The sequence below is a fragment of the Lagenorhynchus albirostris genome, chromosome 3, assembly GCF_949774975.1.
Source record: "Lagenorhynchus albirostris chromosome 3, mLagAlb1.1, whole genome shotgun sequence".
Classification (NCBI taxonomy): Eukaryota; Metazoa; Chordata; class Mammalia; order Artiodactyla; family Delphinidae; genus Lagenorhynchus; species Lagenorhynchus albirostris.
The window spans coordinates 135,350,622-135,412,364 of NC_083097.1; the positions used below are offsets into that span (position 1 = coordinate 135,350,622).

At 39.6% G+C, this 61,743-nt stretch overlaps 1 protein-coding gene and 1 long non-coding RNA gene across 3 annotated transcripts; one reads left to right on the top strand and one right to left on the bottom strand.

Moving 5' to 3' along the window:
* Window positions 1-7,132: 7,132 nt before the first annotated feature.
* On the bottom strand, window positions 7,133-15,821 carry LOC132517264 (uncharacterized). 2 transcript variants are annotated; one of them, XR_009539657.1, is made up of 3 exons: window positions 15,591-15,821; window positions 8,705-8,845; window positions 7,133-7,660 (listed from the first exon to the last, which is right to left on the bottom strand). It is a non-coding gene; the product is annotated as an uncharacterized LOC132517264 (long non-coding RNA). The 2 variants fall into 2 exon arrangements; XR_009539656.1 differs by having other exon boundaries at window positions 15,586-15,821.
* Window positions 15,770-39,639, top strand: UBLCP1 (ubiquitin like domain containing CTD phosphatase 1). The gene is made up of 11 exons (XM_060144147.1): window positions 15,770-15,914; window positions 18,967-19,162; window positions 20,335-20,426; window positions 20,833-20,918; window positions 21,000-21,115; window positions 22,349-22,447; window positions 24,790-24,827; window positions 25,389-25,487; window positions 28,316-28,432; window positions 33,758-33,885; window positions 35,658-39,639. Exons 2-11 carry the CDS (start codon window positions 19,009-19,011, stop codon window positions 35,683-35,685), a joined length of 957 nt encoding a protein of 318 aa, XP_060000130.1. The 5' UTR covers window positions 15,770-15,914; window positions 18,967-19,008; the 3' UTR covers window positions 35,686-39,639.
* Window positions 39,640-61,743: the final 22,104 nt, after the last annotated feature.

Genomic DNA, 61,743 nt, shown 5'->3' on the forward strand with positions numbered 1-61,743 from the left:
CCTGTATGCAGAAAACTATAAGACACTGGTGTAAGAAATTAAAGATGATACCAACAGGTGGGGAGATATACCATGTTCTTGGATTGGAAGAATCAATATTACGAAAATGACTCTACTATCCAAAGCAATCTACAGATTCAATTGCAATCACCATTAAATTACCAATGGCATTTTTTACAGAACTAGAACAAAAATCTTAATATTTGTATGGAGACACAAAAGATCCCGAATAGCCGAAGCAGTCTTGAGGGAAAAAAACCAAGCTGGAGGAATCAAACTCCCTGACTTCAGACTATACTACAAAGTTGCAGTAATCAAGACAATATGGTACTGGCACAAAAACAGAAACTTAGATCAATGGAACAAGATAGAAAGCCCAGAGATAAACCCATGCATCTATGGTTAACTAATCTATGACAAAGGAGGCAAGGATATAAAATGGAGAAAAACAGTCTCTTCAATAAGTGGTGCTGGGAAAACTGGACAGCTACACGTAAAAGAATGAAATTAGAAGACACCCTAACACCATATACAAAAATAAATTCAAAATGGATTAGAGACCTAAATGTAAGACCAGATACTATAAAACGGTTAGAGGAAAACATAGGAAGAATACCCTTTGACATAAATCACAGCAAGATCTTTTTTGATCCACCTCCTAGAGTAATGGAAATAAAAACAAAAATAAACAAATGGGACCTAATGAAACTTCAAAGCTTTTGCACAACAAAGGAAACCATAAACAAGACGAAAAGACAACTCTCAGAATGGGAGAAAATATTTACAAATGAAGCAACTGACAAAGGATTAATCTCCAAAATATCAAAAAAACAAACAACCCAATCCAAAAATGGGCAGAAGACCTAAATAGACATTTCTCCAAAGCAGATATACAGATTGCTAAGAAACACATGAAAGGATGTTCAACATCACCTAACATTAGAGAAATACAAATCAAAACTGCGGTGAGGGGCTTCCCTGGTGGCGCAGTGGTTGAGAGTCCGCCTGCCGATGCAGGGGACGCGGGTTCACGCCCCGGTCTGGGAAGATCCCACGTGCCGCGGAGCGGCTGGGCCCGTGAGCCATGGCCACTGAGCCTGCGCGTCTGGAGCCTGTGCTCCGCAACGGGAGAGGCCACAACAGTGAGAGGCCCGCGTACCGCAAAAAAAAAAAAAAAAAAACTATAGTGAGGTATCACCTCACACTGGTCAGAATGGCCGTCATCAAAATTCTACAAACAATAAATGCTGGAAAGGGTGTGCAGAAAAGGGAATCCTCTTGCACTGTTGGTGGGAAAGTAAATTGATACAGCCACTATGGATAACAGTATGGAGGTCCCTTATAAAACTAAAAATAGAATTACCATATGATACAGCAATCCCACTACGGGACATATACCCTGAGAAAACTATAAGTCAAAAAGACACATGCACCCCAATGTTCATTGCAGCACTATTTACAATGGCCAGGTCATGGAAGCAACCTAAATGCCCATCAACAGACGAATTGATAAAGAAGATGTGGTACATACATACAAAGGAATATTACTCAGCCATAAAAAGGAATGAAATTGGGTCATTTGTTGAGACATTTGTGGATCTAGAGATTGTCATACAGAGTGAAGTAAGTCAGAAAGATAAAAACAAATATCGTATATTAATGCATATATGTGGAACCTAGAAAAATGGTACAGATGAACCGGTTCACAGGGCAGAAATTGAGACACAGGTGTAGAGAACAAACTTATGGACACCAAGGCGGGAAAGCCACGGGGGGTTGGGGGTGGTGGTGTGATGAATTGGACAATTGGGATTGACATGTATACACTGATGTGTGTAAAGTTGATGACTAATAAGAACCTGCTGTATAAAAATAAAATAAAATAAAATTAGAAAACAAATTTTTTTTTTTTTTTGCGGTACGCGGGCCTCTCACCGCTGTGGCCTCTTCCGTTGCGGAGCACAGGCTCCGGACGCGCAGGCCCAGTGGCCACGGCTCACGGGCCCAGCCGCTCCGCGGCATGTGGGATCTTCCCGGACCGGGGCAAGAACCTGTGTCCCCTGCATCAGCAGGCGGGGTCTCAACCACTGTGCCACCAGGGAAGCCCTAGAAAATTTTTTAAAAAAGAAAGTATTTACAAAATGCCAAGATTGTCTTGGTAGTATAAGTAAATTCAGTATATAACACTATTGTTATATGAGAAATTAGATGTAAAACATAAAAAAAAAAAAAAAGACTTACAGTGCACACTGACAATTAAGACTGCAATTTCCCTAGGGAGGAGACGGGAAAAGCAGGTAACAGATGTGTTTACACTCAGATCTCATCTCTCCCATATACTTGCCCTCCTTCAGGGCATTTTTTCTTCCTTCTGCCAGCTGGTAGTTTGTGATACTGCAGGTGCACAACAAATGTTGAGTGAGTTAAATTCCAGTTTGAACCCACAGATACTAATTATAGTTATTTTTTATGATGTTTTAAAGACTAAAGAATACCAACAACTTCATTTTCCCCCACAAATGAATTATGAATGCAATAATAGCACTCTAAGTATTTGGAAGGGGTGTTTAAATTTTTCCTTTTGAGTAGTGTGATTATAAAAATTTCCATGCCCAAGTTATGGATTATTTCAATTCCAATACAATAAAATTTGGGGAAAGGCAAAGAAACTTTTACAAAATCATAACGAAGATATAATAGTACAGAGAAGTACTGGGAGAGGCAGAATAAAGGGTTAAAAAGGCATACTCTAAAGCTACGTTACCCAGTACGGTAGCCACCAGCCACTTGTGGTTACTGAGCACTTGAAATATGGCTAGTATGAACTGAGATGTGCTCTGAGTATAAAAGATACAATGGATTTCTTTTTTTTTTCACATCTTTACTGGAGTATAAATGCTTTACAATGTTGTGTTAGTTTCTGCTATACAACAAAGTGAATCAACTATATGTATACATATATCCCCATAATCCCTCCCTCTTGAGCGTCCCTCCCACCCCTCTAGGTGGTCACAAAGCACTGAGCTGACCTCCCTGTGCTATGCAGCAGCTTCCCACTAGCCATCCATTTTACATTTGGTAGTATATATATGTCAATGCTACTCTCTCACTTCATCCCAGCTTCCCCTTCCCCCACCCAGTGCCCTCAAGGCTGTTCTCTACGTCTGCGTCTTTATTCCTGCCCTGCCTCTAGGTTCATCAGTACCATTTTTTTAAATTCCATATATATGCGTTAGTATATGGTGTTTGTTTTTCTCTTTCTGACTTACTTCATTCTGTATGACAGATTCTAGGTCCATCCACCTCACTACAAATAACTCAATTTCATTCCTTTATATGGCAGAGTAATATTCCATTGTATATATGTGCCACATCTTCTTTATCCAATCATCTGTTGATGGACGTTTAGTTTGCTTCCATGTCGTGGCTATTGTAAACAATGTTGCGATGAATATTGCGGTACATGTATCTTTTTGAATTATGGCTTTCTCAGGGTATATGCCCAGTAGTGGGATTGCTGGGTCATATGGTAGTTCTATTTTTAGTTTTTTAAGGAACCTCCATACTGTTCTCCACAGTGGCTGTATCAATTTACATTCCCACCAACAGTGCAGGAGGGCTCCCTTTTCTCCACACCCTCTCCAGCATTTATCATTTGTAGACTTTTTGATGATGGCCATTCTTACCTGTGTGAGGTGATACCTCATTGTGGTTTTGATTTGCATTTCTCTAATGATTAGTGATGTTGAGTATCTTTTCATGCATTTGTTGGCCATCTGTATGTCTTCTTTGGAGAAATGAAAAGACACAATGGATTTCAAAGACTTAGTATGAAGAAAAGCAGATGAAATATCTCATTAATTTTTTATATTAATTACCTGTTGAAATTATAATATTTTGGATATATTGGGTTGAATAAAAATTGTATTAAAATGGATATTTCCTGTCTTTACTTGTTTTATGTGACTACTGGAAAATTAAAAATTATACATATGTGGTTCAAATTATGTTTCTATTGGATAATTTTGCTGTGCAGTCAAACTACCTGGGTGCAAATCTTCCACTAACTCCTTGGTATGACTTAAGCACTTCACTATGTCTCGGTTTCCTTATCTGCACAATGGGTGTAATGATAATACTTAACCTGTTAGAGGCATTTCTTAGACATGCTGATATGCGCAGGTGTCAGCGGTTAGTAACTTAATAATAAGGGAACCAGCAGAATGATCAAAGGGTGAGCAGTTCAGAAAACAAAATTTGAAGTGGGATATAACTCAGAAATGGAAGGATCACTGGAGCAGCTTATTGAAACAAACAAACAAAAACCGAAAGCAAACAGGCACCTAATTAAGTAATGTCTGAAGTTCCATTTCTCATGATCATAAAAGCACCATGTCCAAATCAGTTGATACAGAAGACATCTGGAGATAATAGTACCAGATATCAGATGTGCTGACCATTGATTAGAAATAATAATCAATACGACTAAAAAGCAGTGCTAATGATATGTCTGTGACTGTTTATTGGAGTCCTAAGTTTGCATTCTCCAGCCTTGTTGAGGGATCAGAAACTGAATTAAACCAAGGTTAAAAGTAGAACATCAAGTAACAAATTGTGCTTTTAAACAGACAGCTGCCCGTGATTTTCTCAAACAATGAGTAAAATGCAGAATATACAGTTTGCTCTTTAGTTTGTTATGAGAATTAAGTGAAGTAATACAACTAAGGTGCTTACATGAATAAACAATAGCTGTTATCATTGTCATTGTTAATTAGCAATATTATTATGGGAAAGTAATGAAGAAAGAAGTTATACTTAGATTCACTATACCAAAAAGGGAATAGTAACTGTGACTCATGTCAAAATCAGAGTTATTCAAATGTAATCAAATTCTGAGGGGGCAATTTTAAGAAGAAAATAATGGAGAGATTTGTGTTAATTTTTTAAAAATATTTGAGAACCATGAACTAATTTGGAACTATTTAATATTTCTTCATATGTTAGTAGCAATGATAGCATAAAATACACTTGCAGGTGGTAGAATTTAAAATTTGTGTAAATCCAGTTTGTCAGGTCCTCAAAAAGTTAAACAATAGAATTACCATATGACCCAGAAATTCCACTTCTAGGCACCTACCCAAATGAATTGAAAATGTATGTCCACACAACTTGTACACAAATGTCTATAGCAGCATTATCTATAATGGTCAAAAAGTGGAAACAACACGAATATCCATCAACTGATGAGTGAATAAACAAAATGTGGCATAGTCACACAATAGAACCATAAAAAGGAACAAAATACTAATACAGATGAGAATATGGATGAACCTTTAAAACACTATGATGGGCTTCCCTGGTGGCTAACATGTCGCAGAGCAACTAAGCCCGTGCGCCACAACTACTGAGCCTGCGCTCTAGAGCCCGTGAGCCACAACTACTGAAGCTCGCACGCCTAGATCCCGTGCTCTGCAACAAGGGAAGCCACCGCAATGAGAAGCCCGTGCACGGCAACGAACGGTAGTCCCCGATTGCCGCAACTAGAAAAAGTCAATGCGCAGCAACGAAGACCCAACACAGCCAAAAATAAATAAATAAATAAAATTTAAAAAAACCCCACAACACTATGTTAAGTGAAAGAAGCCAGACGCAAATCCACACACTGTATGATTCCATTTATATTAAATGTCCATTGTAGGCAAACCGGTTGAGACAGAAAGCAAATTAGTGGTTGCCAAGGGCTAGAGGAAGAGGGAAATGGAACACCGAACAAATATTGGATCACTTTGCAGGGTAATGGAAATTTTCGAGGTTAGATAGTGATGACGGTTGTGAATATACTAAAATTCACTGAATTGTACAGTTTAAAATGGTGAATTTTATGGTGTTAAGAAAACGTAAAATAAATATTCGTTCAAACAAAATAAAATAAAATTAGTGTAAATCCAAAGAGCTGAGATATGGATGGAGAGGATGAAAATGAATGATTTGCTTACAGATAAAATGTGACTATTACTAAAGAATAGAGTGGATGAATAAATATTGAATTAACTAGAATGTTAAGAAGAGAAAAAGAATAATATTGAGACCTGTCAGGAAGAGAATTAACACCCTTAACTATCAGTATAGAAGATACTTCAGGAGTGGCTGTTTGACCTACAGGGAGGCCTTCTTCCCTGAGAACCCTCCCCAGTAGCCAAGGCAGGCTTAGGCAGAACCTGATGCCATTGAAGGAGTTGACTGGTGCAGAGACAGACATGTCACCTAAGTTACGCCACCACAAGATCTGATCCCAGGATTTGGGGATTTGAAGTTGAGTGATACAGAGACTGGGAGTCAGAGTCATATTAATAGCAGTACTCTAATGATAAGGTCTGTGGATTTATTGTGAAAGATCTTAAACTTGTCTTGGTACCTGGTTCAGCAACATTTAATTAATACCCTCTGTCAGGTACTGTGCCCTTGTAATACTTCCCTTCTTCCCCACCCCAGTCCCCACTTTTTTAACATAAGCTAGCCTGATTAAGTTTCTGTTAGTTAACACCATAAATAATATTTCAAAACAAATCACTTGAGGTAATACTTATACAGCATCAGGAAAAAAATGTATCACTTTGATGTTATCAATGAAATTTTAAATACTAAATGTAAATTCTCTATGAAATTTATTTCACTACGAATAATGAAGCTCTGGAAATTCCAGGAAGGATAAACACAGACCTGAGAGAAGTAATAAAAGCTATCAATGAAAAAGAACATGATTTTTCCATTTGGCTTTATGAAAATGCACTACGTGATCTTTATATTTCTAATTTTGAAAGTGAAAGGTTGATGGAAACCATGACACAAATAGGTCCATAAGCTGTTGTTTGAGAACTATTGAATTAAAACCTAGAGTTTTTTTTTTTTTTTTTTTGTGGGACGCGGGCCTCTCACTGTTGTGGCCTCTCCCGTTTCGGAACACAGGCTCCGGACGCGCAGGCTCAGCGGCCATGGCTCACGGGCCCAGCCGCTCCGCGGCATGTGGGATCCTCCTGGACCGGGGCACGAACCCGTGTCCCCTGCATCGGCAGGCGGACTCTCAACCACTGCGCCACCAGGGAAGCCCTTAATGATTTTTTTTGATGTGGACCAGTATTTTTTAAAGTCTTTATTGAATTTGTTACAATATTGCTTCTGTTTTCTGTTTTTTCAGCCTCGAGGGATGTGGGATCTTAGCTCCCCGACCAGGGATCAAACCTGCACCCCCTACATTGGAAGGCAAAGTCTTAACCACTGGACTGCCAGGGAAGTCCCCTAGATATATATTTTTAAAATAAATATACTTATTTATTTATATTTGGCTGCATTGGGTTTTCGCTGCTGCACGCGGGCTTTCTCTAGTTGGAGTGAGCGGGGGCTACTCTTCGCTGTGGTGCACAGGCTTCTCATTGCGGTGGCTTCTCTTGTTGCAGAGCATGGGCTCTAGGCACGAGGGCTTCAGTAGTTGTGGCACATGGGTTCAGTAGTTGTGGCTTGCGGGCTCTACATGCAGGCTCAGTAGTTGTGGTGCACAGGCTTAGTTGCTCCGTGGCATGAGGGATCTTCCTGGACCAGGGCTTGAACCCATATCCCCTGCATCGGCAGGCAGATTCTTAACCACTGTGCCACCAGGGAAGCCCTAGAGATTTAAAATATAGAATTTAAAAGCATCTTTTGGTTATTCGATTAGCTCATTTTTATAAACAGGTATTGAGGTCAGGGGAAATTGATTACCTCAAAGTCAGGATAATTTTAGGCAAGCCTGCCTCTAGAACCCCATCTAATGCTTTTTGGACATTAACACATTGCTAAAGAAATGTTTCCTGACAATTAGAAGTATAATGAATAAAACAATGGTAAACTATTCATTACAGATAGCTTATTGGTGATCAAAACTTGCTTTGTCACATTGTAAATGTTTAGATTCTAACAGTCTAGACATTTCATTAATATTTATTGAAGTTGGGAGACATTAATTTATCCACTTATGAGTCACTGTGGATATAAAAAACAAATAAATGAAATTGCCCTCATAATGTGCAATACTGCAACATAATAACAATTTGATGTTCTTGTTTACGATTTCAAATTGAATGTTGATTAGGTTGCAGTATATCATACTAAATTTTTCATCTCAGAAATAGTTCATTAGTCTAGAATGTGTGGGTAGGGACATTTGTAATTATTTCTCACATGATTAAGAAGATATTGTCTCCTATGCACATGACTTTGGATATAAACCAGAAGCACAGGTTTTACAGTTAACACTCTGCATGTGTAACTGCCTGCAGGGATAGTGTACTGTATATCTAGAATTTTTTTTAAGAGGATAGATCCCATGTTATGTTCTAAATCCAATTTAAAAAATTAAGCCTATTTTAATATATATATATGTGTATATGTTTTGTTTATATATGTATGTGTGTGGAGATATATATATATATATATATACTCTGTTTTCAAAATGAAAATTTTAAAAATCCCTTTTTTCTTAATTTTAAAAGTAATACAGAGACTTCCTGTTCCGGGATGAGGCAGAGTAGTTGCATTTCTCCCCATTCCTTCTGCCAAGTACAGCTAAAAACCCTGGATGCTATAAAACAAATATAAGAAGACTGAAAGGTGGAGAGAAGGCAGATTGTCTAGTTACCTGGAAAGACAAGGGAGTGAGTTCTCTAGTTACCTGGAAAGACAAGGCAGTGAGTTCTCTGAGTTTTCTTTTTACTTCATAGTTGGGGTGCTAGAGATACTGACAACCTGGAAATGTCAGTGGGCTCAGACAAAAGCCTGTTCTCTCTAGACAAAGAACCAGGAAAGCCACAGCCTAGCAAGGGAGAAAACATTTAGTTAATAACCACTTGTGCAGAAAGGAGTCAACGTGGGAGGCCTGAGCCTGTTGTCGCCAGAAAGTCCTGTTTGCGAGGTTGGCCCTTGGCTGGCATCTGGGAACTTCACTGATATTTTTCTGCACTAATATTAAACCTTCCCTAAATGAGAAGAGTGTCTCACTGTGCCTAGATTGTTCATGGAAACCACGTGGTTTATGCTGCTCACCTGCTTTCCTTTTGGGAGTGTGAAATTGATATTAGCAAGTGAGTACCTACATGACCAGACCTCCAAAAACCTTGGGTAAAGAATCTCTAAAGAGCTTCCCAGGAGAAAACCCTTCATATGTGTTGTCACAATTCACTGATTGAAAAACTGAGCACACCATGGGCCATTCCACTTAGAGAGAACTCTTAGAATCTTGTGCTTTGTTTCCTCTAGGCTTCATTCCTTGAAACTTTTCCCTTTGCTGATTTTGCTTTGTAACCTTCTGCTGTAAATCTCAACTGTGAATACAACAATAAATTGAGTCCTGTGAGTCCTCCTGGTGAATCATTGAACAAAGGAGTGTTCTTGGAGACCACTGACACATTGCCATACTCCAACCAAATATCACAAGAAAAAGTGGTGGTTCCACCACCTCTGTCGGCAGTAGCCCAGTGGGAAGTCTAGCCTTTCACCCTTGCCAGGCTATAATGAGGTACTCCAACTCCCTTCCAGGATGGTGTCAGAGAAGACTGAGTGGGAAGCCAGAACTTTTACTATCTTCTAGTGGAGGTCATGTGGGGTGTAGTGATGAAGCACCCCTCCACCTCCCAACTTGGGTGGTATCACTGGAGGCTGGTGGAGAACCTGAACCCTCACCCCTGTACAAGAGTAATGGGGTGCCCTTTCCTGCCCACATGGGGTGTCAAAGGAGGCCTAATGAGGAGCTTGGATTTCTACCACAACCATGAAAAGTATGTGAAGAAATAATGTCTAAAAATTCCCAAACTGGCAAAAGACATAAACATATAGAATAAAAATGTTGAGTGAATCTCAAATAGAATAAACCTAAATAAATCTCCACCAAGACACAGCATAGTCAAACTTCTGAAAGCTAAAGACAAAGACAAAAATTCTTGAAAGCAGCAAGAAAGAAACAATAGCTTATAAACAGCAGGAAAAACAATTTTTTTTTTTTTTTTTTTTTTTTTTGGTGGTACGCGAGCCTCTCGCTGTTGTGGCCTCTCCCGTTGCGGAGCACAGGATCCGGACGCGCAGGCTCAGCGGCCATGGCTCACGAGCCTAGCCGCTCCGTGGCATGTGGTATCTTCCCAGACTGGGGCACGAACCCGTGTCCCCCGCATCAGCAGGTAGACTCTCAACTACTGCGCCACCAGGGAAGCCCAGGAAAAAGCAATTTTATTGACAGATTTCCCTTCTAAAACTATGGAGGCCAGAAAGAAGTCGCACAGTTTTCAAGTGCCAAAAGAAAAGAACTGTCAATCCAGATTCTATAAGCAGTGAGAATATGCTTTAGTAATAAAGGAGAAGTCAAGACATTCTCAAATGAAGCAAGCCTGAAAGAATTTGTTGCTAGCAAACCTATCCTAAGAGAATGACTAAAAGAAATTCTCTAAACAAAAAGGAATCTTGGGACATAAGGAAGAAAGAACAATGGAAAGAATAAAAATATAGGTAAATACAACACTTTCCCTCTTGAAATTTCTAGGTTGTATCTGATGATTGAAGCAAAAATTATAACGTTGTTCAATACGGTTCTCAATGTACGTAGAGGAAATATTTAAGACAATTATAAACTAGAGACAGGAAAGGAACTTAATTAGCGGTGAAGATGTTTATACGTCACTGGAACTAGTAAAATATTACCACCAGTAGACTGCTAAGTTATGTATATATAATAGAGCAATCACTAAAAATTTATACAAAGAGATACACTTTAAAACAATACAGACAAATCAAAATGGAATTCTTAACTCATCTTTGAGTAACCAACAGAAAGACAGGAAAAAGAAAATAGAAAAACCAAAACCAGAAAACAATAAAGTGGCCGACTGAAGCCTTAAAATATCAATAATTGCATTACATACAAATGGTCTATTTTATTTGTAAAAGCCAAAAAGTGGAAACAGGGCTTCCCTGGTGGCGCGGTGGTTGCGAGTCCACCTGCCAATGCAGGGGACATGGGTTCGTGCCCCGGTCCGGGAGGATCCCACATGCCATGGAGTGGCTGGGCCCGTGAGCCATGACCGCTGAGCCTGCACGTCTGGAGCCTGTGCTCCGCAACGGGAGAGGCCGCAGCAGTGAGAGGCCCGCGTACAGCAAAAAAAAAAAAAAAAAAAAAAAAAAGTGGAAACAACCACAATGTCCAATAGGTGGTTAGACAAACTGTGATAAATCCATACCAGGGAATCCTCCTCAGCCATAAGAGGAAATGGACTACTGATACACACAATAGCTTGAATAAATCTCACAGGCCTTATTCTGAGTGAAAAAGCCCAATCTCAAAAGGCATATACCATATATTTCCGTTTACATAACATCTGGAAATGACGAAATCATAGAGATGGAAACCAGATTAGTGACAAAGGGTTACGAATGGTGAGAGAAATGGGAGTGGGCTTAAGTATAAAGAGGGAGCACAAGGTGTATCTTTGTGGTGATGGAAGAAGTCTGTACCTTGATTGCAGTGGTAGCTATATGAATCTACATGTGATAAAATGGCATACAATTATATGCACACACATTGTACCAATGTCAATATCCTGGTTTTGATATTGTACTATAATGACATGAGATCATTAGAAAAAAGTGAGTGTACACATAATCTCTTTTTGCAACCTCCTGTGTATACATAATTATTTTAAAATATGTATAAACTGTATACACGTGTATATATCTAAAGCACAGAAAAGATTTTCAAGGATAGGCCTAAAAATTAATACTGGTAAGGATATGTTTATACTATTTTTGTTGTTGTTGTTTTTGGCCATGCCACAGAGCATGTGGGATTTTAGTTCCCCGATCAGGGATTGAACCTGTGCCCTCTGCAATGGAAGCAAGGAGTCTTAACCACTGGATCACCAGGGAAGTCTTGTACTATTTTTTTTAAGTTATTATTATTTTTTGGCTGCGTTGGGTCTTTGTTGCTGTGCACAGGCTTTCTCTACTTGCGGCGAGCGAGGGCTACCCTTTGTTGTGCTGCATGGGCTTCTCATTGTGGTGGCTTCTCTTGTTGCGGAGCACAGGCTCTAGGTGCGCGGGCTTCAGTAGTTGTGGCACGTGTGCTCAGTAGTTGTGGCTCACGGGCTCTAGAGTGCAGGCTCAGGAGTTGTGGCACATAGGCTTAGTTGCTCTGCGGCATGTGGGATCTTCCCGGACCAGGGCTCGAACCCGTGTCCCCTGCATTGGCAGGCGGATTCTTAACCACTGCACCACCAGGGAAGCCGCCTTGTACTATTTTTAAAAAAATAGAAAAAGAATGCAAAATTATTGTAAAAAATTCAAATACAGAAAAATATAAACAAGGTGAAACTCACCTGCTCTATGCCATCGAGAGATAATTTCTTTCATTCATTTAACAAATACTTACTGAGTGCATCCTATGGTGCCATGAACCGTTAACATTTGCTGTGTATTTCAGAAATTTCCCGCACATCCAGAGTCAATTACAAATTGTAATCATTATAAATCACCGATGTTATTATATGTATAATATGTATTATTATATAATCTCTCTATTCTCTACATTCTATTCATCCATTATTCATCCATTTGCAAATATGTATTGAGTACCTGCTTTAGCCAACATCATGCTATGCTCTGAGGATACAGTGGTGAATAGAGCAGACATGGTCTGTTTCCTCACAAAGCTTACAGTATAGTAAAAGATTGTCACTAAACAAATTGTCTGAAATAGACAATTACCGATTATGTCAAGTTTAGACAAATGCAAACAATGCTTTGAAATGCCCAACTGTGAAAGAAAGGATAGTAGTTATGACGGCAAGATACTGTAGCATGTTTATCATTGATGGAAATGAGCCTGTAGAGAGAAAGAGGTTAAAAATACAAGAGCAAGAGAGAGGGATACTGCATTTATACAAAGTTTCCTGAGAGGGAAGGAGCCAGAGCACAAATATAAGGGTTGACTTCGGGTAGAAGGAAATTGCCGCATTGAAACAAGCAAAAGAAGTGAGGACAAGTGCAGATATAACTTAGTTTGTAGATTTGGAGGTCTGAAGTTCAGGCAATTCCTCTTTGAGACTTTCTATTTTCTTAACAAAATATGAGACAATGTCATCTGCCAAAAGCAAGGATGTAAACTGGAAGATCTGAGGTTGGAAGAGAGTTGACGTTTTAAGTAGTCGTTTGGGAAAGCAAGATGAATAGAGAAAGGCAGTAGTTCACTGGCCAGGGTGAGTTAAGGGCCTGCAGAGTCTGTTCTATGGGGTAGATTCTAAACATTTTTAGTTAATTGCAGTCAGGGAAAAAAACAAGGGTATAAACATTAAAAGAGAGAAACAAAGTGCTGTAGTGCACTAAATAAAAAAAAAAAGAAATTAGAAAGAGGATTGTTTTTCAACTGGAAGGACAGGAAGAAAACGGCCTGAGAAAGGGAATGAAGTAAAGAAGTCAGGGGAAGATGAAGATACATGCAGAGGGGTAGTAGCTTTCTGTCTACTACCAGGAATGTCCTTTTGTCTTCCAATCCAAACATGGGCACAGTGGTATCAGCAGTTTACCATCTGATTTTTTTTTTTTTTTTTTTTTTTGCGGTACGCGGGCCTCTTACTGTTGTGGTCTCTCCCGTTGCGGAGCACAGGCTCCAGACGCGCAGGCTCAGCGGCCATGGCTCACGGGCCCGGCCGCTCTGCGGCATGTGGGATCTTCCCGGACCGGGGCACGAACCCGTGTCCCCCCCATCGGCAGGCGGACTCTCAACCACTGCGCCACCAGGGAAGCCCGTACCATCTGATTTTTTGAAATTGTTCCACATTTCTTTTAATCACTTAGACGTGACAACCTATCAAAACCCTATGCAGGAATTCCCAGGCACCTTTAGTTGCTGCAGAGAAGTATGAGTGAAGCACAAGTATATCATCCTCCACACATTAGAAAAAGGCTCTAGTGAGCAACAGGAGGCAGACGTTTAATTTTTCTCTTATTGGAAGTTGTGAGTGGCTGTGAGCCCCTTTTTAGGTCCACTTTATATACATTCCTAGTTACCACGAGTCCAGTTCTTTTATTCAATGTTATCTTTCAATCCACTCCAAGTGTTTTCTTAACATTACTTTTGATTTAATGAATGTTTAGTTAAATATAAATGGACTTGGAGGAACTGAAATATAGGCATAAGATAACTTAAAATCATCTGGTAAATGGACCAAGTCTAGAAATGGACTTGGAGGAACTGAGATTTGGGCATAACTTAAAATCATCTGGTAAGTCTCTGCTACCATTATTCTCTGAGAAATACTACTGTTCAACACTTGGCTAGATAATTTGTAATTATTAAATTATTTACACTCTAGTAATACCAGACTTATCATCAGACTCTTTGTACAATGGCTATTCCATGATTAAAAGGAATCTCCTTATGTATCCTGTTGTTTAGAATTAGTGAAGCTTAAAAATGTTTTAGTTCACCGTTCTGTTAACAAAAACAAGTTTCTCTAACCACAACAGCAAGAATATAAAGTCGCCAAGAAGCTATTTGGCACGTGAACAAAGCAAAAAAGATTGGTTTGAAAGAAAATTCATTCTGGAGTCCAGTCCCTTGTCTTTTGGCCATCTCTTTGGCTAGACTGCTAATGTGTGACTTTTGTACAAATTCTTTTAACTTTGGGTTTTCCGTTTCCCATTTTTTGAAGGATAGTGGGAATACTTGTTACTGAAAATACGTTTCATTTTTAAAAATGAGCAGATACTCATACATTACTAGCGCAATAAAAATTACCAAAAGAGGGAAGGAAAACGTAAAATAGTTTGTGTGTCTTAACTAAAAAACTGTTAAGACACAAAACTTGGCTCTTTGCTTCCATTCCATGACAGCCAAAAGGGAAACATGGATCAGTAACACTGCTGTCAAGTAGAAGGAAAAATACAAGTAATTCAAGGACCTAGTGCATACTTGGGGCCAATATTATTTTCTCCCTTTCCCTTCCTTTTCAAAACCTAAGTTTTGTTTGCCGCCACATACAACAATCTAGTGGGCAATTATTAACTTCTTTTTCTTGCCTATCATAAAGTGATGCACGTTGGGAGTTCGCTGTACCAGACAGCGGCTGCACCGAATTTCCATTAAACCCTGGAATTCTTTTGTCAGGGTTTGTAATTGGCTTTCTTAGCATTCTGCAGAAAGATGGAATGGACCTGGGAACGGGCGGGTGGAGACTAATTCGATACAAGACTACAGTAATCTCGATGCAGCTCTCATGAGATTTGCTTCCTTGGTTCTCTGAGACTTGGGCTTGCCCCTTCTCTGACGATCCTGTTTCCTCTTCCATTGGGTAAAACGGGTAGAATTCTAAACTCCTGAATTGGTGGCCCCTGGTGCCAGGTAGAGTTCTCAAGTCTCAAGTCTCAAGACCTCAAATATCACCTTTCAGGCCTCATTCGGAACATGAAAAAGCCACACAAGTTTTAGGCCCGAGTCCCAGGAAGATCTCAGCACACCTAGCTCCGACTTTGGAGAAACAATACCAGAGACGTCATACCCCCGGCAGGGCCTACCCAACTCAAAAACCCGCCAGCGGACGCATGCGCAGAACGGGCGAGGGACGGAAGCCATCCAAGACTCGCAGGCATCCGTACAGCGGTCACATTCTCGGAAAGGCCTGGTTCCCTCGTCGCGGTGAGGAAGTCCCTGGCAACGTCTATGTAACATCGTTGCCCGGAGAGAAACAAGGGAAGCGACCTTCCGCTCTCTGGCGCGCTTCCGTTTCAAACCCTAACTTCCGGTTCGTTAGCCGGTTCCGGTCCCCGCCTCTCACTTCCGGTCGCCTTGGATTCCGCTGCGGTCGGTTCCTGCGTCCGCTCCTGCCGGTTCCGCCGCGCTCCAGGTGAGGGGACGCGGGGCACCCCGGCGCGCCGTGGGGCTGGGGGACCACAGCTTTGCTGTCTCGAGACCCGGCCTCCACTGTGGCCGGGCGGGCGGGCTGGTGGCTGCTCGTGGGGGCCCCGCCCGCGGCTGCCCAGGTTCGCGGCCCAGGCCTCCGGCCCCGGCCGGCTCTTCACAGGGGCCGACGCCCTCCCATCCAGCCTCGTCGCCTAGGTGGAGGGCTTCCGGCGCCTCAGTGGATTTTGCGTCCCCAAACCTTTATTCCTCCCTCTTCTGGGGTTTGTCCGTCTCTCCCTCCTCCCTGTTGAACGGATTCCGGCCCTCTCGGGTTTTGGGGTCTCTGCCTGCCTTCTGTGCTGTCTCATACCAATCACTTCCCACAGCTCTTTCCTCTGCACTCCCTCGCAGTTGCTGCTGCCCTGCTCTCCCGAGGAGGAGTTGACAGTACTTCAACAGTTACCCTTTACTGGGCGTGTTTAAATTTAACTCCCTCCCCTCAATTCCCAAGGTGTTAACTTTTGCTGCTGTTACTTTCAAATTAACCGCCTTTGCTACTTTTTAGTTGTGTGGTCTCGGGCAATTTGTTTTTCCTCTTTTTCAATTTTCTGGTCTGTATAATGAAGACAGTAGTTGTCAGTTTAGGATTGTGAAGATTAAATGAGATTATTCAATTAAGTTGTTGAGCATGTTATCATTTTCCTATCTTCACCACCATTCGTATTGCTTTTTATAGTATACAAAGTGATGTCACGGCTGTTATCGCAGGGATTAACACTATTCTTGTCAAGTAAACATTCCTGCCCTGACTAGGCAAGTCACCACTGTATGTTAGGGAGAAGAATTTACCCAAACAGCCATTCTTGACTGTAGTTTCACCATAAAGGTGTGCTCCTTGCTTACTTGTTCGGGTTTGATTGCCACATTTACCCCTAAAATCATTTTTCAGTTTATAAATCTGATAGGGTCCGCAGTGATACAAAACATTAAAATTGTGTAAGAAAGAAGGCTAAATGTGAAAACATAAAATGACTCATGCATTTGCATTGCATTGCTCCATTGTTGTTAATGATCTGAATATTGAAGGAATGAGGTTCAGTAACTGAAAAACAGTTTTAAGGACTTTATGCGGTAAAATTTTTTATGGTGTTTGTTTTGTTGTGCTTGGTCCTTTAGAGCAATTGTCAACTTGGAGATCCCACTTGTGGCATGGGTGATGATATTTGTATACTGCTTTACTAAGCATATAGAGCCCATGCCATCTGGCACATTTTTTTTTTAAGGCTGAGAAAATTGAAGAGCCTAGAGCGCTGGCTCTCAAACTTTAGCATGCCTCAGAGATGGGGGGAGGGGGAGACAGAGATTGTTAAAACCCAAATTGCTAGGTCTCTTCTCTCCAGACCCAGTTACATTCCCAACAAGTTACCAAGTGGGGTCAATGCTGTTGGATGGTCTGGGGACCACACTTTGAGAACACTGGTCTAGAGGTGCAGTGACTTGTCCATGCTTACCTAGAGTTCAGGTGATCTCACTTCACATGTTCTGCTCTGCCCAGCACAGTATGCTGTATTAGTGCTATTTGCATTCCTAGCTCTTGTAAATTTTCAGTTTTATTTCCACTTCTCTCAGAAAAATAATGTTTAAATGATATTTCAGTTTGACTCAAAAGGGCCATTTGGCTTTTTATTGAGGATTATAAGGTTTGTTAGAGCAAGTTCTCTCCAAATAGAATACATTGCCCTAAAGTAACACACCTTCTTTAAAGTTTTAGTAGAGCAGGTTGTAAACATAGAATAAATGTAAGTGAATTTACGGTGCTCTTTTCTAATGGGCATGTTGAAGACATCTTAAATTTTCAAATTACGTTTGCATGTTAAGATTTATAATTTGCCTTCTTTCTTGCAGTTGGTTGTAATACTTGAAGAGTGAAGTCAAATGTTGTATTAAATATATGACAGCATTTGGAAATACCACTACTTTGAGATTAGAAAATCTAGTTCTCTGACCTGTTGGGGGAACCAACTTATGAAAACTGGTAGAAAGCTTTATGGGGGGAGGAGACCTACATGCTATTGTTGATGAGTGGCAGCTGCTATATAACCTTTGTGTACTTATATCTGTGCCTGTAGGTTTTGTATTTACTGATATTTGGTGCCTTAACTCCTGTAGGTGCAATTCAAGAGAGACAGTTGTGTAAGGGAAGAAAATGAGATTTAGTCAGAAGACTTGTTCTGTTATCAGCTATGTGCCAATGAGCAGATTACATAACCTCTCTGAACCCCTATTTCCTTAATTGTAAAAGAGGGACAGTTCTTATCAAACAACCTTGATAAAGGAGATTGAGTAAAAACTGTCCAGTGTATTAAATATGAAACAAATAATGGCCATTTACTATTTAGCGCAGTGCGTGGAACACTTCAGTTCTAGTTTTTAGAACAACTTATGTAACCAGTACTTACTTGTTTAGAGCTTACTATGTGCCAGGTAGTATGTGACTTACAAAAATTAATTTATTCCTCTTAAGAACCCTGAGAATTAGGCAGTATTAGCATCCCTGTTTTACAGATGAGGAAACCTAGGCACTAAGAGTCAGTTAGCTTTCCAAGGTTAAATAGCTAATAAGAGGGAGAGCTGACCTCTGAACCCAGGTAATCTGTCTCTAGAGTTTATGCTCTTAACAACTCATTGTCCTACCTTGCAAATGGTAAATGAACATGGACGGTCCATCATGGAGGAACTTGCCAGTAGCATAAACCTGATCAGAGAGGGAGGAATAGTTAGCTCATTTATTGCAGCTTTCCACTTGAACCAGGAGAATCTGATAGAATATTAGGAAGTTGTAACTTTAAGCCAAAAATTGAGAGGGTGGGAGAATTTTAACTTTGACTCCCGATAACTTTTGGCATTCTGATAACATTTCTGTAAGTAGAAAATCCTGTTTCTCTATCATCAAGTTGTAAAATAGGACTCAAATGACAGTTTATAAAACTTAAAGTTGCAAGTTTACGTACATCTTTGATATATCTGTTTTAACTTGTGTATGCCTTTCTTTCTAGGTATCTTTCTGAACAAAAGCTGCCTCATCGTATGTTTCAAGGATGGCTCTTCCTATCATTGTAAAATGGGGTGGACAGGAATATTCAGTGACCACACTTTCAGAAGATGATACTGTGCTAGATCTCAAACAGTTTCTCAAGACCCTTACGGGAGTATTACCAGAACGCCAGAAGTTACTTGGACTCAAAGTTAAAGGTAATTTTCTCCCTTCTTCAAATTTATTGCATTGATATATTTATGAATCTTTATATTAGCTATTATCTGTTCACTTTAATAAGTCTTTCCCCTTGGAGATTTCTTTGATAGGGATATCCCTAAATTTTTTTTGATGGTACAAGTAAGAATATTTAAGGATACCTGAAAATACCACCACTATTAAGATTACTTTTGATTTCCTCTGACAGTTGATGTTTGCTTGTTAAACCTGTGACACGGAAGTCCCAGGTAAACAGTGTAATTTCTTTCTTTCTTTCTTTTTTTTAAGACTTATGTATTATTTATTTATTTAATTAAACTTTTTTTGGCTGCGTCGGGGTCTGGTCTTAGTTGCGGCACTCGGGATCTTCGTTGAGGCATGCGGGATCTTTCTTTGTGGTGTGTGGGCTTCTTTCTAGCTTTGGTGTGCGGGTTTTCTTTAGTTGTGGCGTGCAGACTCCAGAGTGCATGGGCTCTGTAGTTTGTAGCATGCGGGCTCTAGTTGAGGCGCACGAGCTCAGTCGTTGTGGCAGGGCTTAGTTGCCCTGCGGCATGTGGGATCTTAGTTCCCTGACCAGGGATCGAACCCGCATCCCCTGCATTGTAAGGCGGATTCTTTACCACTGGACCACCAGGGAAGCCCCCAGTGTAATTTCTAGTATCTGTCTTCTAGCACAGCCTTTTCATTACAGTTTGGGCCTTTTATTCTCCCCAAATTATCTTTTCTGTTTCAAAAGTAATAATGATTTGTAAATTATAGGCAGTGTTCACATTCAGTTAAAAGGCATTTTCACGGTGTTTGTCTTATCATTGAATGTTGAGTTCTGAGTAGCAGTAAATGTACAGTTATCTCAGGCACTCAATTTTCAGGACTTTCTGGAAAACAGTCATCTTCATCTTGAACAACAGAATAAAACATGAATTTATTTTGTTTAGTTAGTTGAATTAAAGGTGTTCCTCTAAGAGTTGGGGAAAAATTCCAACCTTGTGTTAATTACTACTTCTTAGTGTGTTAGAAATTGCTAATTCAGCAGTAACAGTTTGTTAATTTAAGGAAAAAAACTTGCTGTGGAATCTGTACCAAACCTTTTAATGTTAGGGTTTTGTGTAATGGGATAGTGAAACCAGCACCTGAACTTTAGTGAGAAAACAGTCATTTGCTTGTATTGTAGGCAAACCTGCAGAAAATGATGTTAAGCTTGGAGCTCTCAAACTGAAACCAAATACTAAAATCATGATGATGGGAACTCGTGAGGAGAGCTTGGTAAATGTTTACTTTTGTTACCATTTGTCCCTTTGAAGATATTATGGTTTATATCACACTGTTGTATCATAGTTTTAATTGTGGTAAAATTGTCAGTTTAGCAGTCGGTGAAAAGTAAAAGCTGCACAATGAATGTGTTATTAACTCAGCAGAAACCAAATACTGGGAAATTTGTTAGTGTATAGCTAGATGTAAGTGTAGTAGTAGTGCTAATGGTCAAATTTAACATGGTATAACTGCCCAGTGAACATATATAACGAAATATAAAATGTGGAAGTTTTCCCGTAGTGTGTGCTTGCAAGACTCTTGGACTCAAATCGTACCTCTTATTTGTTTTTTATGCTATGAATGTATTTGTTATGTTAATGATAATATGGCCAAACAAAGCTATTTTTCATCTTAATAGGAAGATGTCTTAGGTCCACCTCCTGACAATGATGATGTTATTAACGACTTTGATATTGAAGATGAAGTAGTTGAAGTAGAAAATAGGTGAGTACTTTTCATCATCAAAGAAAATTGGTTGTAATTTGAGAAAAAGTGAATATTTCATCTGATCTTATTTTTCGTTAGGGAGGAAAACCTACTGAAAATTTCCCGCAGAGTAAAAGAGTACAAAGTGGAAGTTTTGAATCCTCCCAGGGAAGGGAAAAAACTTTTGGTACTAGATGTTGATTATACGTTATTTGGTAAGTCACCTAAAACTGTGCTCCATCTCTGTTATCCACAATGGCATTTTCCCCTTTTATTTGTTTGTTTTTCCCTTGCAATATGAAATATTTGAAAGCTTTTCTTTTTATTTTAAAAGTAAATCATTTTATTGTAAGGGAAAAAAGAAGTCATCCGTAATCCCAAGATCCAAAGATGACCACTCATATTTTTATGTGCATCTTCCAGGGTGTTTGTATGTATGTCCTTTTTATGTTTACTTAATGATATATTGAACATCACAGTCATTTAACATTCATTGTGAGTTAAATATATGTATTTTTTGGTCAGGCGCTTTTCTAGTTTATGGATGTGTGATAATTTAATCAAGTGATTCCCTATTGATTAACACTTAACATTTTATGATTATTTAAAAATCATTTTTGATATTTTATTCCTGGTTTTCTATTTAATTATGTTCAAGGCAGATTCTTTTCTTTTTTTTTTTTGCGGTACGTGGGCCTCTCACTGTTGTGGCCTCTCCCCTTGTGGAGCACAGGCTCCGGACGCGCAGGCTCAGTGGCCATGGCTCACGGGCCTAGCTGCTCCGCGGCATGTGGGATCTTCCCAGACCAGGGCACGAACCCGTGTCCCCTGCATCAGCAGGCGGACTCTCAACCGCTGCGCCACCAGGGAAGCCCCAAGGCAGATTCTTGAATTTAAAATTTCATGTCAACAAAAAAAGCAATTTGTTCTTTCATCCTCTAATATTGCCAGAAATGATTAGTTAACTCCTGATATTAGAATGGATTTATTTACCTCTAATCCTTAACTTTAAGTACATGTCATAAGTTAGCGTAAATTTTTTTAAAAATTTGATTATTAAGTTAATCAAACCTGTTATTTTGGTGAAATATGATTATATTTGGTAGGTAAATGGCTAAAAAGTGAGTATATGTGGCCCTAGTTTGTTTTTCATATCCTAAAATAACATCTACGTTTTAGAGATTAGATGAGAAAAAAATTTACTGTTTATTATATAAGCCTGAATTCTGGATATTGGTCTTTGCAAATTGAACAGAATTGATCAATTAAAATTGGATTGCAAGAATATTGAATTGTGTGTTTTGAAGACATCCCTTTGTCAGCTGATGTAAGTTAGTCTGAAGTAGTTTGCATTTGAGTGTTTATATTACATTTCAGAAGTTTAATTGATATTGGGTACTTGTCCATGATAATAAACTAATCATCATCTCTAACTGATTTTCTTTTAGACCATAGGTCTTGTGCAGAGACTGGGGTAGAATTAATGCGGCCATATCTTCATGAATTCCTAACATCTGCATATGAGGATTATGACATTGTTATTTGGTGTAAGCTATATTTCTTGTTTAGATTTCCATGAAAATAAGTTGTTCCTTATATTACTCTGCTTTATAAAATGTGACTTAAATTTTATATTTTGCAAATTTCTGATGAAGCATGTTTGACTTTCTTGTATCACAATATAAACTTATGTGCATTTGCCAAATACCGCTGAAATAATTAAATATAGGAAGAGAGTAGATTATGGTGTGAAAAAAAAATGGCCTTATTTTCACAAGACCCCACCTTGATTAGGATCTTTTCTTTCTGATCTTTGCTGTAGAATCTTTGATGCTTTATTATATTGTTGCTTTCTCCTTTCTTCATCACTCTAGTCTCAAAACACTTGGAGAAAGATATGTATTTAAAAAAATTTTACCGTGATGTAGTTCAGAAATAAAGTCAATATGAATTTACTCAAGGAAAATTAATAAAATTTTTATTAAATTTTATTTATTTAATAAAGCAGTGTTACTTTAGCAGGGCTAAAGCAGTGTTACTCAACTTGTGGTCTGCCATTCCAGGAACTTACAGGTCTGTGGTAACAGTGAGTTTGCTCCAAAAAGTAAATTTACTACATTACTGAACGCACTGTTTAGTTCCGGTGACAATCTTTTTGTGGTACGACCTTCTGAAAAGGGAAGGGGAGTGTATTGATTTACATCTCACCTTCCCACAGACATTTAAAGTTACGTCTTGGCAATGTCATAAGCAGAAAAGAGCTATCCTAATTGTGAATTAAATAAAATCCCTAAAGATGGTAATCGTACTAGGTTTTTGATGAGAGGCCACATAGTTGTTCTGCAGTTTGCAAATTTCCTTTGTATTTTCTTTTATTATCAGAGTATCTCAATAGTTTAGTGTTATTATGAGTACATAGCCATTATAATTCAATACATAGTTAAATACATAATTTTCTGGTTTTTAAGATACAGAGGAGAAAGCTTTCTGGGAAATAGGTTTTTGTTCAGCAACTCTGACATCTGAGATGACATTTGAGAAAAAAGTTTATCCTCTAAATGTTATTAGAGTAGACTTAGGGACTTTGAGGACATTTTACAATCATATGCTTAAAATAAATTTTTTTTTAAAATAAATTTCATGGTAGTACGTTGAGAAGGGCACCTCATTTTGGAGCTAAATAGACTAGGGTTTTAATCCTGGCTCTGACCTTACTTTGTGACACTAGGCAGGTCAGTTAATTGCTCTGAGACTTAGCTTCCTCATCTGAGAAATGAAGATAAATAAATCTACATTACAGGGTAGTTGTAAGAATGAAATATTGGTATAGCAACTAGTAACATGTCTGACATGTAATAGTTTCTTAATAATTAGAAACTCTTTTTATTAGCTGTAAATCTTTCTGTTTTTCATCTGGGGATTATAGTCCCAAAATATATATTGAATTAAAAAAATTGTTTTTCCCTGTCGCCTGATTGTTGTCATTGTAGATACATCACTCTCTAAAATTTTAGTTCAACTGACCAGTTTTGCATGTAAGGTGATTTTGGTTCTTGTATGTGTGCTAAAGATTTTTATTTTGAGGACTCAGCTCCCTCTTTGCCCTTAAAATAATATACACACACTCATATACACACTTTAAATAATTGAACTCCTTTTTCCATTTTTAAACATTTTACTTTGTAATACCTATATAGTTTAGTCCAATAACTTGAGATGAGTAGGGCACATAAAACTGAAGTTTGAATTTTTATCAGTGTTCTCAGAAGTGGTTGGTGTGTGACAGTGAGCAGGAACGTGACATAGATAGGGTTTGTGAATTTAGTTGCCTCAGACTTCTTGTTAAAAGCTGCTGGACTCAATGAGCACTAAGTTTGCTGAGCCTGGCAAAATGCTAATTTTCTTTAGCATTTTTCGACAGTCTTCAGCCTAGCAGTCTTCAACATAAACTTTTGACACATAACATTAATCTGCTTATATTGACATATATACCTGTGTGTTGCCTGGCAGTAGGAACGCAGAAGAAAATGGAGATCCAGGCACCCTAAATTCAAGTTTAGAACTGATAGAGAACAGTATTAGGGCTGTTTTTAAAAGGGTGGTTAGTCTTGATTTATGAATTCCTAGGTTCAGAGTTCTTTTGAGCATTGGTTACCTTATCTTTTAGATAAAAGTTGTTTAAATGTTATTGTCTTGAAGACACACTAAAATAAGTTTATTTTTATAAACAGTTAAAAGGAATTTACCATAAATATGCTAGGGATTATTTGTGATGTATTTGAACTTATAGTCTTGCTTAGAAAACTTAACTAATTTATACAGAAGAAAGATTTTTTAAATGAAATTCAAGCTTTTCATACATATTGTGTTATCATTCCTCATGTTTTAGCTGCAACAAATATGAAGTGGATTGAAGCTAAAATGAAAGTAAGTGTTAGAAAACAGTCCATTTAAGAACGTTTTGAAACTGCATTTGTCTTTTTAGAAAGTTCCGAATTGAATTAATTTCATTGTCATTGGAGGGCATTTAGTAGCAAAACAAATGCCAGTATCAGGAGTTAGAGGTGTGTTTAAAGTCTGCTTAATGGTGGTTTGCATTGATTACCTATGTCTTTTTCAAGAAAAAGTACAGCAAAGCTTCCTCTCCTCTTTCTCCCATTTTACGCTAATACTTTCTTTTCCTTCTTTTCTCTGGTGTGTGATACTTAAAGGAGTGATGCTCTTCTAAAATATTAAATTGGGAAGTAACCTGTTTCTGGTAGTACATTGAAAAGGGCCCCTCATTTTAGAGCTAAATAGACTAGGGTTCTTTGGACTATCATTTATCAATTTTGCTTCGTGAAACTAAAATGTTGCTAGTTGTTGAGCAAGGTGTGGTAGCCAGGGGGTAGAAAGTTGGCATTATGGGAAATTATAGCTGGACTTTTCATAAAGCCTGGGATTTTCCACATTATTATATTTTAACCACATGAATATTTGTATTTATAGGAGCTGGGAGTGAGTACAAATGCAAATTACAAGATTACCTTCATGTTGGACAGTGCTGCTATGATAACAGTGCATACTCCAAGGAGAGGATTAATAGATGTAAGAAGTCATTTTACTTTTTATTTAAAGACTTGCTTGTTTTCTGGTGTACTTTTATATTTATATTGATGGAATAAACTACACAGAGTTTAGAAATACATCTGAGTGGATAATAAAGTATCAGTTGAGTTTTGACATAAGATGTATTTCAGGTTAACAGATATGAATTTTAGTGACAAAGTTAAGGATCTTGAGGAAGGACTGTCAAGAAAGGTCATGGTTAATTGTCCCGTGATGATAACAGCACAGTGTTGCTAAAGACAGAGTAGGTGTGAAAAAATACTGAATGTTGTCAAGGAAGATACTAGAAACAGACCAGGACACACTTGCCCTGCCCTCTATGAAACTGATAAATAAAAGCAGGTATATCATGATGCATGTACTTTGGGGTTATGTACGTGAAGCCCTAGAGAAAGCAATAAGAACCATCAAGAAAGAGTTGGGCTAAAAAGATTAAGGTTCTTCACTTTGTTTACGTGTCAAGTAACTAGTCATATTATGAACTTCTGCGATCTGCAAGGCCCTGTAATGGGCGCTGTTGGGAATAAAGAGATGAGGAGACATGGTCCGTACCTTTTGGAAACACAGACTAATAGGAATTGGGGAGAACTTAGCAAACTAGGAAAGCTTAGGGAAGACGGTATTAAAATTGTCAAAGTCATAAAAGTCATGAATAGAATTATGTGTGTGTAGAGTTTTCAATAAAGGAAATACTGCGTACATCAAGGAAAAGTATAATTTATTACCTACTAAAGTGGTACATGTACAAAGTCTAAACAGTAAAAAGAAGTTTGGGAAGTGTTAAACAGGAGTGTTTATAATAATGAAAAATTAAAGGAATAAAAAGAAATCCTCAATAACAAATCCCTACAACAGTAGGGAGTTGGTTGTACACATTTTTGTTCGTCCATTTAATGGAATGCAGCTAATTATTATTATTAATTAATTTATTTATTTTTAGCTGTGTTGGGTCTTTGTTTCTGTGCGAGGGCTTTCTCTAGTTGCGGCGAGCGGGGGCCACTCTTCATTGCGGTGCGCGGCCTCTCACTATCGCGGCCTCTCTTGTTGCGGAGCACAGGCTCCAGACGCGCAGGCTCAGTAGTTGTGGCTCACAGGCCCAGTTGCTCCGCAGCATGTGGGATCTTCCCAGACCAGGGCGCGAACCCGTGTCCCCTGCATTGGCAGGCAGATTCTCAACCACTGCGCCACCAGGGAAACCCCGCAGCTAATTATTTGATGCAGTATTTAGTGCTTCAGAAATTTTTCATGATACGTTATTAAAGTTAAAGAAGTATTTTAGCAGTATTTGCAAACTGTTAGAAAGTAGTTTTTAACCGTTGTTTGGTTCAGGGGTTCCCTTAGCTTTACAAAAGATCTGTGAACTCTTTGAGGTTGCGGCTGTTTATCAGAAAGACTGGAGAAATATATCAGAATATCTAGTTGCATTCTTTGGTACTAACTGGATTATAGGTAATTAAATATTTTCCTTTGTGCTTTTTTGTGTTTTCAGATTTTTTTCTACAGTCAGCAATATTACTTCTCTAATAGAAAACAAGGTAGCTCATGTTTTGGAGAACATATGGTGCTTGACCTAATTGCAAAATGACAGCACTATTTAAGAAGATGTAGGATTTCTAACCCTGGGTGTCATAAAGCTCTTATATTTTTTGAGGCTTTATGTTGGCTAAGAAAACCAAGAATCTGGTTTATTGTGTCAGTTTCTGTATATTTGGCTTCAAGTATTTGGGGGGTTTGTTTCAGTAGTAAACAAATAGTGCAAACAAATACAGCAAATAAAATTTTAGTGAAATTAAAATATTTGAATAACATTTTTTGCAGTAATGAGGACACTAAGAAAAAGGCTTTCTCCGTATTAAAAGAAATTATAGAGGAGAAAAAACATTTTAAAATTAATGACAACGCTTGTCACCATTTATTTCCTACCATTTAATCTCATATAATTATTATTATCATCATATAATCTCACATTACCGTCAACGAGACTACTGCCTTCAGCAAAATGTACTTTTTCTTCTAAAAGTTAATGTATTTAAAATAGTTTTGTGAGTGTGTAAAATATGTTCACATGATTCACAAATAAAGTGTATAGTGGAAAGTATTCCTCCCTCCTGGACCCTCCAGCCACTTAACTTTCTTTCCTTCAAGCAATCACTATTATTTCTTGTGTGATCTTGCAGAGAATTTATGCAAGTATCAATAGATATGAATAACTGAGAAATTACCTTTTTGGAGGCTCATTTTAAGAATTCAGAAATAAAAGCAAGAATTTACAAATTACGGTGTTTTGAAGTGAAATAATCAGATGCCCTAGAAATTGTGCACCTATACCACTGAACTAAGGAGAAAGTCCATTTTTCCTTTACAAAATATGTAAATATTGTAATAAAAGAACCAGGTACATTGTCATTAAGGTTTTCTAGTTTTGAAAACAGACCCCATGTGAAACCTCAAGCCCTGAGGGGACATGTGAATGCTCAGCAGACATCTAAACAAATACTAGATTTTTAAAAAATTAAATACTTTTTTTGATCCCGAATCTTCATATTAAAATTATAGGAAGTCTTATAATGGGCTTAGTTCCATTAGACACGAACAGACCTTTCAGAAGTTGACATTGAGAGATATGTTGTGCCTTACAGTGTGTTGCATCTTGATTCTGTTCTGTTCACAAAGCCAGCCATCACTGACTGCCTCATGGTAAAGGAACGCTCTGGCATAGTTGTGCAGGGCATCTTGCAGTATTTCTGCTTTTAAGAAAGGATGAACTATTCATGAAACTTGAGTTAAATCTAAACTTTTATTCTAAGGTAAAGCCTCTTGGTGTTATATGGGGAAAGTTTTCGGAGTTTTACAGCAAAAAAAACACCATCATGTTTGACGACATAGGAAGAAATTTTCTAATGAACCCACAGAATGGACTAAAGGTAAGACATAATTTTACTTGCTATTCTCACATATGCTGGATTATGTAGTAGAACGTTAGCACTATTGAATATCATAAATTTTTGGAAGTAGTGTATTATCCTGTCAAGAAAAGCTTAAGTGTTTAGAAAAATTCATATAAAATTGAGCATTCTCTCTTTTTGCTTGGTATCTCCTTAGTTAACCAACTCATCCAGATGGTTTGTTTTTCTAATTTTTTTTTTACATAAATTTATTTTATTTATTTATTTTTGGCTGTGTTGGGCGTTTGTTGCTGCGTGTGGGCTTTCTCTAGTTGTGGCAAGCGGGGGCTTCTCGTTGTGGAGCACCAGCTCTAGGTGCACAGGCTTCAGTAGTTGTGGCATGTGGGCTCCATAGTTGTGGCTCGTGGGCTCTAGAGCTCAGGCTTAGTAGTTGTGGCACATGGGCTTTGTTGCTCCATGGCATGCAGGATCTTCCCGGACCAGGGCTCGAACCCGTGTACCCTGCATTGGCAGGCAGATTCTTAACCACTGCACCACCAGGGAAGCCCCCATCCAGATGTTTTATTTTCAGTTAGCTCTGTGGAGCAACATGAGCTTACTGACATTGACTTTTAGCATCAAAAGTGAAAGCATCAGACATTCTATTAGGGATACAAATCTTGAATTTCTGATGTTCTAGTTAGCTGGAAAGCTGGCAATAAGGGTATTTTTCCTTTTTTTTTTTTTTTTTTTGCCGTACGCGGGCCTCTCACTGTTGTGGCTTCTCCCGTTGCGGAGCACAGGCTCCGGACGCGCAGGCCCAGCGGCCATGGCTCACGGGCCCAGCTGCTCCGCGGCATGTGGGATCTTCCCGGACTGGGGCACGAACCCGCGTCCCCTGCATCGGCAGGCGGACTCTCAACCACTGCGCCACCAGGGAAGCCCTGATTTTCCTTTTTAAACTGAAACTAATAAAAGGTTTTTGAAAATTCATATAGTGTAAGTGGAGAGCTTAGAATTATGAAATGCTAGAGCTAGAAGGAACCTCAGTCATCTTTTATAGAAACAATCTGAGGATCAGAAAGTTCATGACTTGCCCAAGGTCATGATTGTAATTGGTTAATGATAGAATTTGAGTTAGAACCCAAGTAACTTGGTTTCTAGGCCAGTGTTGATCTTAGCATTAAGTCACATGCAATCTTATGTAGGCATCATAGTGATACTTAACCCTGGTAGCAGCGTAAAATTGGTAAGAGAGAAATTTGAAACTTAAAATTTCTGGTACCTGTGGTTGCCTATGTGTAAATACATTATGAAAATGGAAAAGATAGCTCTATATTATGGTACAATGCAAATGGAGTCTCCATTTGAAGTGTAAATCCTGATACTAAGATACTTTTAATTTCAGTCCTGAACTTTTCCACCAGCTGAATTCTTTTTTTTTATGTTTTTTTTAAAATTAATTAATTAATTTATTTTGGCTGCGTTGGGTCTTCGTTGCTGAGCGCGGGCTTTCTCTAGTTGCAGTGAGCGGGGGCTACTCTTTGTTGCGGTGCGTGGGCTTCTTATCGCGGTGGCTTCTTGTTGCAGAGCACGGGCTCTAGGTGCATGGGCGTCAGTAGTTGTGGCACGTGGGCTCAGTAGTTGTGGCTCGCAGGCTCAAGAGCACAGGCTCAGTAGTTGCGGCACACGGGCCTAGTTGCTCCACGGCACGTGGGATCTTCCCGGACCAGGGCTCGAACCTGTGTCACCTGCATTGGCAGGCAGATTCTTAACCACTCTGCCACCAGGAAGTCACTACCAGCTGAATTCTTGATAACTTTAAAAGACGAGAGAAAAACTTGAAGAAGGTAGATTTTTGAAGCTCACCATACAGACTGTTGATGTCGTCTTTAGTGTACAATGAGGATAGTTTAGGGACTGAATATTAATCTAGGTAGTGAATTGTCACAAATATAAGAGCTGTTGACTTGGAAGAAAAGTACTTGGGGTAGACTGGTGATTATTCTGTCCTTTAAAAATGATTTCTGTTTGAGGCTTTAGGAGAAGTGCTTTTCCTGTGTGTAGTTTACGAGGTATAAGGTACAAAAGTATGTTCTTCAGTCTTGAGGAAAGATTCAATTGATCTAAGCCAAATTTTGTATGAAAGTAGTGGTGTCTGTACTGGAAAGGAGGTAAAGTCATGGTATTTAAGGAATGATTAATTTTTTTTTAACTGAGGTATAATATTAGTTTCAGGTATACAACATAATTTGTGATTTGATATTTGTTTATATTGTGAAATGATCACCACAGTAAGTCTAGTTAACTAACATCTGTCACCATACATAGTTACAGAATTTTTTCTTCGGATGAACACGTTTAAGATCTGCTCTCTTAGCAACTTTCAAATATGCAATATGGTATTGTTAACTATAGTTGCTGTGCTATACCTTACATCCCCATGACTTATTTATTTTATAACTGGAGGTATGTACCTTTTGACTCCCTTTACCCATTTCTCCCACCCACCCATCTCTGGCAACCACCAGTATGTTCTTTCTGTTCTCTGTATGTATGAGCTTGGCTTTATGTATGTGTTTTGTTCTTGTTTTTGTTTTTAGATTCTACATATAAGTGAGACAGGGAATGATTTTTGAGAAGAGCTTTAACTTAAAAAAAAAATTATTACTTTCATGTGTGTTTTTAGAAGAAACATTATTTTCCCAGCCAACATTTGGGCCCTCCTCATCTCTGGATGCAGACAGATGATGATATAAACTTCTAGTTCTTCATGTTACTTTAGAGCAAGTTGTTTGTTTGTTTGTTTTTTAGCAGAGTACTCAGTAGAATCATTGAAGGAATTCCTAAAAATATGTACGTTTCTGCCTCCAAAAATTCTAATTCAGGAGAGGTATTTTTAAGCATTCTACAGGTAATCTCTCGCATGTCTCCTTTTGAAAGCCTCTTTTAAGAAGGTAGTAATTAATGATCTGCCCACATTGACATAGAAGTGGTTTTGAAATTGTGAAATATTCTAAATTCTGTTTTGTTATCACAGTTCCATAATGTTTCTGGTAGAAATCTCAGAGATTTCACAGAGATCTTAAAGACTGCTTATTTTTAAAGTAGTTAACTTCAAATATAAGCTTGCTAATCATAAGGTTTGAAATATATAACATAGGAGGCTTTGTCAATTATGAATATAGTACTGAACTAAAGGAACTTGAATTTTGGTCATGGATTAATCAGTAGTTACTCTGAACTTCACTTTTATTATCTATATAGGGAAATGGTGATTTAAGAGAATGCAGATAATCTAAACATTCTTAATTTCCTAAAAATGTTTTTTGATATGAGACAGAGGTGGTAATATATGTTGCCTGCCCTTCTAGTGATCACTTAGATCATTCTTGAAGAATGGAACAGTGATTATACTGAAACAATTGAAGTCAGTTAGGTGAATTTTTCCCACTTAACTAGTTTAACTTTTAGATCCAGAATCTTTGGGGTATTTTAGTTTTGTTATTTAATAGTGCTTAAGACCAAATGTTTAGAAAGTAAAAGTAACTTAGCAGGGCCTTGGGTTGAAAATCTTATTTACCAGCCACTGACTCTGTACTTTCTCTTTCAGTCTAATCCCTTCTGCTTCTATACTTGGAATCACTTTGGTACATTGTATATTAATAGTTTAGAAGTCAATATGTTGCCTTTACAATCTTTTTAAATGAGGGAGTACTTTAAAACATTACAGTATGGCCCAGGATTATGCTGAAACTCATTTCACTACATTCTGATATCATGCCTATTTACACCTAGCTGTAGGGCTTAAGCAGGTCCCTGCAGAGAGTTTTCTTGATCTCCTGCAGTCACTGCTGCTGCTGTGAAGCAGCACTGCCCGCACTGCCTGTTTGGAATTAGGATCTCCTACAAGAGTTTGCTTCTGTGCAGACTCTGACAGCTCTTATTGGTGCCCTTCAGCCAGAGCTCAACTGACTAACAGCTGTGGAGGTCCTTGGCCTTAAACTGTTCTGATGTGAATAGAACCTGGAACGTATGGGAAACTTTTCTTCTGTCCGTTTCAAGCTGGTGGTGTGTTTTTCCAATGACAGAGAAGTAAATAAAAAAATATTTAAAACCTCTGCTCTTGATAGATACGGTAACGACTCCTATGGGCTCATTGTTCTCAACAGGTGACAATGATTAAATGTCATCTGTTTTTAAATGTCACTATGTAAAAGTGACCGGTTTGCATTTTCTCCCAATCACAATAAGGATATATTAATGCTTTACTAAAATGATTTATTCAGTACTTACAGGCATATGTGTGATTTTTAAAAGATATATTTTTTTTATAATGGAAAAGTTCAAACATAAAAAGAACTACATTGAATTGTATAAACTAACCCCCATTGTATGCATTATCCTGTTTAAACAACTTGTTAATTCATGGATGTTTGCTCTATACCTTACCTACTTCCCTCTCTTTGATATTTTGAAGCAAATCCCAGGTACATTATTTCATCTAAAATTAAAAGTTTTTGAAATGCTGTCTTGAGTGCTATATAGATGAGCTGGTGTCTTTAAAAAAGTAGAACTCTTTATTGGAAGTGTAACATAAAGAAAAGTGCATAAAATGTGCAGTTTAACATATTGTTTTACATAGAACATATGTAACTACCATTCAAGTCAAGATGTAAAAGCCCTTACTAATTATAGTCTTCAACCCTGTCCACCATCCTGACTTTCATGCTTTTGAAATGAATACTTTTTATCATAAAATACATTGAACTTAAAAATTTAGAAAATATGGCTGATTTTTATGGGAAAACTCATAATTAAAAATATTTTAATGGAGACTTTACTGATAAAAATGCTTATGATAAAATGTGAGTGAAAGTAGGTTATACAAATGTGTAATATTATAGCTATATAAAAATTTCATAGAAAATACTGATGTAAAATCATCAGTGTTAAAATTTATCTCACTCCTCTGTAGATCCAGCATGTATTGGGTACCTTTTTATGAATGAAGTGATGTGAATGAGATTATTTAATTAGTAAGAAGCAACTGGATTGATAGAAGGGGGAAAAGTCTAAGCAGTTTTGCAAAGTAGAGAAGCCACATAAGGTTCAAGTGCTATAAGACAGCTGGTGTTGTGAGGTTCAGACTGAAAAGATAACAGAAGGTAAATTAAGTGGAAGAACTTCTACTGTAAACATACCATGACTGTCAGTGAGATAATGTAAAAGTAATTCTTAGTATTGACAGCCTTGGTGATATTTTAATCTCATTAACTGTAATTTAAGTGATAAAATAGTGTAGATTTGTACTAGTTTTCTTACTACAATGTGAAGTGTTGGATAACGTTTGTTTTCTAATAGATAAGACCTTTTATGAAAGCACACCTAAATCGAGATAAAGACAAAGAACTTTTAAAATTAACCCAGTACCTCAAGGAAATAGCAAAATTAGATGACTTTTTGGACCTAAATCACAAATATTGGGAAAGGTAAGTGCTAATTGCTTATTCATTTCTTCTTTACATTAATGAATGAAAAATTGTCTGGCAGCTCTGGTATACACATAACTCTTATTTTTTGTTTAAAATGGGTGAATTCTAAAGCTATTTTCTAATCCAGTGACATCTACCCTGGAAGTATTTTTCCCTTTCTCTTAACCTCTAACTTGTTCATAAACCCACATCTCTTAAGATCTTTAATACTTCTCTACTAGAGAGGATTTAAGAGACTAGTACATGTTCGTGATACTACCTGTTAATTATTTTGTGACATTAAATGGGTCACTCTTTTATGAATCTGTTCTCATACTGTAAAATAATGTCAGGATAAAATAAAATATACTAAAAAGTTTTCTGTTAAAAATTACAAGTAACCTCTGTGTAGCAGAAAAAATAGAAAATTTATTCCTTTAGGGAAACAGTTACTTGTGATTATGAAAGATAACCACTGTTACCAGCTTGGTGTCTAGTCTTCTAGTCTTTTTTTCTGAGCACAAACATAAGTACAAATCTACATATGGACTGCATGTAAATGTCAAGATTTTGAGGCAGGAAAGACCTCTGGAGAAGTGAACAGGATTATTATGTACTGCAAGTACTTTTTTGGAAGTAAATCTTTGAAGAGCTGATTTCACCAATACAGCAACAAAAGAAACTTCATATAATATAACACTTTGGCTTTTCAAATTACACTTTTGGCTTTTCAGATCACTCATATACTTATGTACTTATATACCTACATAATACTTATTTATATACTTCTTATTAGAGTCTCATAATCCTATTAGGAGGGTAAGGCTGGCATTTTTTTTTTTTTTTTTTTTTTTTGCGGTACGCGGGCCTCTCACTGTTGTGGCCTCTCCCGTTGCAGAGCACAGGCTCCGGATGTGCAGGCTCAGTGGCCATGGTTCACGGGCCCAGCTGCTCCGTAGCACGTGGGATCTTCCTGGACCGGGGCACGAGCCTGTGTCCCCTGCATTGACAGGCGGACTCTCAATCACTGCACCACCAGAGAAGCCCAAGGCTGGCATTTTTATCCACATTTCCTGTAGATGGTGTAACTAAGTCATAGAGATAGTAAATGCCACAGTTTGAGCAAGTTTTACCATCAAAACTTGTCCAGGTCTCCTGATTTTAAGAACTCTTTCCCCACCCCCATAGCTCTGAGTGTATAGTAATTCATAAATGTGAGAAATAGAGATGTAAAAATTTTAATTTGTTGGTAGACTCCTATAAAATAATATGAAGAAAAATTTGCTTGGTGAATTAACATCTTTGCATCTTTACACTCTTGATCAGAGTTCTTTAGCAGCTTTGGCTCACTACCTTTATGCAAGAAGATCTTCAAATGGACTTTTAGTTTTGGGGGGAAATTATAATACTAGTTAATATATTGCTTTCACATTTGGAAGTAAGGCAGTGTGGAGTGATAGTGTGTAGCCTCCAGAGCCTTGTTTTCAATCTGAACTCTGCCACTTTCTTGCTGTATGAACTTGGGCAAACTGCTTAACCTCTCTGTGACTGTAAAATAGAAATAAGTTCTCACTGAACACTCAGAACTGTTGTGAGGACTAAATAATTAATGCATGTACTTAGAACAGTGCTTGGCACATAAACAACACATGTTAGCGATTATTAACAGTTATTACTTACCTTGAAAAGTTTTGTTATTAAAATAAACAACTTTCTTTAGGGAGGAGAGTTGGATTGTTAAGTTAAATTTAGTGTGATACAGCTTAGACATCTTATTTTATTTCTTGCAGGTATCTCTCAAAGAAGCAAGGACAGTAGTTACAAGCTATACTGGCAGTTATTGAAGATACTTGAGATCCATGAACTTCTTTTTGCTTCTATGCTAAAGATCATTATGATAGTGCTGGACACTGCAGCAAATATCAGACTGCTTATACTTGGTCTTCCAGTTTTTTGTAAATTTAATTTTATATTTTTTGAAGATCATAGCAATACGCCAAAAAAAAACACAAAAAAACCCCACCTTTTTCCCCCTGTATGAATATACCGTAACTCTTGAAAAATATTTTCTCCAACATAGAGTACTGAGTTTTATTCCCACACACACACACAAAAGTGGACAAAAATGTATGCTTAACAATGTCATTTTGTGACTTTGGAAATAAGTATGTCTTGTGTGTTTGTCTCACTGTGTTGTTGTCTAAGCCCAAACCCACCTTGAAACTACTGTTTTTAAAACCAAAAAAAGAAAAGTTTTTAGTAAGGAACCTAGTTTAGTATGCTTAAAACCACTGAGAGTTTTTCTTATTCCTTTGTCATAAACACAATTTCTCTTATTACTCCACTACCTACATCTCTAAATTCTGAGCTGTCTCAGTTTGGTGTGTATGTGTGTCAGTGTTCTTTGAGTAAAACTGGAAAACGTCTGCTCTGATACAGGTATGTCATAGTGTGACAAATAGAAAACATGAGACTGAGGAATGAAACTAAGGAACAAGAGTGTGTTTCTTTGTGGTGGCCAAGTAGAAGCACTCCTGCCTAAAACCGTTGTCCTAAAAGCAGTTAAAGGCAGTACCTTTTAAAATGGGACGTATCACTGGTTCAGTCCTAAAAAGCATGAACAAAAAGTTTTTGTTCTGTTCCAGCTCTGTCTTCTCTAAGTGCAAACACTGTGTTGCAGTGAAAATATCTAGCCATAAGATTAACGAAATTTATTTGCAATGCTTTTGCCTGCAGATATGTATTGTGACCACTGTTTTGTGTTGACAGTATTGCTTTATACAGTTCTTCTATTTGAAAGGAATCTGGTTCTTTCAAATAAACATGGTATGTATTGTTCTTACGGGGGACTATTTCAGTGGTGTAAATAATAAATTCCTTTTCTTAAAACATCAGTTATCTGCTCTGTATTATCCCAAATATTTTGCCTCTTTGTTGAATCATGAAACAAACACTAGGTTCAGGCAGGCATCTCTTGAAAAAAATTAAATGTGTATGGTTTTAAAAGTTTGGGAACCCCTAATTAAGATGATTCAATGAAAACGTCTTAATTATGAGGCTCAATTTAAATATTTAAGGATCGAATAGAATTTTTTAAAGCATTTCATTGGCACATTTTCCCAGTGTGAAAAGTAGTTTATTATTCCAAGGTAAGGAAGGCTTTATCCTTTTTAAAAAACTGAACACTTAAAACTATTTATATAGGTTGATAAAGAGCAAACATTTTCTAAATCAGTATAAACTGAACTGCAAAAATTAGCAAGCCTCAGGAAGCAAAGCAAAGTAGGTTCTAAAAAAAATATATTTTCTGCCATTAGGTGGTGCCCAAACCAAAGTTTATTAGCAGGTATGCTAAATTAAGCAGTCCTAGGAGAACATTGTCAGCTTATTGAAATCACATGTCTTTGTGTGGTTAATACATTCATAGAGTGTGAGAATTTTAGTGTGTCTTATGTGTCTCATAATTTATTGAACAGATCTATCTCTGTATTTCTATGTATGTGGCGTACACAGCATAACGAGGAGATGACTTAATTCAGATGCATGTTTTAGTGAAATAGCAAATTAATTTTATGATGTATATGTTCCAGACTTGCAAACAATTAGTGCCTAATAAAGTATATTTAATCTAAAAACTGCAGAACATCATTAAATCTTTGATTTAGAAGGCAGTTTGAGACCTGGTAGCCCCTCAGGTCCTTTATGAAAATCAAGTTACTGGATTAATGATAGCTGTAGGATTTACTCAGTTTTAAAGGTAAAGAATAGATAAGCAGGTCATTACAGTAAGGAACTGCAACATGATCTTCATTCATAGAAAGGAAAATGGTTGTCTTTTGGGAGGAGGTGGAGCTGTGTGGGAATAGGGATTGGTAAGGAAGGGTATGCAAAACAACAACAACACATGGGAAAATGCAAATTATATAGGGTTTTTCTTGGTTTTTTAATGAGTTAGTTGCCAAGAATAGTAATAAAATATGTGAATAGTGAATAAACTGGTTGAGCATTTTTCTCATCCCAAGCAATCAACAGAACTCTCTCAAGGAACAGATTGTTAGTTTTCCCTAAAGTATTGATATATCAAAATTTATTAATCTGGGCTTCCTTGGTGGCACAGTGGTTAAGAATCTGCCTGCCAATACAGGGGACACGGGTTCAAGCCCTGGTCCGGGAAGATCCCACGGAGCAAATAAGCTGCAGAGCAAATAAGCCCGTGCACCACAGCTACTGAGCCCGTGTGCCACAACTACTGAAGCCCATGCACCTAGAGCCCGTGCTCTGCAACAAGAGAAGCCACCGCAGTTAGAAGCCCGTGCACCGCAACAAAGAGTAGCCCCCACTCACTGCAACTAGAGAAAGCCCGTGTGCAGCAACGAAGACCCAATGCAGCCCCAAATAAATAAAACTAAAAAAAAAAATTATTAATCTTATTAGCTGGAATAGCAGCCCAAGTGGTGTCTCGAGAGATTAAGTGCTTAGATATTTATGTAAGGATATGCTGGGTTTAATTTTATTTTTGGCTGCGTTGGGTCTTCGTTGCTACGCTCAGGCTTTCTCTAGTTGCGGAGAGCGGGGGCTACTCTTCCTTGTGGTGCGCGGGCTTCTCATTGCAGTGGCTTCTCTTGTTGCGGAACATGGCCTCTAGGCGCACGGGCTTCAGTAGTTGCGGCACACGGGTTCAGTAGTTGTGGTGCACGGGCTTAGTTGCTCCGTGGCATCTTCCCGGACCAGGGCTCAAACCCGTGTCCCCTGCATTGGCAGGTGGATTCTTAACCATTGCGCCACCAGGGAAGCCCGATATACTGGTTTTTAGAATTGCCTTAGAAAAGCTGTGTGGGGCTGTGTGGGAATGCTAAGTATATAGAGCTTAAGGAGAAATCCTTGAAGATTAGTTGGATAGATTTATCAGAGACCTCTGAGAAACTAATGCATCTTAACAATTGAAACAGAAATCAGTATCAGGCATCCCGTAGATTTAGAAAAGGGTGTCAATCATTTAATGTCAGCGAGGTTCCACGTAGAACGTAAAATCTTAAAAACCTCCCATGCTAATGATTTTTTAAAACTCTGGATGTAAGCAAGCACTTCTTAAATGCTAGTATAAGGATATTTCCTGATACACAGTGTTACTTATTAAAACACTGATTTCCTTCTGAAAAGCTTTAAAAGTTGAACCTGTAGTTTGTATTGATAAAAACTATGGGAAACCAGTCTTTAAAAATACCAAAAACAAAGATATTTTCATAAGTCAATATTGCCACAACAAACACAGATTAGATTGTGTATAATTTGTGATGCTAAAGGCCAAATTGATGACTTTTCAGGAATATATAGATTATCAAAATGAAGTAATTTTTGATTGAATGCCAATCACTTAATTCTATTTACAGTTCTTTTTTATGTTTCACTCATAATGCCTTTGAGATTTTTTTATTTGAAGTAGAGTTGCTGTACAATATTTTATGAGTTACAGGTATACAATATAGTGATTCACAATTTTTAAAGGTTATACCCCATTTATAGTTATGAAATATTGGCTATCTTCCCTGTGTTGTATAATATATCGTTATAGCTTATTTTATACCTAATTGTTTGTAACTCTTACTCCCCTACCCTTATATTGCCCTCCCCCCTTCCCTCTCCCTACTGGTAACCACTAGTTTGTTCTCTGTATCTCTGAGTCTGCTTTTTTTGTTGTTATATTTACTAGTTTGTTGTATTTCTTAGATTACACATATAAGTGATATCATAAACTATTTGTCTTTTTCTGTCTGACTTGTTTCACTTAGCATAATGCCCTCCAAGCCCATCCATGTCGTTGCAAATGGCAAAATTTCCTTCTTTTTAATGACTGAGTAGTATTGCATTGTATATCCATTCATCATTCATTGTATATTCCATCTTTATCCATTCATCTGTCGATGGACACTTAGGTTGCTTCGAAAAGATATGTGCACCCCAGTGTTCATAGTTGCATTATTTACTATTCCCAGTTCTTAATTCCCTGGAGTACTTTAGATTGCTATCACTTCTTGTTGTATAATTTGTAAGGAGAACAGTGATGATTTCCGAGATGAGGCCTTAAGAGGAAAGGGCAAGCGATTTGTCAGAAAAACACTTGGGGAGAATCCCTCCTTATGAGTGGTGGTACCTTGGGCAAGTGTCTCTAACTCTTTGAACTTTTCCTTCTTCACAAAAGTGCTAATGCTATAACCCATAGGCTGTTGCAAAGGTCAAATGAGACAATGTTTAAGCACTTTGAAGCAGCAAAGTCTTGTGTGAATTAGATGTTATTAAAAGTAGTTTAGAGCATGTGGCTATGATTGAACTATATCATTGAAATTATAATTAACAGGAGTGTAGTATTAAAAGGAAAACTTTTCTTAAGTATATTTTTTACAAATATTACCTTGGCTTTCTAAGAGTTCTAAACAATCAAGGAAAGTAGAATGAGGAAACTCTTATGATCTAGATGTTTTTGTAAATATCCAAATGCTTTTAAGTCTGCAAATGCCACTTAATAATGGTCTGGATGGAAGATCTGCTGCCACCCCCCCGCCCCATAGGGGTGTATATGTTTGAAAATTTCACAGTGTTGTAATACGTCTTGTATAGTGGAATATTAACATTATTTTAATCTGTTCACTGAAATTAGAAGCTTGCTAATTTTGCCATGCTATGTAAAAAATAACAAATCGTTCCAAAGCAATGCATTTTTTAAAACATCTTTTTTTCTTAGAAAGATACACTAAGGTAAATACTAGTTTTTTCCCCAACAGCCTTGGCAGAATAAACTGTCTATGCAGGAACCAGGCAATCAACATTTAACTTGTATTTGTTAGTACCTACTGTGTGTTTCAGTCATGTTCTTCAGAGGTAAGCAACAAGATTCTCTACTCTCAAAGAGTGTATATTCCAATAAGGAAAACAATTAAAAAAATTTTTTTCAAAGAGTGAGAAGTGCTATAAATAGTAATATGATAGAAAGTGTGAGGGGTGGTGGAGTTGTAGAGTGGTGATTGACAATAGCGTGTGCTAACATGGGACAACCTGAACGGTAAGAGGCATCGCTCACAATATGATGAAGAAGAGTATCGGACAAAGCTAAGAGCAAGTGCGAGACCTTAAGGCAGGAACAAGCTGGGCAGATTCAGGGACTAGTGGGAGGCAAGCGGTGATGAGAGCTGAGAATGGAGAGGGTGGCAGAGCCCATGGGATAGGTAGGATTCTGTAGGTCATTGTAAGTAACCTGGTGAATTCTGAGTGACTAAGTGAAATGGGAACAAGTGAAAGGTTTTAAGGAAATGACAATTTTTAAACAATCTAATTGAGATATAATTTACGTACTCTTAAGATTCATCCATTTGAATTCAGTGTGCAGTTCAGTGGTTTCTAACATTTACGGAGTTGTGCAACAATCACCATGATCTAATTTTAGAACCTGATTTGTTGTTTAAAAGATCATCCTGGCTCTTGTGTGGAGAATGGATTATAGAGGAGTGAAAGTATAAAGGACAAGATCAGGAGGCTACTGATGTTAACCCAGGTGAGAGATTTTCAAAGTGACCGAAGGAAAGTTGGCATTTTTTCACTCCTTCATTGCCTCATTTCCCAACTACCTGTTGAGCCCCTGTTTTGTGCTGAGCCCTATGGCAGGAACCAGGTCTCCAGTGATGAAGATGATGTTAGCCGTGATCCCCCCTGCCCTGTGGAGTATGCAGCAGTGCATGGACTGTGTCTCCTCGCAGGTTTGATGAGGCTGCTTATCTCACCACACTTGCAGGGAGAGTCTCTGAGTGCAGCCTGCTAAAACAGACTTGTCTTATGTGACATGTAATCACGGCAGTGACACCCCACCACGTTTGCCATGTTCTGTCAGAGTCAAGTGACAGGTCCCTCCCACACTCAGGGGAGGAGATTACACAAATGTGTGAACACCAGGAGGCAGAATCATTGAGTTATTTTATGGTCTCTCTGCCACAGTCCCTGAGCCTAATCTGTAAAGTTGGTATAAAAATAACCTATTTCACAGGGTGGTTATGTGGATTCAGAATGAGGTGTATAGCAAACTCAGCCCTTTGGGCTTCACCACTTGCTAAGAGATTTCATTTGAAGAATAGAGAACTCACATATCAGAGTCAACATATAAAGAGCCTTTCTCACTTCACCCGCCACCCACAGTGAAAAAGCCCTCTGTGCTGTCCAGAAGTGGACCCAGGATGGAGTGTCCAGCATGAGTGTGAGTGGCCTGTGACAGTGTCGGGAGAGTGCTCAGGAAGATAGATCAGTGGCCCCGCCCCTTCTGTTTCTCTGGGGAGTCGCAGTGAGAACATCCCCTTCTAGCCATTTAATACACAGGCAGCCAAGAAAATCATTTACAGAGTATTTTGCTTTCGTGCTCAATATACTGCCACTTCTTCCCAGTATCTAATGGGGTTACAGTGTGTGCCCTAAATCTGTGGCTGACTTCTGCCAGATATTTCCTTAACTCCCAATCCCTTGAACCCCTTCCTCCGGCCTTCTGGGGGCTCATATCCTGCAAACTGATTCAAAGGTGCTGTGTTACAATCAGATCTTTCAGAACATGCACTTCTATAAAGTTTTTGACATTTTAGTCAAAGCAAAAACAAAAAATAAGCCTGAACTTATTCCCCTCTACTGGGGGGATTAATGAAGGAACACTTAAGCACTATTGTATGTATCACTCAACTTTAAAAGACATTTTTTTTGGTCTACTTTATTGGTTTTGTTTTTTTGTTTTTTTTCCCCTTGGCAGTGAGAGTGCGAAGTCCTAACCACTGGACCTCCAGGGAATTCCCAGGACATCTTTTTTTAAAAAAAGAATATGAGACTGTTAATATTCTTTCTTTTCCCCTAAATGGTTCTTTGCTCAGAGAGGAATGGATATGCATCATTGTTTTGGAGGATTTGTTTAACGTTAGACCTAGTGGTTAATTTTTTTTTTTTTTTTTGGCCTTGAGGCTTGTCGGATCTTAGTTCCCAGACCAGGGATTGAACCACGTCAGTGAAAGCGCTGAGTCCTAACCACTGGACCACCAGGGAATTCCCTAGACCTAGTGGTTTAAAAGATCTTTAATAGCTATGCATGATTATTTTTATTTTTAAGGGCTATTTTATTTAGGAAATAAATGTAATTTTTAAAGATTATATAAAATCTCACCACCTAAAGATAGCCACGATTAACATTGTGATGTACTTCCAAGCTTTTCTCTATGTTCATGTGTGCTGGTGAAATACATGTAAAAGAATGGCAAGATATTGCCTCTGTGGCTCTCTGTGCTTGAATTAGCCCATGTGGTTATTTTCAGATCCATATAGTTAGAAAGCCTCTGGAAGCAGAGACCATATTTCTTTTTCTTTTGAATTCTTTCCAGGTACATAGTAGGCCTCTGTTCTTGGTGGATATATGACAAATGTGAGTTAAACTGGTGAATGTGTAAACAAGCTATAAACTATGCACTTACATAATGTCATTATTTTAAACATTTGCTTCTTTAAATGCTTCCAACTGTAACAAGACTCATGACAATACAAGATATGTATTATTTCCCTTTTCTTTTTGCATCCCTGCATATTGATTTTTTCCATCTACCTTTATAGGAGGATATATTGAAATAAGGAAAATATTTTCATGAAAGCTTAGTGTAAAGAAGAAATTTGTAAATTCTAGTTACTGATGTGATGTTGGATGGTTGAACTGCTATAGTTTTATGGCTCATGATATACGAGAGAGAGTTTCATTTGTTTCTTAGGTACATTGTTTAGTGTAGTAGTAACCTGATTCATGTAGTTTACAAATGCTTTCACCAGGCAATAATAGAAGTGCACACAGTACCATATCTAAATGCCATAATCCTTTCTCATAAATTGATAGGGAATTCTGGGAGCTCAAGACTAGGTGATTGTTCTGATTAGGAGTACACTGATAGGTATCATACTAATGCCACTGAGCAGCAAATCATCAAAAGCAAAGTGCCACAGTATGCCTGCTGCCGTCCAGTTCACTGAGTAACTAACTAAGCATCCCCACATCCAGCCCCACTGGGGGACCAAGGGAATGTGCATGGGAGCCCATGTCTCTAGGAAGTCCTTCCAGGGCCACTAATCACTGACACTTATCAAACAGGGCCCAAGATGGGCCCGTATTATCATTGCTCCGTCACGCAGCTGTAGCCTGCATGAGAAGGTAGTGAGGTCTGCTAGGTGATCCAAGACAGGGAAGGTCCTTTGGTCTGAGTGATTAGAGGAACTCAGCTGAGTCATGTGTTGGAGTGCAAGCTTGGATCTGAAACAATCTTTTTTTTTTTCCCCGTGTTGGTTATCTATTTTATTTTAAATATTACATTTTTATTTTCTCATGGAATACAAAGGTGACCTTTATTCAAATGGTGAAGAAGAATGACTTCTAGATGATGTCCAAAGGTGATACAACTTTTTTTTTAACATCTTTATTGGAGTATAATTGCTTTACAATGTTGTGTTAGTTTCTTCTGTATAACAAAGTGAATCAGCTATACGTATACATATATCCCCATATCCCCTCCCTCTGGCATCTCCCTCCCACCTTCCCTATCCCACCCCTCTAAGTGGTCAGAAAGCACTGAGCTGATCTCCCTGTGCTATGTGGCTGCTTCCCACTAGCTATCTGTTTTACATTTAGTAGTGTATATATGTCCATGCCACTTTCTCAGTTCATCCCAGCTTACCCTTCCCCCTCCCCGTGTTCTCAAGTCCATTCTCTTCGTCTGCATCTTTATTCCTGTCCTGCCCCTAGGTTCTTCAGAACCTTTTTTTTTTTTAATTCCATATATATGTGTTGGCATACGGTATTTATTTTTCTCACTTACTTCACTCTGTATGACAGACTCTAGGTCCATCCACCTTACTACAAATAACTCAATTTCGTTTCTTTTTATGGCTGAGTAATATTCAATTGTATATATGTGCCACATCTTCTTTATCCATTCATCTGTCGCTGGACACTTAGGTTGCTTCCATGTCCGGGCTATTGTAAATAGAGCTGCAATGAACATTATGGTACATGACTCTTTTTGAATTATGGTTTTCTCAGGGTATATGCCCAGTTGTGGGGTTGCTGGGTCGTATGTATGGTAGTTCTATTTGTAGTTTTTTAAGGAACCTCCATACTGTTCTCCATAGTAGCTGTATCAATTTACATTCCCACCAACAGTGTAAGAGGGTTCCCTTTTCTCCACACCCTCTCTAGCATTTGTTGTTTGTAGATTTTCTGATGATCCCCATTCTTGGATCTGAAACAATCTTGAAAGCACCACGTAGATGGAGCAGGGCAGGGCTTGGCCCTGACGAACATGGGAGTCGACAGACCCAAGTAGGATATCCAGTCCCACAACTTATGTGGGGTCTAAGGTAAGAAACTTAACCTCTCTGTATTTATTTCCTATTGCTGCATAACAAATTACCGCAAACTTAGTGGCTTAAAACCACACACGTTTAGTCCCTCATGATGTTAGGAGTCTGAGCGTGGCTTAGTTGGATCCTCTCTGTTCAGGGTCTCACGAAGCTGCCACAAGGTATCTGCCAGGCTGGATTTTATTTGGAAGCTTACTGGGGAAGAATCTGCTTCCAAATTCATTCAGGTTGTTGTCAGAATTCATTTCCTTGAGGCTGTATGACTGAATATATGACTGAAGTCTCCCACTTTTTGGTGCTTGTCAACTGCCCTCAGGTTCTAGAGGCTTTCCGAAATTCTTTGCCACATGAGCTTCTCCCATATGGCTGCTTACCTCATCAAACCTGCAGGGAGAGTCTCTGAGTGCAGCCTGCTAAAACAGACTTGTCTTATGTGACATGAGGTAATCACGGCAGTGACACCCCACCACATTTGCCATGTTCTGTTAGAGCCAAGTGACAGGTCCCTCCCACACTCAGGGGAGGAGATTACACAAATGTGTGAACACCAGGAGGTAGAATCATTGAATTATTTTATGGTCTCTCTGCCACAGTCCCTGAGCCTAATCTGTAAAGTGGTATAAAAATAAGGGTGGTTATGCGGATTCAAAATGAGATAACATGTAGCAGGTGTTTGCATGGGTGCCTGACACATAGTAAGCATTCAGTAAATGTCAGTGATGATGATGGTGACAATCATTGGTGATAACCAATGGCTATCCTGATAAATGCTTACAATCTTCCTAAATCATGGGGACCCTTGTAAGAACTCATGAGAGTATACAGAATTTCAAGTTTTGAACTTGTGTTTTTCAAAGGAGAGTGTCAAGTCAGTTGTCTATGTGATATGGGGAGGATGGTGATGGCATTGATTATCTAAGGCAGTACAAAATTCAGGAATAATATCTAACTTGACTTTGAAATAAATTGTAAGGTTTTTTTTTTCTTTCTGATTATTTTTGCTTAGGCAAATTATTCCATATTACAGAGGAACTCTAATTACTCTAATTTACTTCATTCCTTCCCTATTGATGGATATTTAGTTTGAATCTATATTGTTACCAACAGTGCTGCAATCAACACCCTTCTATGTATATTCTGTACATTTGTGTGTTCCTGTAGGAAAAAGTTATTCAACCATTAATTGACAGCTTGTTATGTATCATATCAGACATTGTGCTAAGTGCTGAGTAAATAAGACAGATATGCTACCTTCCCTCATGGTCCTTATAGTCAATTAAAGATTACAGGCATTAAACAGGCATTAAATATTTCCAAGTATGGGGTGTGTGTTATAGGAGGACCTAATATAGTAGGGAGGAGGGTGAGTATGTTGCAGGACAAGGGGAGCAAGAGAACGGTCATGTCCCTGGTCTTGGGTGAGTCCCTAGAATGGGTGCCATGTGAGGGTCCTTGGCTTTGCCCAGGAAAGAATTCAAGAGCAAGCCAAAGCAAAGTGGAAGCAAGTTTATTTAGAGAGATACACATTCCATAGGCAGAATGTGGTCTGTCTCAGAAGGCGAGAGCAGCCCTGGGATATGGGGTTGTTAGTTTTTACAGAGCTGGGTAATTTCATATGCTAACGAGAGGGAGGAATATCCTAATTATTTGAGGGAAGGGGTGGGGATTTCCACCCCTTCCCTCAAATAATTGGGCCACTGCCCACTTTTTTGCCTCTTATGGTCAGCCTCAGAACTGTCATGACTCTGGTGGGTGTGTCATTTAGCATGCTAATGTATTACAGTGAGCATATAATGAGGCTCAAAAGCTACTGGAAGTCACATCTTCTGCCATCTTGGGCCTAGTTGGTTCTAACCAGTTTTTGCTGTATCCTGTTTTTCTCAATAGCTCTGTCATTCTTTTAATGGTTGCACCCTTCTCCCTCCCTTTCCCTCTCAAGGTGAGGTCAGATGCAAGGACATGAAGGTAGCAAAATTTGGAGCGGCCAGAGAAAACAGATAGGCCATCTCCAGAAAAGGGATAAAATCTTGTGATCCAGGGAATGAGGATTTTGACAACATTCCTGGGGCATGGGATTAAGATGGGGAAGGGTCTGGTCTTTGGTTGTCACTTAGCCACACTGGTATCTGCTAAAGTCTCTGAAATCTACTCTGGACCTTGGTCACTGGTCCACATGGGTCATTGCCACCTCAACCCTTGTTCCAAGTCAGGTCCAGGGATGTTCCTTGTTATGCTCCGTATTTCTGCTGAATGCACAGAATTTCTGCGTTTCCTCAGCCTTGAATCACTCTGTGAAGCTAAAACCCTGTGCTATCCCAGAGCCACTCTCAGCAGACTTCATAATTTCAGCCTTCTCCCTTCACAGAAGAGGAAGCTGAGCCTCTGGGAGACTGTCTAGATTCTCTCTGCCTAGGCACACCACATGGACATTTCTTCTCTGAGATCATGGTACCTCTAGTGGGCACTACCTAAGAAGTGAGGCATGCCTTCACTTTGCTCTCTGATCTCATGAACCTTCATGGATAATTCTCCATGTTCCCCTCCTGGGCTCATTTTTCCTCATACACTCCCTCGTCCTCAGTTCCAAAGAACCTAATCTTCTTGGGAGGAAGCTTTGATCTAATTCATCACCTATGTTCCCAAATTTGTTGCATGGCTTTTGAGATTCAAAAGCCCAAAGCCAATTACTTTGTTCTCTCCTCTTCTCTGAGGTATCCATTCCCCAAGGCAATGAATGCCTGAATGAGGGAGAAGAGCAAGAAGTGCAAAGAAATACAGGGAAAAAAATGTTTAATATTTCAAATTTATCAATCCATCATAAACGGTATGTTGCACCCGGTAGCCATGCAATAAATATGTGTGTGTTTGAATCTGTTAAAGGATCAAACAGTTTTCGGAGGGACTTTCTTGATGCCTTTAAATCAGGCTGTTAGGGAATATTTTCCTTGGGAAAAGATGATTTATGAGTGGCAATCACTGATAAAGAAAATATTGTTTAATACTCACTTTCCTTGGATGCATCTAAGCCCTAAAGCAAGAATTAAGTTTAAAATTAGGTACATGAATATTCATAGCAGCATTACTCATAAATAGCCAAAAAGTGGAAACAACCCAAATGTCCATCAGCTGATGAATAGATAAATATAATGTGGCATATCAATGCAATGCAATAAAAAGAATCCATACTGATACATGCTATAACACGTTTGAACCTTGAAGACATTATGCTAAGGAAAAGAAGGAAGTCACAAAAACTGCTTATCATATAATTCCATTTATATGAAATGGAATAAGCAAACCCACAGAGGCAGAAAGTAGATTAGTAGTAGCCTAGGGCTGCCAGGGGAGGAGAGAAATGTTGGGATTGGGGATGATGGCTAAGCGGTGCTGGGTTTCTTTTTGGAGTATTGGAAATATTCTAAAATTGATTATGGTGATGGATGCATAACTCTGTGAATATACTAAAAGCCATTGAATTGTATGCTTTAAGTGGTCAGTTACATAGTGTGTAAATTGTACTCATTATAGCTGTTAAAAAAAACTTGATATTTAAATTGTAGTAGCTTCAGTTTATAGAGTTAGAAAAGTGAAGCCTAAGATGAGAGTTTGTTTCTATGTATTTGAATAACTTTTTCATTATTTAAAAGTGAAATGTTTTCCTTTTTGTAGATCTAGGGCTGAATGTAAACTCACAATTTCCTTATTGGTATATATTAGCCTTTTGGGGGTCAGTACTCAGTATTTCTCTTACCCAATGAAGTTTTATTACCGAACACTAGTTTGTGTGCCTGACACGCAGTGAGGCCAAACAAACTGAAATGCCACAGTTTGGGTCAGAGAAAGTGTTACTGAGTCCAAGTTCACTCTGGTCACCACACGACAGACCAATAAATTGGGAGACGAGGTGTTGAGGCAAGGAATAGCGACTTTATTCAGAAAGCCAGCAGACCGAGAAGATGGTGGACTAGTGTACCCAAAAAACCATCTTACTGGGGTCTGGATGCCCGTTTCTTTTATAGAACAGAGAGGGGGAGGAGGTGAGGAAGTAAAGTAAAAAGGCCATTTATCTTGCAAAATATCTCCTCACTTGGCCCTCATTGGGGAGGGGATTATTAATTTCTTTCTGCAGCCATTCGCAGGTGGGCAGGGTCAGAATGTCTCTCTGTGAGCTGAACAAAGGCCTTTTAGTTTAACAGTCAGGCAGAGGGACAGGGTTCCCTGTGGCAGGCCATTATGTATGCTTATGGCTATAGACAGTGATTATAATAACAAAAGCAACGAAAAGCAAAGGTTAAAGTAAAAGAAACAGAACCAACACGGAGTCAGAATTTGCTCTTCCCTGTTACAAAAGGTTTATTGCATGGCCAAGCAAGGAGAACCAGTGGCTCACACTCAAAAAATCCGAACTCCCCAGTGGTTTTCAGGGAGAAGATTTTATAGGCAAAATTTGGGGTGAGGGCTGGAGGGTGTGTAACTGTTTTCTGATTGGTTGGTGGTGAGGTAATAGGGGGTGTTACAGGATTGTCAATCATCAGCTTTCTGGTTTCAACCAGTCTGGAGTCTCAGCATGTATAGTTACCATCTTGCACCTGGGTGGAGGCCTTAGTTACTGCAGAAGAATTCAAAGATACTGTTATGTATATCCCTTGAGGAGGAACCAGGACCCTGCTTTAATAGCTGCACTACTGTTTCTTGATTGCTCCTCCTTTGTTTCTGCATTCCCTCACTTTCCCCGATTAGCAACTGTTTGAATCTGCTCTTTGGAACTAAGGGAAAGTCTAGGAGGCTGAATGAAGCCTATTTCCTACAAACGAGAAATGGAGGACACACAAAGGATTTGTACCTGAGAGGGTCCCACAGGGTCCTGCTCGGTTTCAGTTTCAAAATTTACAAAATTGGGGCTTCCCTGGTCGCGCAGTGGTTAAGAATTCGCCTGCCAATGCAGGGAACACGGGTTTGAGCCCTGGTCCGGGAAGATCCCACAGGCCACGGAGCAACTAAGCCCATGCACCACAACTACTGAGGCTGCACTTTAGAGCTCGCGAGCCACAACTACTGAAGCCCGTGCGCCTAGAGCCCATGATCCGCAACAAGAGAAGCCACTACAATGAGAAGCCCGCGCACCGCAACGAAGAGTAGCCCCCGCCCACCGCAACTAGAGAAAGCCCGCGTGCAGCAACGAAGACCCAACACAGCCAAAAGTAATAAACAAATAAAACAAATAAATTTATTTTTAAAAATTTACAAAATTGAAATTATTCAGATTTAATTTTCAGAATTTATTTATGTACAGAAAATATACAAACCAAAAGCATTTGAAGGCAATAGTGAATTTTTCTGACAAGTGATACAACATTTGTAGTTTTCATGTCATGATCCAGTTAAATCCATTTTGTTTTATTACTGAACCAGATTTAGGTCTGCTTGCCTGCTCAGTAAAGCCAATCTACTGACACCAGGTTGTGTGAAGGAAAGTGCTGTGTTTATTGCAGGGTGCCAAGCAAGGAGTCCAGGGCAGCTAGTGATCTAAACTCCTCCATGGGTTTCAGCAAAGGATTTTTAAAGGCAGGGTGAAGGAGGGGTGTCCCAGGGTATGTGATCAGCTTGTACACAATTCTCTGACTAGTTGATGGTGAGGTAACAGGGTGGTGTCACAGGGGTTAACATTATCAATCCTTAGGCTCCAGTAGGTCTGGGGGCTACATGGTCATCAAGTAGTTAATTTCTTTCATTTGGTGGGGTTTTAACATCTGTAAAACAACTCAGTGAATATGATAGGGACAGAGTAAAGGGACAAAGTAGGTGATTAAATAGTTAGTCCCACTAAGGGATTGTAATTAAAGAAAAAAGTATGGGAGACCCCTGTAAATTAATGATTACTGAAGAAAGCTTAACCACAAAACCAAGCAGTCTTGCTTAGCAACAAAACCATGCAACAAAAGTATGAGACATGCCCCAAAAGAATAAAACAATGGTGGCATGAGACCCACATCCTGCCCAGTGAGCTAGTAAGTTAACGATTCCTAGAACATGCTCCTCTGCGCACACCAAAAAAAAAATATAAGGAAAAGGTGACAATATACTAAAACCTGAGATGACTTGCTATTTTTAACATATGTTGTTGCCTTTTTGCTTATTTCAATTGTGCCATGACAGTCCCAGCTTGACCATGTACGGACAAGAAAACTCCCCTGCCTGACGTGGAGGAGGAGCTGATGATGGAAGCGTGACATCTACCCAAGAATGAGGAAGAAGGTGGCCTTCTCCCTACTTTTCCTTTGATTATAAAACTGTAGCCCACTAAGTTCTCAGGGCATGGCACCCTCTCACCCTCCCACTTGTAAAAGGTGTCCTATTGTATTTTTTTGGCTGAGTTGGGTTTTCATTGCTGCGTGTGGGCTTTCTCTAGTGGCAAGTGGGGGCTACTCTTCGTTGCGGTGTGCAGGCTTCTCATTGCAGTGGCTTCTCTTGTTGCAGAGCACGGGCTCTAGGTGTGCGGGTTTAAGTAGTTGTGGCACACGGGCTTAGTTGTTCCACGGCATGTGGGATCTCCCCGGACCAGGGCTCGAACCCGTGTCCCCTGCATTGGCAGGCGGATTCTTAACCACTGCATCACCAGGGGAGCCCAAAAGCATCCTATTCTAATAAATCACTTCTTACCTATCACTTTGCCTCTCACTGAATTCTTTCTGCACTGAGACATAAAGGACCAGAGCTTTGAGCCCCCTAAATGCCACCTAGCGATTTCAAATGTGCATCAGATACTGTTATCTAAGTACTTCAGAGAGGAGCTAAAGCAGAGGATATGGGGGAAGGCCCCATAGGGTCCTGCTTGGTTACACTTTTTTCCCCTGCTCCGTCTTCTCTTATTATCCATTATTCCGGTAGAAAGAGCAGGCTGTCTAAGTACAAGTGGCTGGGGTGAGAGTTGGTAGCAATATAATTCAGTTGCTGGGCCAGGCAAGCATGTTTTGAAGTCTGACCTCTTCAATACAATAACATTTTTGCATGATTAAGTCTGCACTGTTTGTTCCAAAACATTACCTTGCAAAGCAGGATGGTCTGTGCCTAGACAGCATCCCAAGCTTGGTTCTCCTGGTTTGTGAACAAGGATCTGAATACTGAAGGCTTGTATGGAGTTGACCATGGACTGGATCAAGCACAAATGGCCACACCAGGGATGCGCACAGGGAAGTGGGACAGCCATGCCTCACATTTCCTATGATATTAGCGCTAGCAGGTTCTGCCTCTAAGGACCCAGGGCTTATAGGCCAGGGCACATCAATGCATTTGCAGACTCTAGAATCACCATTAGAAAGTCATGTCCTCCAAGGCTTATGGAGAGGCTGCCTGTCCCTCACAGAGCTTGTGTGGACAGAGGATGGACTTCAGTTTTAGATTATGGCTAATTGGAAAATATTTTACTTTCTGGACTTTTTGAGCAGGGTAATCACTCCTCCTCCAAGCCCCTAAGCGGCCCCCTTTAACTCCACTGATAACAACTGCATGAAAGTGTCTTTTAATTTTTAAATACATGTTCGAAAAATACAGAGAAGTCGAAAGAAAGATATTTTTAAAAAAAACATACTAAGATATACCCACTGTTATCACTTTAGTATATATTAGTGCTGTCCAACAAAAAGAGAAGATGAACTAGAAATATGAGCTGTGCTTGTAATTTTAAAATTTCTAGTACCACATTAAAAAAGGTTAAAAGAAACAGGTGAAATGAATTTAAATAGTACTTTAACTTAATATATACAAAATATCATATCAACAGATGATCAACATTAAAATTAATGGGATATTTTACATTCTTTCATACCATATTTGAAGCCTAGTGTGTATTTTGCTTGTATAGTATATCTCACCACATTCCAAGTGCTCAGTAGCCACGTATGGTCAGTGCCTGTAACATTGAACAGTTCAAGGCTGTGTGTGTGTGTGTGCGCGCACACACACACGTGCGCACTGTGAACCTTCACTCAAATTTGGTTCCAATGTTGTACCAAAGGAGGGAGCACTCAGCCTCTCTTACCAGCGTGCCCAGGTGTGCGTGGGGGGCAGAGATAAGAGGGAGAGGCGAGGCTTAAAAGCTGTCGGTTGTCAATCAACAAAAAAAGGACCTCTCTCTGTGTGTGTGTATATATATATTAATATCTGTCTGTCTATCTAGTTATATAAAGTATTCTTCCAGATGAGGAAAGATATTCAAAACTACATGTTAAAAAAATTAAGTGGGGGGTAAATTGGAAGGCACAAAAAGCTTAAGACTTAGCAGAAGAAGACTGTTTTATATATAGCAAAAATGGACCAGTTTGGGGATGGACACACAACAACCACTCCCACTAGCAAATGCGGCCCAATCATGGCTCCTAAGACAGAACTGAGACCTGGGGCACTTACTTGCTGCTCCTTTTCCTGGAACGTTCTCCATCCCCCTACCCCGGGCTTGTCCCTCACTTCTTTCCGTCTCTGTCAAGTCTTACCTCCTCTACCTCATCTGCGAGGTCATCCTGTTCGTTGACACCATCTGAATAGAGGTTCCCTTGCCCCTGTTATTCTCTCTTCCCTCTTGGCTTCATGTTTCTTTGAAGCAGCCACCACTTACAGGATTTGTTATTTTGTTTGTAGTTGATCTCCCCCATGAAACTGGAAGCTCTGTAGGGCAGGGGTTCAGGTCTTTTTATTCACCACTTTGGTCCCAGCACTTAGAGAAGAGGCTGGCACACGGTAGGTTCTCAGTGTGCGGTTGTTGAATGAATGCCTGATTGATTAGGAGAAGGAAAGGTTGTGGATACTTGGAAAGAGGAGCCAGCAGGCCCCACCATTGGTGCTAATAAATGTTTTCATAAAAGACGAAGTCATGATTTTTCTTTTTTTAAGAAAAGCAATTTTGTTTTCAAGTACCTAGAATGATATTAGGCTAACTAAGGATTTCTGGAATGCTTTGGGATTTCTTTTAATGAATAGATGAAAATTATATCTAATTAGCATTAATTTTTATGTGTAAATGGGTACATCCAAATTGTATGAAAGCAGTTCTCTTGAATAATTTAAACATCCTCTTCACCCTACAAAGTATTTAGCACACTCTTCCCTCAAAGATTTTATTAATGGGAACTGAAATCATGAGGTCGAAATGCAAAATAAAAGATTTTTTTTCTTTATGCAGGCACGCAACTGAATACCTCAGAAGTGGGTAGACCCAAGAATCAGATTATAGGGATCCTGGGAAGTTAACTCAATGGCCTCTGATAACCTCAAATTTATTTAAAAAAATATAGGAAGAAGGGAAAGCCTTCTTTGTTGTAGAATTCAAATTAATATATAAAGAATGATGGAAATAGAAAATCACCATTAGGCAAAACTATTGCTGCAGGCAGATGTCATCACTGTATGCTAAAATTAGTGGGTGAAAGTATGATGAGAAAGAGGATATTAACACAGCCTCAGAGTATCTCTCCACAAGATAGCTATATTAATTCTCAAGGGAAAAACAGAACCTTCACAGTGGAGAATCATGCCACCTACACCAGGTGATCGAAGTTAACATCACCAGTCCTGAGGATCTGTGCATTAACTCTGAGGACCACCTGATGTGATTCACTGAGAAAGCACAATATCACTGCGTGGGATCCTTGGCAAAAATGCAGAATCCACTTTTTTTTTTTTTGACCATGCCCCACAACATGTGGGAGCTTAGTTCCCCAAGCAGGGATTGAACCCATGCCCCCTGCATTGGAAGCGTGGAGTCTTAACCACTGGACCGCCAGGGAAGTCCAAGAATCCACATTTAATCATGAGGAAATATCAGGCAAACCCAAACTGAGGGACATTTTACAAAATAACTGATAGCTGCTCTTCAAAAATGTACTGATAACGAATGATTAAGGAAGATCAAGGAATTTGGATTTGAGGTGATGATGGGGACATGAAATTATATGCCATGTTGGATCCTGGTTTAGATCCTGGGCCAGAAAAAGGACATCAGTGGGACAATTAGCAAAATTTGCATAACATCTATGGATTAGTTAATAGTCTTGTATCAACGTTAATTTCCTGGTTTAAATACTTGTAGTAAGATTATGGATGATGCTAACATTAGGAGAAGGTGGGTCATAGTTATAAGGCAACTCTTATACTATTTTTGCAATTTTTTTCTATGTCTGAAATGAATTCAAAATAAAAACTCAAAAAAAGATAGGTGTATTTACTTGGTAATCTGAACTAAGCATAGTAATAATGTTAACAGTAGTAATACTAGCTGTTATGGGTTGCATTTTGTCCCTCATTCCAGTTCACAGGTTGAAGTTCTAATACTCTCAGGAATGTCACCTTATTTAGAAATAGGGTCACTGCAGATGTAATTAAGTTAAGGTGAGGTCATACTGGAGTCGGGTGTCCCCCTAAGCCAATATGTCCTTACAAAAGGGAGAAATTTGGACACAGGCAGGAACACAGGGAGAACACCATGTGGAGATTAAGGCAGAGATTGGGGTGATGTAGCAGAAGTCAAGGAACGCCAAAGATTGCCAGCAAACCACCAAAAGCTAGGAGAGAGGCATGGAACAGAGTCTCCCTTGCAGCCCCTAGAAGAAATCAATCTTGCCGACAGCTTCATCTTGGACTTTGAGCCTCTAGAACTGTGAGGCAGTAAATTTCTGCTGTTTAAGCCACCTGGTTTGTGGTACTTTGTTACATCAGCCCTAACAAACTAGTACACTAGTTAGCATTTATTGAGAACTTAAAACGTTGAGCTCTTCACATGCATTATCTCATTTTATCTTCACCCCATCCCTTTGCAGAAGGCGTTATTATTGCTTCCAATTTATAGCTGAGAGGATTGATGCATAGAGTGGGTAAGTAACTTGCCCTGGCTCACACAGCTAGCAAATGGCGGGGTGGGTTAAAACCTCTATAGTCTGACACCAGCATATTCCTATCCACTGCACACACTTCTGGATTCCAATGACAAAGATTTCTTATGGGATGTGAAATGGTTACCTTTGATTAATTTCTCTCTGTACATCATATATAAATTCCAGAGATGAAAAATAGTCAAGTGCACACGTGGGTACCCTATCCTTTTCCTTACCACCCATTCCTCCACAACCACCCCAGCCTGGTGGAATCAAATGTCTGCCTCCTTGGAAACACTGAACTTCCTATGTCTTAGTTCTCCCAAGAAAGGAGTGTTAGTCATTAAGGAGAGATTCCATTTTGAATGTGAGCAACTAATTTAAGCGAATATTTGGGATTAAACTCAGTCATTCAGATACATGGGAGACTGCACTCTGGGGCAGTGGAGCTACTTAAAAAAAAGTGGAGAGCAAACATTTCCTCTATTTTAAAGCAAAGAATCTGAGAGAGAATTGCCCACTGGGTTTCATTTGTTTGCCTTCTTGAGTCATTCCTTCATTCAATTAACGTTTATTGAGCACCCCTGGGCTTCTTGGCGCCGGGCTCAGCCAGCATAAACTGACAAAGAAGACAGTCCTAGCTTTCAGTTAGTCTCTCATTCAGGGTTGGTCCCAAGGCAAAAAAGCTGGAGGTGAAAGCTTTTGAAAACAAATCCCCGTTTCTCAATTCGTAACCCATCTCCTCATAGGCATTGTTTTCTGAACGACTGAAGCTAATTTTCTTCTATTACATGCTGGTGATTCCCAGCTCCCTATCTCCAGCCAAATTTCACTTACAGGCTCCAGATCCATATATCCAAAGTTTATTGGATGCGCCAATTGGTTGTCCCATATATATGTCCACAGATGGAACGTGGAACTCATCATCTTTATTCCCTAATCTTTGTACCTTCCCCATCCTCCTCCTCCCCTCTCAGTGAATGGTGCCAACAGTGACCAAATTGATCAAGTCAGAAACCTCTCAGTTCCGTGTAAGTAAGGACTGTTTGTTTATGCTGAGGCAACATTCTGTGTCTAGCTCAGTCTTGGACCGTGTACTGTGGAAGATACTAATAACGACGTGATGAGCGAATGAATGAATGGGCTTCATTCTTGCATCCTTGATTCTTCTCTCTTAGCACTCATGTCCAACCCATAGGCCCTGTCACTTCTCTCCATCATTTCTTTCAAAGTAGTCCTCTCATCTCCATTCCTTACCAGCATTTTCCCAGTCCAAACTGTCACAATCTCTCACCTGGACCACTACTGTGACCTTTACCTGGTCCTCTTGGCTTCTCTCTTGCCACCACCCAATCTGTTCTCCATGTAGCAACTTGAATGAACTGGTAGAAACAGAAATCTGACCCCATCACTTCTCTGCCTAAAACCCTTCAATGACTTTCTGTTGTCATCGTGATGAAGCCCAAGCTTGATATTTGAGGACCCACTTAATTTAGTTCCTACTTATCTCCCTATCCTTATTTTTCATCTTTCTCCTTTCCTTCTCCTCCTCCCCTACTTTGCTTCAGCTAAAATGAATTTTCTGCTGGTTTCCAAACATATCTTTCCCTCTTCCAGACTTGTGCTCATGTTAGTTGCTTCACCTGGCAATTCCTCTTAATTCTTAAAGCCACAGCCTGGGTACTTTGGGATCTTGTTTTAGTTTGCTGCAACAAATGGCCTATATTTAGCTGCTTGCAGTAATACCCATTTATTATCTTGCAGATCTGAAGGTCACAGGTCTAGGTAGCTTTGGCTGGGTTCTCTGCTTAGTGTCTCACAAGGGCAGGGCTGCATTCCTTTGTGGAAGCTCTGGGGAACATCTGCTTACAAACTCTTTCAGGTTTTTGGCAGAATTTAGTTCCTTGTGGTTGTAGCAGTGAGGTTCCCATTTCCTGGAAATGTGACCCCTCCATATTTAAGCCAGCAATGGCAGGTCAAACCCTTCTCATTCTTCAAAAGTCTGTGACTTCTCCCTCTAGTGCCATCTTTTTGACTTTCAAGGGCTCATGTGATTACACTTGTTCCACCTGGATAATTTGGGATAATCTCATCGTAGCCACAGGTGCTAAGGACTAGGGCATGGACATCTTGGGGGAGGCATTATTTTGCCTATCACAGATGCCCACCTTCAAATCTAGGTTCTGTGTCCCTCCCTTTTGCTCCAGTGGCAGGCACTGCTGGTTGCCTCATGAATAACTATTTCCCACTCTCAGCTACTTTCCTGCTATCAGAGCCTGCCTCTCACTTTAGAGGGTGAAAATGCCAGGTTTTTGCTTTCCCAGACTCTCTTTTAGGTAGGGCATGTGCACATCTGCCGGAGGACTCTGGGAAAGATGTCTTCTCTGATTAAAAAAAAAAACTTAGAGGAGAATGGCCTTTCTGATCTTCAGCCATGGTACTATGAGGACATGATGTTGGAGGCTGCAGAAGCCATCTCGAGGGGCACACGTGAGGACAAAAGCCAGCACACTGGAGCTAGTGGAGAAGAGAGTTGAGAGGAGTCAGAGTTCTTGATGACATCATTGAATTACTGAGTTACATCCCACCACAACTTACCTCCAGGCTTTTTCTTAGGTTGCCCTAATTGTTTGTTATTGCTCAAGCCACTTTTTAGTGGCTCAAGCCACTTTTTAGTTGACCTGCCCACCTTGCTCATGTACTCTCTCCTGCACCTATGTACCTGGCACAGTAAACACCTAGCAATTATTGGCTGAATGAATGAATGAGTGAAAGCTCTCCCTCTCCTTCAATTTCCTCTACTCCAAGTACTCTCACTATGACAAGGGCTGCCATGTATGGTTGGGCAGGCTGTGTCCTGCACAAGGGTCCCTGGTCTAGGGGGCAAATAAGGGCTGAAATCTAGCCTGTTCTCCACTTGGTAAGCCAGCAACCTGGCATGGGGCCATGCCTGCCCAGGGGAAAGGACACTTTTTTTCTTATTAGTGGTAAGGTACTCTAGGCTAGTAGCAGTACTGTGGCAGCCTAAATTCTGACTTTTCTTTTCTGATAGGGTGCATGCCCTTGCCATTTGTTTTCCACTCTCCCAAGGAGTGAAGCAGAGGATCCTCTTTGGGTCCTGAACACCATGTTCCAATGAGCGCAGTGACTATTTTGAGAAACTGATTAGTACTAAAGTGCTTGTGGAGCTCCTAGGTTTTAATGTGCAGCCCTTCTCTGGCAATAGGCTGGTCATTTTAACACCAGTCTTCTGGAAATTATAACTTAATATAACAGGAACTGCCAAAATGGGAGTCAGGAGACCCAAATTCAAGCGTCAGCTCTGGCATTAATCAGGCTCTGAGTGCTTGGGTAAGGCAGCAACATTCTCTGGCTTTCAGTTTCCTTACCTATAAAACTAGAGGTTCTGGGCTTCCCTGGTGGCGCAGTGGTTGAGAGTCTGCCTGCCGATGTAGGGGACACGGGTTCGTGCCCCGGTCCGGGAAGATCCCACATGCCGCGGAGCAACTAAGCCTGTGCAGTGATAAAAAGAACGGCTTAAAAAATTAGTATCTTCAGGGGCTTCCCTGGTAGCGCAGTGGTTGAGAGTCCGCCTGCCGATGCAGGGGACGTGGGTTCGTGCCCCGGTCCGGGAAGATCCCACATGCTGCGGAGCGGCTAGGCCCGTGAGCCATGGCCGCTGGGCCTGCGCGTCCGGAGCCTGTGTTCTGCAATGGAAGAGGCCACAACAGTGAGAGGCCCGTGTACCACACACACACACACACACACACACACACACACACACACACACACACACACACACACACACACACACACCCTAGAGGTTCTCAAACTGTGTCCTGCAGACTTTAGGGATGTTGAGGTGCCACCCCAGGGCTCTCAATGGTGAATAGGGAGGTGGGACTGAGTGGGTGGGAAGCTTCAGTCAGAGCAGTTCTACTTTTGTTTGCTTTACATGTAGGACTTTATAAAAAATTAATTTTTAATTATGCAGGAAATCTACTAATATATCCTTCCGGTAAGGAATTAGAACATTGTAGACACAATTAAAGCCCCTTTGGTACCCATCCTTCCCAGTCCCCTTGTATGTTGGAAATTCATTTAAGATTTCCATTTGAACAAAGGGATCCTGGCTCAAACAAGTTAGAGAACCACTGGTCTGGTTAGCCTCTAAGGACCCCAAAAGTGCAAAAAAGGGGGATTTCAGAGAAAAGGGCAAGCCACTGCTGGAGAATGTTCCACAAGGTTGAGTGGAAACCCATGCAATGGTTTGCTGAAATGCAGTGTTGCTCTGGGTGCTGTAATTTGGGGGCAATGTCACTGCTGTGTACTGGCAGTGTACCCAGGAGAGGGCTGGTGGGTGGGAGGACATAGATTTATGAGTTAGAATGGAAAGGCTTGTGTACATGTCCCAAACCTGCCCTCATTTCCATGGGGAGGGAAGATGAGGTGGCATTAGGACTGCTTCTTTTGGGCCTGACTTCAGAAAAACAGCAAAAGCAACTAACATTTGTTGTATACTTGCTGGGTGCTGGGTGCTCCGAGCCTGGTCTCAGGTAGCCCTCACAGCATCCCTGGGAGGTGATGGCACTGCCAGCATACTTGTTTTAGAGGTGAGGACACTGAGGCAGAAAGAGGTTAAGGAATTGCCTAGGGGCACATCACTGGTTAGTAGGGTATGGGGACTTGAGCCCAGGGCCAGATGCACCCCACCCCCACCACTCTGCGCTACTACGTCCAGGCACTGCCTGCTGCCATCTTAACTCCATCCCACCTGTTTGAGTGCTGGGTGTAGGAAGGGCAGAGCTGACTGGACACTGTGGTTTGTCTAAGATTTATCCCCCTGACTTTCCCTCTCCCTCAAACTCCAGGGCCATGGGCAGAATGCTCAGTTCCCTGGAGCTCCCCTCGCTCAGGTTAGCAAGCAGCCAGGGAAGACGCCAGGTGGGCTCGAGTGAGGGGCAGTGGAGAGCCGGTTTGTGCTCCTTATGAAAGGAGATGGGAGATTAGCAAGAAGCTGCAGAGCCCTGCGGCCCATCCTGCACGGGCCCCCACCAGGTGAGAGGATGAGCACGACTGCAGGCCCCGGGATCCAGGCCTGCGTGGAGGAAAGTGCAAATCAATTCTGCTTCCTGCAGAAGGAGGCTTTTCAGTATGCGTACCTGGTCTCCTCCCCCTTTGGCCCGAATGCTGATTTTATTTTTGCATTTTATGAGCTTGAGAGAGGGAATTCATTTCCTTGGTATAATATGAGCCTCTGGAGTAATCTTGTCCAAATATATTTTGCTCACAGATTCTGTCCTGGAAGAGGGGCCGTACTGAAATGAAATGGAAAGAGATGATTAAGACCTGATTTATAGGTAAGGTGAATTGGAAGATTTAAGCCAAATTATTGCATCCAGGAAGGTGAAAGGGAATGACAGCCTCTTCCTAGGAGCTGGAAACCTTTATAAAAAGAAATATTTAGGGTGCACGTACTCTTATGCCAGCCAGGCTATATTTTAATATATTCCACCATGTTTGTCCCCTTTTTCTCTCTCTCTAGACTGTACAATCCCCGAAGGCAAGAACTGGGTTCATTGCATCTTGGGCAATTTTATTT

Bases quoted from the DNA above. Each gene is read 5' to 3' on its own strand.
- UBLCP1 (XM_060144147.1), top strand. From the start codon at position 19,009: ATGGCTCTTCCTATCATTGTAAAATGGGGTGGACAGGAATATTCAGTG. The intron at 20,919-20,999 runs GTGAGTACTTTT...ATTTTTCGTTAG, and splicing joins GTAGTTGAAGTAGAAAATAG to GGAGGAAAACCTACTGAAAA. The intron at 21,116-22,348 runs GTAAGTCACCTA...ATTTTCTTTTAG, and splicing joins TGTTGATTATACGTTATTTG to ACCATAGGTCTTGTGCAGAG.